Below are 72089 nucleotides of genomic sequence, written 5' to 3' on the forward strand. Positions count from 1 at the left end.
AATAGCAAACAAGATAGACCCTTACCTGCATCCATACAAATAGAGCAACATTTCGTTAGATCTGGCTGCGTATAGACAGGTATCATCAGGTCTAGTCAGTTGTTATCCATGTCAATCTATTGAAAACTTAAATTACTGCTACACCTAATAGTGCAGACCATAAGGGTCTAAGTATATAGGCCATAGTTTTCCCCATAGGTCATGACATCCTAGGGGAGGCCAATGAAGTGCCTAATTCAAATATTTACGAAATCTCCCCACGTCAAAGTATCATTAACAAGTCAGGTTACCTAAAAACAATGCAAGCTTTTCAAACATGCATAGAGTGCAGGTGGCCAAGTGGTGGTGTTTTACAATCACCCAATTCGTGCATAACACCCAATGTTTTTACTGAGCTGTGTCTAGCGAAAAGTCGAGTGTAATTTAGTGTATACGATATAGTATATAGCTTATCCTCATATTTCCCAACCATAACGACGAGTATGTAAAAAATTTTGCCAGAGTTTTGTTTGAAAAACGGATTAGTTTTCAAAAAAAAAAACCAGCATCTCTCAAGGAGACCCTCAACATGAGGATTTGTAGCATAACCTTGTCTTTGAAATTAAATCAAATTCTTTTCCAAAACATCCTCCTGAATCCCATAAATCTATTTCCAAGAAGAAGCTATCAGTGATACAGGATCTTTAGCACGAGTTGACATAGCCATAGTATGAGGGACTACACCTCTTACTACACAAAATGTTATACCTACCTCTATAGATGCATAAGTTTTTAGTCATAGGCCAAAACTTAGTGTATACAAACAGGGGGTATACAAACCAGTGGTTCATTTACTGTGAGCTCAAAGTAGATCAATCATTGATCAGCCGAGTGGTACCTGCTGATAGTGAAAAAATTAAACAACTAAATCCAGCAACAATGTTTGTGAATATTATGCAAAATGGAAAGGCCCATCCTAGGGCCATACTTTGCTGTAAATACCCGATTATGATCTTTTTTAAAAAAACCTTTATTTAGTCTAGTCTGTACACAAGTTACATATTGCAAGCCATAGATTTTTTTTACAAAAAGTAGAATTCAGGCCGGATTTCCCAGCAGCAGCAGCCTTCTCAGCCAGAGTTATTCCAGACATACCATACCTTCCATCTCTCAATCCATGTTCATATGCCAGACCCCTCTTAAAACACCCATAGGGTAGGTATATTTAAACACCATTATAGTAAGCTCACACAATGACCAGTTTATGAAACCTTAGTGTTAATTACTGATGAAGAATCATTGCCATATACAGTATCCATAATCAGCCAAACGAATTTGTGACTCATATGCAGTTAGGATGCACCTTACCAGTACCATATACGTTCCGATGATCCATGTTAAACCAACTAGTTAATCATAGTTTCATGATTCCCTTAGTTTGGCAATGTAACAAAATGCCCTGAAGAAGTACCAATGTCAGTATAGTCAAGCACACTCAGCCAGCAGTTAATTTATTCTATGTAAACAACCTGATGTATTTCCACAGTTTAATGTAATGCTATTTTACGGATGGACATCCATCTAGCTCACTCTATCTTAGTCCCAGTGCTACTCTAGATTAGTCATGCCATGCAAAAGCCAGTAGTATGTACATCAGCCTGGACTCAACAGCAAGCCCATCTTACAGGACTAAATTAAAAATTGTGTCTTTACTATATATTCAGAGGAAGGAGCAACAATACAGCAACCCATAAGTGCCTTATATTCACAGCCAGCTAACACCTCAACTAGTGGCCCGCATATACTGAGCCCTATACAAAGCTTAGCAGGGTCAACTACTAGGTGATCTTTCCTTATGACATTTTTCAAAATATTCCATGTGTGTGTGTGTGTGTGTGTGTGTGTGTGTGTGTGTGTGTGTGTGTGTGTGTGTGTGTGTGTGTGTGTGTGTGTGTGTGTGTGTGTGTGTGTGTGTGTGTGTGTGTGTACCCGCCCTAACCCAAGCACCACACACAATGGGTCGATAGTAGGCCCATTGTGTATGGGCCTACTACCTTATGTGAGATGAGACTCTCTTTTTGGAATAATAGTCCAGGCCAATTATGCCGAGTGAGAGCTTGTATAATGGTATTCCAGATCTGATTGTGATTAAATCCGTTATGGCAGTATTTTTTGACTAGCACAGAAATCTCTTCCCATGCCAAAGAAGGGGTAGATGAAGAGTAGCAGATTAAGTAAAGAATGCCAATACAGGAGCAGATAGAGGCTTTGTATGGCCTATTTCTATTTCTTTTGATGAATTTTATGTGAGGCAGCTTAAGAATATCCTTTCTCCAGATAAATCTAAGGTCATATCTACCTGTAAGATGGGGAGTGAAGGGATATTGAAAGGTTAAGAAATTGGGCTGATTTGCAAAAGTCCCCAAGAGTCGAATTTTCTGGGAGGGAAGTAGGCTCAATTTTTAGGCAGTGGGGGTAGATTAGATCAATCTCAGTAGAGAACAATCTGTTGTTAATACTAAGCAGGTCATCCAGATATCTAAAAGTATGACTGGATAGTGGAAGTATTATATGGTTAGCTTCCATGTTCTTAAGACACCATCTGTATTCAAAAAAAGCCAGGTAAATGTTACACGTAAGTGGTGAGCAAGAGAAGCCCATAGGGATGCCAAGGCATTGATTAAAGAAGCAGCCGCCTGCAATAATAGTGCAATTGTTCAACAGCCAAAAAATATAGGAGCAAAGTTTTGTTTCATTGAAGTGTAGAGGGTGTACGGAGTGAGATGCTTGAATCCATCTAGGTTTCTTGGATAGGGAGATAAAACGATGCTTTCTCTTTTTAGCATTGGTAAAGGCTAAATTAATAACCTTGGCTAAAACAGTCTTAAGGCCAAGATCCCCACTAAGTGGGATGTTTTCATAGCATTGTGTAATATCAGCTATAAAGATGTGGAAGATATGTTCAGGAAGGTTGAGTGTGACTTCTGTAGCATTTTTTGTTAGCCAGAAGGGATTGTATTGGATATTTAGGAAATCCTTGCAGATTCTCTGCTTCTCGACACAAATGAGCTCAAATTATGTAAGAATAATATCAAGGCAAAGAGTAATATCTTTGCTGATATCTGTGAAGATACAGCTGGAGGCATCAGATATCTATCTGAACTTATGTTTGTGGAATTTATATGTAGGAAATAGTACTGGTAACCTGGTGCTACTAATAGAGTAACCTGGTCTTTTTTTTAATTCACCAATAAGATACCAGTATAACCGGTTAGTAGAGTAGCAAGACTGCTAGGTACACTCTTTTTCGAGCTTCTCTTGAAGCCAAAACTGCCATATACTTACCTTCACCAACCGTTTGAACAGAGAACCATTTCATAAACCATAAGCAAACTCAAAACGTTGGGTTATATCCAGTACCTAGTGCCTCAGTTGCTAAAAAAGCTAAGAGTAACCCCATTTTTTGAAAAGCACCAGTTATGCCGAGACTAGGGAATGTGAGAACGCACAGTAATGCAAAACAGCACCTCAGTTATTATAAAGGTCAAGAATAACCCCATTTTTTTGGAAAAAACTAGTTATGTCGAGATTAGGTAAAGCATGCAGACGGTAATTCCCTGCAACGGTTTTAAAAGAAACTCATTTATAAGATCATATCGCAGTTTAAAGCCATGCTGCACACAGTTCCTTTCCAAAAAGCAACAGAAAAACCCTATCTACCAATGTATGCCAAATCATTCCAGCCAATCATTATCTTTTACTGGCCTAAGAGGTGCCAACCACACATAGTATGAAGAGCCAACAGACCCCGAAAGCTTACCAAAGAAGCGGCAAAACCAGTCCAAGGTCAGGAGCACCTCCCATTTATATTACCGTGATGTTATATCATACCATGTCATCCCATAGCAGATGGGGGTGTATCATGCCCATAGTTACCATACTAAGCTAACACCATTCCCTCATGTGTTTATCTTCATTGGTACAGTCAACAAGATAGGCCAAAAAAACAGTTGTTTTTTATGCACAAGCAGTCCCAAGGCCCACAATAATGTCCCATTCTATGCATATGAGGTCTTAAGGCAATGCTAACACATGCCCCGGCCCAGTAGTTTGATTCAAAAAACCAGTTAACAGTGTTTATACCAACAGGCTCCCAATTGAAGCCAACCATGCCAAAATCCATAACCAGGTACCTTACTATAAAACCCATAACAAAAAACCCATACCCATGTACCTTTCCACAAAAAACGTAGGTAAGGTCCTAAAGCGGCAGAAAAAATCCAATATGGCCATTTGTACAACTAACACCATTCCCTCAGGTGTTTATCCCCATTGGTACAGTAAAATGCCTTGCTACAATATCTAAGAGCCACAGCGGATATCTGTCAAAAGAAACCAATCAAGCAGAGTTTTGCCGAAAAAAACCAGTCAAGTAGAACCCTAATTGAAAAACAGTTTGTCTGTATATAGTTTAACGCTACCATGAGAGCTAATGCAAGCAGTATCAACCAAATGTTATGCTACTAGAAGCAACAAATAATCAAAGTACAAAGATTTTTTCCAACATAGGCGTGAGGTAAAAAAGCCTAGAAGAAAACCTGAGTAGTTTGAGTAGTGAGCTCCATAGCTCGAACAGTGAATTAAGCGGTAAACCACCTTTAGTCAAAACAACAAAAATTCACACAGGCTAAGTGAGGGGCAAGGTGCGCCCTCACCTTATTTATAGAGGTTTGGACAGCTTGTTCCCGAGCGTGATCGATGAGAGAGGCAAACCGCCCTGCTGTGTAGTGTCATCAAGCAATGCACAGAAAGCATTGCAAGGGGAGATCCAAAGCCAGGATGCGTAGGCTACCTACCAGGTGTAATGAGAGCCCGGTGTTTCACTCACGCTCATTATTCTAGGAGAGTCATTTGTTATGCAAGGGCATAGTCCCATAGCCCATTAGGGGCATTTTGTGAGTGAGTATCCCATTGCTGTTTAATGAGTGCTATAAAAAAAAGGTTGGGGGGGGGGGGGGGGGGGGGGGGGGGGGGGGGGGGGGGGGATATATAGGAGGAGGGAAAAGGACCCAAAGTATTTATAGTATCCAAGTGTGTGTGTGTGTGTGTGTGTGTGTGTGTGTGTGTGTGTGTGTGTGTGCGCGCGCGCGCGCGAACACATCTGAATCCGTTCAAAATGGGATTACCTTATTCGAGAGCGAGTGCTTAGGTGAGCGTCTCCTCAAGTAGGGTCGATTGTGCACGTGTGCGAGAAAGCACAGGCTAGAGCAAGCATGCACGCTGCTTTAAAGAATAGAATCAATGGGAGGGGCGACTTTTTTCAATGCAAAGAGGCCAAGGGTATACTTTAAATTTTACTAAGTGGGAAAACAAAGTAATGCCAGAGGGGTTTTGAGCTAGGAATAGACTTGTCGATTGTAACCACTCGCTACAATTTTTACACCAACTAACAATGTATAAATGTGTGTGTGGGTCACCACAAGGGCAGGCCACCAATTTCCCAACTGAGGGTCCAAGTTTCAAGACACCACCAACTTCATTGGCTTACCTTTATATAATGTTTTTCCGATTAGAGAAAGAGAAGGAGCGACAGTGTCTGATGGAGAGCTTAGCAAGTTTTGGATCTTCTTTTGTATTTCCAACTTTGAGAAAATCCAAACTTTTATGTTTAGGTCGATACATGAAGCTAGTCTAAGGTTTAGGTGGATAAGCAAGTGTTGGTACCGAAGGGTTAGCCAAAGAATTGTCGACTAGATAAGTGTCTGTGTGTGTGTGTGTGTGTGTGTGTGTGTTTTGGGGGGGAAGGGGGCTGATCTAAGGTAGTGTACAATAACATGGTGGTAGGGCTTTCATGTGGAAACCATGAGGTCTCGAGTGCAATCCCATGCCACACGAGGGTGGTGAACTAGAGGGGGCCTAGTTCGAAGGCAAAGGATAAATGAAGATTATCTTTTCTCATTATTATATAAATCCAATTGATTATTTTCATCGTAGTCGAAGCTCTAATGATTCATAAGAGCTTCCAAAACTATGCTAAAGTTATTATGTTTTTTTCTATAGGACAAGATGGGCTTGATACCCGGAGTGGAATGTAAAGAATGATGTCTTTGGATCTACTTCGGACTCCAACTGAAGTTACGATTTTTATATGTTCTCTCTCTCTCTCTCTCTCTCTCTTTTTGATGGGCATACTTTGTAAAACCCTTTTCCTTCACAATTATTGATGGGCACATACCACATAGTTCATTACGCACCTCTACATATGAGCTAGCAATCACTCACAAGCAAGGCTTGAGAAAAGGTAGGTTTGCTTCATCCAAAACCTGTTCAAATAAATAATGGTGGCCTCAAATTTTCGCCAAAAGGATTTGAGACCAACTCAAATTCAAGGTTTGTAATCAAGCAGTTTTAAGTCAAAAAAATTCGCATATAAACAGGACTTAAAATTATAAACTTTTATTCATGAAGATTTAAATTATCAAGGCACCCACTCAATGAGGTACTACCTTGCAAAGTGGCCTCTTAGCATGCTTCAAGCATTCAACTCTTCTACTGGGATCCATTGGCTGTAGATTAGTCTGGTGCAACAAAGAGATCACTAGCTTTACCGCATTCAAAGAGGTACTTTTCACAAGTCTCTTTTGAGTTTGTATGCGTATTTAAACAAGGTTGCAAATACAAACAATACAAGGCTTGGCTAGGGAGTTCCATTATACAGAGTTCTCTTTTTTTTTTTTTTTTTTGCAATCAGATGTTGAAGCATCAGCTCAGGATTGCACCCACACCCCTAACAGCCCTTCATCTTAAGGCCAACTCCTCTGGACAGACTCATATATGCTCTTAAGAGTAGAATGAAGTATAACCCTACTTACTTTGCCCCTTACATGTTGCACATGAAACAAAGATGCAGGCGTAGTTTGATGGTAAAGCGCATTTGAGTTATCAGTTTAAGCCTTAATCGTTCCAGCAGTCAATTACATCGAACACACAAGCTAACAACATGAAACACATATAAAATCAAAGCCTTGGAGCTACCGATGTCTAGTCTGCCTCAAAAAGAAACACATGATAATAGAAATAAGCCAAGAGGCTAGACTATCAACAAGCTAAATCTTGCAGCAGACAAAGGTATCATTACTAACATCATTATACAGAAAAACTTACCAAGGCCCTCTCCAAGAAAGAAACCTCTAGTCAAACCCCATTGCTCATGAGAACAAAACCAAAACATCGTGCTCAATACCATGGTTTTTCGATATGTCACTATACGACGGAGTCGGATGGATGCGAAAGTTGGATCAAAGCCGCAGAGGATTCCATACAGCTATGGCACTTCAAACAATATAAAAGAGTACAAAACCATCGAATGCAATGAAACACCGTAGAAATTTTAGAATCTAGGCTTAGAACAAAATGAGGCAGCCAAAAAGTGGAGCCTCAAGGCAAAAAATGAAGCTTCAAGCCAATAAAGTCCGTAAACCCAATCATACTTCAAACAGACTTAAGACACGACCGTGAGCATGGTTCGCCAATAACACGCGTCAAAAAAACTATGCAATCCCAGTCATAGCAAAATGAAAAAGGAAATTGGATACATATTACAGAAACAGATATGGAAACAGCAATGGAATGATTGAAATTTGGGCAAGTTCGTAGTAACTACAAGAATGAGAAATGCGGAGACAGCGGCAACAGAAACCGGTGACCAAATTTCGCGCAACCATGCCATCAGTACAAGACCTTCCCATTTTCATTATTATCAGTACTTAGCACTGCACAAGCTTACCACCATTTAACCCCAAGATGAAAACTGCTTCAGAGACTTCTCTATGATATTCAATACAATTACAAAGCAATATCTTACAGTGTCCTAATTTATAATTCTGTATTACAGATGGAGATCAAAACTTTCAAAAAAAATAGCTCTTCACTGCTGTAAAAGGTTACCGATGGGCCCGCAGTATTTCTTCAAACACCATATCTATGAAGGTGTCATTCTGCAGCAACAAAACCAAATCACCTTGATAAGCAATTTGATGAATTCACACCACATTTGGAGCTAGCGTGCAGCAAAGGTTTTGAAATAATAAAACTCAGTACACATCAAGGAGTAAACTAGCTGGAACATGGAATTTGATCAGGTGCTTTTGTTTTGTGCAATACGCATACGGTTTTGATTGCAGGTTGGGCTTCATTCTTAAACCCTGTTTTCTCAGAGTAACAAAACAAAACACTCAAAACAGAAGTTTTTGGCTTTAGTTAGGTGTACTGCACCCAACAAACTTTGAAAAATCAAAAACAAGATTGTGCTGCGCTATTCCTTCTAAATAGCTGGATGCATCCAGGGAAAGCCCAAATTCACCTATGGAAATTGCAAGTTACAGACTCGTGGTAGTTAAGCATATGATGATATAACCATCAGCTCCATGCATACTATTCACTGCATCTATGACATCCCCAGTAGTATCATCCGTGCCCACTAAGTTGTCGAACAGGTGCAAATGTAACTCTCCCACACAAACATGCATAAGCATACATTAATACAAAGGTCTGCATATTTTGTGCCATTGCACCATCATTTCCAAATTCCATGTCAACAGTACATCACAGCAGTATTTGTTTCGCATATGTTGAATCAAATCCCTTCACCCCCCTTCTTACCCCTTTTTCTATTCCCCTGCCTGTAAGTAATTTAGATTGACTACTTATAAAACCATTGCAGCCTTTACTCTACTGGCAATATCTACCATCTTCAACAATCAAAAGACATTAAGAATCGCAAAAACAATACCTGCACCAATCTGAACAGTGCATCGCGAACTCCTCCTTTGCTGATATTCAACCGAGCAGGCGGAGCCGAAGAAGCAGCTAGTGAAAAAGAAGTAGGTGGAGGGAAAGGCTGCAATAAAGGAGCTCCAACAGATGGCTGCAACACAGGATGATGGAGGGTCGAGGTTTGAGAAGCAGGCAACGGAGGCGGCACATAGAAGTAAGGTTTTAGAAGAGATTCTGAGCTCGGAATGCTAGGCTCCCTTGCCAATTGGTTAGTCGGAGGTGTTAATGGTGGCGGGGGGGGAGGTGGAGGAGGTGTAACATATCCTGGAGAATACTTGGTTGTAGCGTCAGCTGTCGTATGTGTTGAGGAAGCATGAGTCACAGCTGGTGACCTCATGGCTGCAGGAGCTAAAGGTTGATGAGAATTCAAATTCAGAACATCCTGCAAAGATCAACATTTTGAATTTCAATCAGAAGGAAAGCTAGCAAGCAGACAAATCATATTCCACCCTTGCGACCCAAGCTTATGCATATGTAACTCTAGTTGTACACACACAAAAATATAGCCACTGTACTCAAACTGAGATTTATTAATGTAGTTGCTGGTATTCACTATCTGACAATAAAGCATCACCAGAATTATGGGGTGCATATAGCCTAACTTCATAAAACCAGTCAACACTCAGAATAATTTTAAGGTGAAAATCTTTGATCGTACTCTCTCATGGACAACTACAGCTCATACAACAAAACTAGTGACCAAGCTACTGAATATACTATCTAGTCTGTTTATAAATTTATTTATATTCCCATTTCGCATTTCCCAGTTTCCTCCTGAGCCCAAAACTCCCTTTCTCCCGTTTCCTGCCCATTCCTGTTTCTCCGTTTCCAAAACTCCTGGCAACTATGCATGAAATACAAGAAATTTGTAGGCACATTCTTTGCTGCGAGTATTGTCTTCTCCAAGATAGAAGCTGAAGACAAGGTGCAGTGTTTGAAGCTTACGTTATCTATCAATGGAAGGAAAAAGTGAGCTTTTTATGAAGACTCTTGTCATACTACTAGGTAATCATGCGTTTGTTGATGGTTGAATCTACTATTTGTGCTTCTAGGAAGACAAGAAAATCCTCATTCACACAACACTATCTTATAATAACATAGCAATGCTAGGCCTAATCGATAAAAACCCTTCATCACTCTAGAAGCTTTGCTTCCAAAGCATTGATGTGGAATAATAAAGGACATACACTGAAAAAGCGCTCCAATGAATCTTTGGGAGGTCCTACTGCTGGAGCAGAGGCTGTTGTTGGCTCTAATGGTTCTTCCACAATTGCAGATGTTGGAACCGCTTCTAGCTCTGTAAAGTCGTTTCTGCCAGAGCAGCAGTCAGAACAGCATGCCCAAAGGTGAGCCCAATATTCAATAACAAAGCATTGGAGATGGGTTGGTGGTAACATAACACATCAAGCAGTCCAGAAAATACCGTGAAGAAGAAAACATTTGCTTTTGTGGAGGCTTGGAGTAGGCGTTTGAGATTCTGCAAAATACATTTCATTGTTAATAACATTAAATCACAAGCATATCGACTTAGATTGAATGATGCAGTAACCCTCCAATGACATTTTCATGTTATCTAGAAATTTACCGCAGTTGCTCCTGTAAAATATACAACATCTGTGACATTTTAGGAATGGTTATTGAGACAAGCTAATCATATATTCAAAGATGAAATCATTTACAAGGGAAAAAACCATATGAAGCCCCTTGTGCTTTACAAGCTCTCATGAGATAAAGTTCAGCAGAAGAAGCTATTCAAGTGCCTCTACTGGCATATGCATGAGGAATACTCACGAGTCACAACCATCAAAAAAGCTAATCATATATCCAGAGATGAAATCATTTACAAGGGAAAAACCATACGAAGCCCCTTGTGCTTTACAAGCTCTCATGAGATAAAGTTCAGTAGAAAAAGCTATTCAAGTGCCTCTACCGGCATATGCATGAGGAATACTCACGAGTCACAACCATCAAACAGTTCGGACAGCAATCCATTTCAATGCCAAAAGTCACCTGAGAATGAGTTGGAGCAGCCAACTCCACAATAGCCTACTTATCCTTGCCCTTTGCCATAGATCCGACATTTAACACTACCCCTTTGTAGGTAAAATCCTCACAGTCCTAATGTACAGACACTTCTCTCAAATACACACACCACTATTGCTAAGTAAGCATGTAAAGCTCACCTTTTTATAGGTTTTGGAGCAAGTGACCAACTTCCTTCTTAGCCGTATGGTGGGCCCGGCTTCAAGAGGGGTATGGTGTAGCAGCACCGCCATGAACACACACACACACACACACACACACACACAGCACTTAAGAGCGCAGTATCGCAGACCCGTCAGGAGGGAGCCACCTCGCTATTAAGCAGAAGACGTAATCATTTACAGAGCCGGTTAGCCCGCTCATAGTATCTAAGGGTTAGGTACCATTAAGGTACCACCCTACAAAAATTACGTAGTAAATTTAAGCGAGTTAATCACTAAGAGTACCCCAAGCCAACAGTCCCAGTAAAAATATACCAAGGAAATAGCAACACACTAAAAACAGTGTGTGTGTACCATTACCAGTACCCGTATAGTTCAATAGTACAAATAGATATCAGTATCAATATCAGTACCAGTATATACAATACCTTTACTCCAGCATTATTGGTAGCAGTATAGGAGTATCAATACCAGTAGTGTATAATGTCAATATCAGTACCAGTATAGTCTTGTAGTACCAGCAGTAAGTACCAGTACCAGTACCAGTATATATTGTACCAATACAACCAGTACTACCGGTAGCAGTATAGGAGTAACAGTAACAGTAGTGTACAGCATAGTTACCCGGAACGGAAACGGGGAACGGGGAACGGGAACGGGATGGGAACGGGGAGGAGGAGGGGGGCCCGGAATGGGAACGGGGCCGGAACGGTCGACTAAAGTAAGGCTTGAATTGCCTCCATTCAGCTTAGTCGCAAATAAACTCCTAAACAACCCCAAACCTGGCCTCAAACTACCCCAAATATGTCCCCCAAACAGCCCCAAATCTACCCCCAAATGCCTACTTTTGCACGTTTCGCCATTCCACCTCACGTTCCGCCCTGTTCCCCCCCCCGTTCCGGCACAGCGTTCCAGTTTCACCCTGTTCCGGAATGGTGTTCCATTCCCGACTTCGTTTCGGGAACGGGACTCGTTCAGAACGCCGTTTCGGAACGTTTGGGTTGTGTTCCGCCCGTTCCCTGTTACATTTGTGTACAGTGCCAGTATCAGTACCCGTATCATCTAGTAGTACCAATAATTACGAGTACCAATACCAGTATATATTGTACCACTACTACCGGTACTAGTATAGCAGTATAGCAGTAACCATACCAGTAGTACCAGTACCAGTACCCTGTGTGTGTGTGTGTGTGTGTGTGTGTGTGTGTGTGTGACAAACTTGTGAGGTGTCATTGGCCCTGGACAAGGGTGGCAGCAGATACACACACACACACACACACCCTGGCCAGCTCCCAGAAAACCCGCAAAAATGCTAACGTGGCATGCCGTACGGCCTCTCGGATTTTGCGGTGCCACTTCCACTGACAGGCTGATGTGGCTGAGCGTCGTAATTCCGTGATTTACGGGTAGCAATACGAAAACTTGCTTTTTGCGCAAGAGAAACTCTACGCAAGCCTTTGGAAGAGCTTTGGATAAATTGCTTTATTTTCAGGGCTTTTAAAAATTGAAAGCTTTTGGGGCTCTGCTTTTAGCATCTCTTGTAAACATATAAATAAGTGGACGCAGAGTCTAAGAGTGAGACCCCTCCCACTCCCTTGTACTTTGAGCACAGATTCATACAAAAAGAAAGACCAAAAGGGGCGCCAATCTTTGGGGCCAATATCTCTAGGCACGGAACTCCGTCGGGCCGTGTCAAATCAATTGTGAACTGTGAATTGTTTTAAAGTGAATCTCTGTTGTTTCACGGTAGAATCTTGACTTGGAGTGTCCAAGTTTGTTACAATGGTATCAAAGCGCAACCGATTTCTCTTCTACTGGAAAATCCGATCCTTTTCTCGTGACACTTATGGATTCAAACAGAGAACAGTCGACTTCCTCTGCATCTAGGGATGCGGGAAAAATTCATGAAGTAGATTCTCACGAGGAGTATAGCCTGTCTCGGCCTACTCACGCGGAGATTGAAGAGATGGAGCGTCGACAATTGGTTGACGATGCGACAAAGATGATGCTCTGTCACAAGACGGGCACCACGTGCCAATAGAAAAGAACAGACTGAACAGACTTTTAGCACTTCAATAAAAACAGAACTGAGAGAGAGAGAGAGAGAGAGAGACGACACGTGAAACGGAGTAGCGGAATCCACCCCAGAGAGTATTGGCCCCAAACCTTGGCGCCCCTTTCGGTATTTCTTTATATTGCATCAGCACAGTACAAGCTGATACTCCAGACTCTGCACCTTTGCCAGGAAGCATGCCAAAGAATGAGCCCTAACCTCATATTTAAAGGCCCTTGGCCTATGAAAAGCAATTTACATGAAAAGCCTTCAAACTCAAAAGCTCCTGGTCCAAAAGCAATGCCAAAAAGCTGCCAACGTACTTTAAGGAAATCAATACAGTTGCCACGTCAGCAGTTAGCACAAAACGCAAAAATCCGTACAACCTGCCACGTCATCAGCCAGCGTATTTTTCGAAAATCGGCCATGTTATCAACAGCTACGTAATTTGTGTGTATGTGGGTCCTGCTTTATTTCCTTTATGTCACTTAGGGCCCCATCGGACGGGGTCCCCATAAGTTGGTAGGACTTCTTCTTCTGCTACTTGTTCTTCTTAGGGTTTAGGCCCCTCGGCCAACCTGCAAGTTGGCTCCCTTCTTTTGGGCTTTGACACGTCAGCAATTTGTTACATCTCCCCTTCTTGAAAGAGAGTAATCGTCTGCGATTCTGCAAAACAACTCAAGTTAGCTCAAAATTTTCGAGGGTCATTCCGAGGGACAATCAGTTTGCTCTTTTTGTTAAGGAGTTAGCTTCTCCTTTCGGCTCTTTTGATCAAGGGGTTAGCTTCTCCTTTCGTCCAGATCGGAACTCTTGATATTCCACGTAGTAAAATTAGCCATCACACCCAGACCGTACTGATCTTCCACGGGTGTCTTGCTACACTAAAATTACATACCCAGGCAATCTCATCCAATTAGGAATATTCAATGGTTGGCACATCACAATGCAACACAAATGCTCACATATGCTACAAGACATAGAAACATAAAGCCGTCGATGAACACTCCTCCTGTCACGTGACACATCCAACCCTATGTGTCCGTGGACAAGCTACAGCATGATCAAGGTTCAGTCAATCTAGATTAGAAGTGATCTGGCACTTTTGTGAGTCTATTCGTAGACCGTGCATGCCCAGTCACTTAGTGTAGATGCATATCCTCTAGTTGCACACAACATGATCATAAGCATTCCCATCACAATCCATCAAAATCCTTCAGGGGAATTTTCCAGTGCATTTAGCCTATTTTCCCTATTTTTGACATTTTTCACTTATTATTTTTAAGTGACTTGTTGGAAAATAGGTAGGGCAATTTTGCTAAGTTTGTATATAAGCAAACTAGAGCTAGCACTATTTGGCAGAAGAGGCAGCGGGAGCTCCACTCTCAACAGGCAACTTCTCAGCAGAACCCATCAGAAGGCCTAGCGTTTTGCAGATTGCAGGACCTAGCGTTTTTTCCCATCAAGATCAGCCAGCGATTTGCTTTGCAGATTCCGGCGACAGCAAGACCACAAGCCTAGCGTTTTGATCCCAGATCTTCACCGCAAGCATACTCCAACACCTAGCGTTTTTTACAGTTTTCAGCATGGCGTTTTTCAGCAATGAAAGACCAGCAAATTCAGCCCCTAAAAAGTAGCAGATTCAGCCCTTAAGAACCTCAAATTTCAGCCCTAAACCTGCAGAATTTCAGCGACAAAGACCTACAGAAACAGCCCCCAAAACCAGCATTTTGGACTGTAGCAGATTTCAGCCCGTAACGTTTTTGGACAGCAGATACAAGATTGCAGATTTCAGCCCTAGTGTCGGCCTCGTCATCCCCGTCATCGTCGTCAACATAGCCTAGACTTGCATCAATCTCATGCATACAGTTTGTACCAGTTTGTGCAATCATAAGTAGACCACTCTCGCCGACGAGAGTGGGGCCTTCGCAGGAGGGTTTTACAACGTCTCTGGTGTCGTATCTCTCTTCTCTCTCTATCTCTCAGTCTCATACACTTGCACGCACAGTGTCCATTCACTTTGTTTGTGATCATAGCATTCTCTCATTAAGAACGGAAGGCTCTCCCTTCCATAAGAACAAAAGGAACCTTGAGCACAGTTCGGAGCACTCATCTTGAGCAAAGCGCAAACATTCATTCCGCTGCACCTAACATTGGTATCAGAGCTTTGGCAGTGTTCTGTATCACTCAAGGAAAGAACCACAAGAATCACAAGAATTTTTTTTTTGCTTCTTGTGGTCGCACAAACCCAAGTTCGCTTGGACGTGTCGATTCCTAATCGTGTTTTTAAAGAGTGACAGGAATCCCAAGAAAGAAGGGCTTGTCCAGCCTCCCCTTGTGTCTCTTTTCACTCATTGAGAGCGGACCGTGCACTTAGCAGCCGGCCAATCGACGTGAGGTGGGAAAAAGCAACCTTGGTGCAAGTGCAAGGCCGCCAAGGGGTGCACCCGCAAAAAAGAGTAGAACTCGGGTGACGAGAAGATCCTTCTCAAACACAGATTGCAAGCGAAAGAAAATCTCAAGAACCTCAAGACCCTCAAGAACCTCAAGAACCCAAGTTCCTCATGAACTTAAGAACTCAAGACCACAAGAACCCACGACTTCCGTGGATGGTCACCACTCGAAGCAGAATGGATACTTCGCTTGGAGGTGAGCATGAGAGAGGCGAAGAAGAATTTTCCCCACCAAGAGGTTTTTCCGACCCTCCCCCTTTCCCATCTACGTCAAGAATTGCACTAACTCCTATGGAGGCTTTAGACCAGATGTTTCTGGAAAGGAAGTTAGAACGCGAAGCAAGACATGCAGAAAGAATGGCAGAAATGGAACGCAGACACGCAGAAAGAAAAGCAGAAATGGAGCGCAGACACCAAGAAAGAATGGCAGCCGCTGTCAAAGGAAAGAGCAACCAACACATGAAAGAGTTCTTGCGACTTGTTTCTCAAGCTCAGGCACAGATGCAAGAGATTCGGGAAAAGGAGACTCTCTCAGTCTCTTCTTCTCCAAAGCATAACACAGAGGATTTGCATGATGATTTGAATGACAATGATAAGCATGATGATAATGATGAGCATGATGATTTGGATGCCAATGACAAGCATGATGATTTGCATGATCAAGATGTGATTTCTCACAAGCATGATGCTTTGCATGAATCAAGATGTGATTTCTCAAAAGCATGATGAGTTGCATGAAGATGATGTGATTGTTCACAAGGATGATGTGTTAGTTGATACTTTCTCTAGTGAAGCTAACCTCGTTGTAGATTCGATCAATCACGAAGAACCGATCTTGACTCTCGAGTCGAGGTCCACAGAACCCCCACAGGAAGATTCGACCCCTCAAGAAGAACCGATCTTGGCTCGAAGTATTATGTGTTCGCATGATTAGTCAGCACGCATTGATCGAGTGTTTCATTCGTGATCGTTTCCTGTAATTTAGTCAGCGTCTTTATGTGATCCCTTTTCCTATGCATGACATATTGTACGTTGAGCACGTTGCACTCATGAATGAGCACGAATGTATGCGGATTTTTCATGAAAAGTTGAAAAGTATGTATGTAAGGAAGTCACATTCCATATCTCTTCCTCGGCATGAATGCTATGATCACAGACAAAGTGAATGGTTTGGCATTCCGTCGATTTGTTCATCTACATTGCATGCACAACCTTTGAGGAAGACAAGATTTTTTCTACTCACTTTACATGGAATAGGTATGTTCATGGTTTTGTGTTGAAAGTGGTTTCAGGAATTTTCAGCCATGGAGATTCTTGAAGACGAAAGAAGCATGACTATCGACGAAGTTGAAGCATTGAAGGAGCCACAGAAGACTTTGTCGCTTTCGGCGCGGCCCAAAGAAGCAAGCTTTGCAGACCTTTATGAAGTTCAAGTACCGCACGACCCACACATCAGAGTGGGCCGGCGAAGAGTCCCTTCCAGGATTCCGGATGCTATTGGCGATCTCTCTCGACACCATACAGTTCGGTACCAGTACCTCACTTAGAAAAGGAGGGGATGTCATGTGACACATCCAACCCTATGTGTCCGTGGACAAGCTACAGCATGATCAGGGTTCAGTCAATCTAGATTGGAAGTGATCTGGCACTTTTGTGAGTCTATTCGTAGACCGTGCATGCCCAGTCACTTAGTGTAGATGCATATCCTCTAGTTGCACACAACATGATCATAAGCATTCCCATCACAATCCATCAGAATCCTTCAGGGGAATTTTCCAGTGCATTTAGCCTATTTTTGACATTTTTGACTTATTATTTCTAAGTGACTTTTGTTGGAAAGTAGCTGGGCAATTTTGCTAAGTTTGTATATAAGCAAACTAGAGCTAGCACTATTTGGCAGAAGAGGCAGCGGGAGCTCCACTCTCAACAGGCAACTTCTCAGCAGAACCCATCAGAAGGCCTAGCGTTTTGCAAATTGCAGGACCTAGCGTTTTTTCCCATCAAGATCAGCCAGCGATTTGCTTTGCAGATTCCGGTGACAGCAAGACCACAAGCCTAGCGTTTTGATCCCAGATCTTCACCGCAAGCATACTCCAACACCTAGCGTTTTTTACAGTTTTCAGCATGGCGTTTTTCAGCAATGAAAGACCAACAGATTCAGCCCCTAAAAAGTAGCAGATTCAGCCCTTAAGAACCTCAGTTTTCAGCCCTAAACCTGCAGAATTTCAGCGACAAAGACCTACAGAAACAGCCCCCAAAACCAGCGTTTTAGACTGTAGCAGATTTCAACCAGTAACATTTTTGGACAGCAGATACAAGATTGCAGATTTCAGCCCTAGTGTCGACCTCGTCATCCCCGTCGTCGTCGTCAACATAGCCTAGACTTGCATCAGTCTCATGCATACACTTTGTACTAGTTTGTGCAATCATAAGTAGACCACTCTCGCCGACGAGAGTGGGGCCTTCGGAGGAGGGTTTTACAATGTCTCTCGTGTCGTATCTCTCTTCTCTCTCTATCTCTCAGTCTCATACACTTGCACGCACAGTGTCCATTCACTTTGTTTGTGATCATAGCATTCTCTCATTAAGAATGGAAGGCTCTCCCTTCCATAAAAACAAAAGGAACCTTGAGCACAGTTCGGAGCACTCATCTTGAGCAAAGCACAAACATTCATTCCGCTGCACCTAACACCTCCCGCATAACCTAACAAGGTCCGGCCGGGAGATATTCAACGACTCCCTCATCGCTCCTCCCGCATAACCTAAAAAGGTCCGGGCCGGGAGATATTGAGACCTTTTACAACCAAATGCCCCCCAGACCGCAGCCTACGTCGTTTGGAGGTGCTAAGAGTAACCACTGCTCAGACTTCTTGATACTCCTCCCGCATAACCATCCAGGTCCGGGCCAGGAGTCAAAAACAACAATACTCCCCCCGTAACTAACCACAAGGGTCCAGGCCATGAGTAAAAACAGCACGTTTCAATCATTCAACACTCCCCCCGTAAATAACCATAAGGGTCCGGGCCATGAGTATGACAAGCATTCTCAAACATCATTTCTCTCTACTCCACGCGAGAGTAAAATCACCAATCATTGAAACCAGTATTAAAACCAGAGTCAAACAATTCAAATCAGCACCAAAACAAGTTCAAAACAGCTTCGAGGATATGGTCGATTAGTACGCCACAGATCCAGATTTTGCAGATGTATTTGGTCGAATACAGAATGGGGAGGTAGTAGCGGGATATTCCATTCGGGATGGCTACTTGATGAAGAAAACGATGTTATGCGTGACACAACCGTTGAGGGAAAAGGTTCTAACCAAATGCCACTGTCCACCATTTACGGGTCACCGCGGCATTGATACCACCTTGAAAGGTGTGGAGAGATACTTCTTTTGGCCGAGACTCAAGAAGGACGTGGACGATTTTGTACGCAATTGCTTGGTATGCCAGAAGGTCAAGTTTGACAGGCATAAAGCAAAAGGATTGTTACAGCCTTTACCCATTCCCACCCGCCCCTAGGAAAGTATTGCTATGGATTTCATTTTTGATCTCCCGAAGACACAGAGTAGGCACGATGGTATCTGGACTGTTATTGACAAATTTAGCAAGCAAGATCATTTCATTCCAGTGAAGAAAACGGTCAAGCTAGATCACTTAGCGAGACTGTTCATTGCCCAGATATACAGATCACATGGCATGCCTGAGACGGTTCTCTCCGACAGAGATCCCCGATTCACGAGTTTGTTTTGGAAGGCTATTTGGGAGAACATTAGCACGCGGTTGCAATTCTCGTCATCTTTCCACCAGCAGACTAATGGGCAATCTGAGATTGCAAATTCAGTCGTACTGGATTTATTGAAGTCTTACATTTCGGATGAGAAGACTCAATGGGAAAAATATTTGCCCTTGGTGGAGGTTCCACCCTTCTTAAGCACGAAAGATAAGATTTTTAAAGCCGATCAATACACGAGGGACTTAGACACACCTTTTGCCAAGGTCCGCGATTTAGAGAAATCTAACGAAAGACACAAAAAGACAACTAATCGACATCATCGCGATTTGAAATTAAAGCAGAACGATTGGGTGCTCTTACGTTTTGAGAAGGCACGCCTGAGAAAGAGAAAGGGAAATGTCACGTGACACATCAAACCCTATGTGTCCGTGGACAAGCTACAGCACGACTAGGGTTCAGTCAATCTAGAATAGGAAGTGATCTGGCACTTTTGTGAGTCTGTTCACAAACCGTGCATGTCCAGACACTTAGATTAGATGCATATCCTCTGGTTGCACACAGTATGATCATAAGCATTCCCATCATTGTTTGCGAGTGTGTGGTGAACGGCTTGGCACTCCGTCTATTTGTTCATCTACATTGCATGCAAAATCTTGTAGGAAGTCAAGATTTTTTCCAGTCACTTTACATGGAATAGGTATGTTCATGGTTTTGTGTTGGAAGTGGTTTCAAGAATTTTCAGCCATGGAGATTCTTGAAGAACGAAGAAGCATGACTCTAGACGAAGTTGAAGCATTGAAGGAGCCACAGAAGACGTTGTGTCGCTTTCGGCGCGGCTCAAAGAAGAAGGCATTGCAGACCTTTATGAAGCTCAAGTATCGCACACATCAGAGTGGGCTAGCGAAGAGTACCTTCCAAGATTCCGGATGCTATTGGCGATCTCCCTCGACGCCATACAGTTCGGTACCAATATCTCACTTTGAAAAGGAGGGGATGTCACGTGACACATCCAACCCTATGTGTCCGTGGACAAGCTACAGCACGACCAGGGTTCAGTTAGTCTAGAATAGGAAGTGATCTGGCACTTTTGTGAGTCTGTTCACAGACCATGTATGTCCAAACACTTAGATTAGATGCATATCCTCTGGTTGCACACAGCATGATCATAAGCATTCCCATCAGAATCCTTCAGGGGAATTTTCCAGTGCATTTAGCCTATTTTTCGTATTTTTGACATTTTTCACTTATTATTTTTAAGTGACTTTTGTTGGAAAGTAGGTAGGGCAATTTTGCTAAGTTTTGTATATAAGCAAACCTAGGCTAGCACTATCTGGCATAAGAGGCAGCAGGAGCACACGCTCAACAGGCACCTTCTCAGCAGAACCCCCCAGGAGACCTAGCGTTTTTGGAGTAGCCAGCCTAGCGTTTTCTGCATCCAGTACCTAGCTTTTTCAACAGAAGAAGTCCAGCGTTTTTGCATTGAAGCGACCTGGCAACAGCAGATTAGCCTGGCAACAGCAGATTAGCCTAGCGTTTTGCCTAGCAAGACAACTGGCGACAGCAGCAGATTTTCAGCCCTAGCGTTTTTGCATCAACATCACACCCTAGCGTTTTGCAGATTCTCTACGACGGAACATCAAGAACCACCAGCGTTTTCAGTTTTCAGCCCTTAGACATTGCAGAACAAGTCCCGAACCTCGCAGATCTCACCTTTCCGCAACAGTACCTCGCCGCACGATCAGTTTCCGCAAGGTTTACAGTTTCAGCCCGGAAAACGCAGATTTCAGCATCTGTGTTTTCAGCGCGTCGTCGTCGCATCGTCGCCATCAACATCGTCATTGACATAGAGTCAGAATTCAACAGATAAAGATTTGCAGATTTCAGCCCTTAGCAATTTCAGTTTTCAGCCCGTCTCGTCGTCGTCCTCATTGTCATCGACATTGTCGGCAAGTCCAAGCATTGTAGAGATTTGTGCAATCATAAGTAGACCGCTCTAGCCATAGAGAGTGGGGCCTTCGGAGGAGGGTTTTACAACGTCTCTGGTGTCGTATTCTCTTCTCTCTCTCTCAGTCTCATGCACTTCCATTCACAATGTCCATTCACTTTGTTTGTGTCCATTGCACTCTCTCGCTGAATCCCTTCCGTAAGAAAAAGGAACCTTGAGCATAGTTCGGAGCACTCATCTTGAGCAAAAATCAAACATTCATTCCGCTGCACCTAACATTGGTATCAGAGCTTTGGCAGTGTTCTGTATCACTCAAGGAAAGAGCCACAAGAACCACTTTTTTTTTTTTTGCTTGTTGAGGTCGCATGAACCCAAGTTCACTTGGGCGTGTCGATTCCTAATCGTGTTTTTGAAGAGTGATAGGAAACCCAAGAAAGAAGGGCTTGTCCAGCCTCCCCTTGTGCCTCTTTTCACTCATTGAGAGCGGACCGTGCACTTAGCGGCCGGCCAATCGACGTGAGGTGGGAAAAAGCAATAGGCCAAGGTGCGCCCGCGGAAAAGTGCAGAACTCGGGTGAAGAGAAGATCCTTCTCTAACACAGATTGCAAGCAAAAGAAGACCCTCAAGAACCCAAGACCCTCAAGAACCCAAGAACCTCAAGAACCGCAAGAACCCAAGAACCTCAACAACCCAAGACCACAAGAACCCAAGACTTTAGTGGATGGTCATCACCCGAAGCGGAATGGATACTTCCCATGAAGGTAATGAGCATGGGAGTGGCGAAGAAGAATTTTCCCCTCAAGGAGGTTTTTCCGACCCTCCCCCTTCCCCATCTACGCCAAGGATTGCACTAACTCTTATGGAGGAGTTGGAGCATTTGCTTACAGAAAGACAGTTAGAACGCGAAGAAAGAAAAGCAGAAAGAGAAGCAGAAAGAAAGGCCTACGAAGAACGAATGGCAGCCATAGATTGTGAATACAAAGAAGGAATGGCAGCCATAGCCCGTGAGAGCGAGCGAGCACGCTTGGAAGCCAAAGAAAGACAAGCCAAATTTGATCGCGAGAACAACGAAAGACAAGCAGAATATGACCGCGAGAACAAAACAAGACAAGAGAAGAGCGATCAACACATGAAAGAGTTGTGGCGACTTTTTTCTCGAGTGCAGGCGTACTTTGCACAGAATCAAGAAAAGGAGACTCTCTCATTCCCTTCTTCTCCGAAGCATATGACACAGGATTTGCATGATGATTTGCATGATGACCAAGATGTGATTTCTCACAAGCATGATGATTTGCATGAAGATTATGTGATTGTTCACAAGGATGATGTGTTAGTAGATGCTTTTTCTAGCGAAGCTAACCTCGTTGCAGATTCAATCAATCACGAAGAACCGATCTTGGCTCTCGAGTCGAGGTCCAAAGAAACCCCTCCGAAAGAACGCACTCAGAAAGAACCCACTCAGGAGGAACCGATCTTGGCTCTGGAGCCTAGGTCCAAGGGACCCTCACAGGAAGTATTATGTGTTCGAATGATTAGTCAGCAGGCATTGTTCGAGTGTTTCATTCGTGATCGTTTCCTGTATGTTAGTCACCGTCCTTATGTGATCCCTTTTCCTAGGCATGACATATTGTACGTTGAGCACAGAGCACGTTTCACTCATGAATGAGCACAGATGTATGCGGATTTTTCATGAAAAGTATGCATCAAGGAAGCCACATTCCATGTCTCTTCCTTGGCACGACACAATTGTAGAAAGAGCACAAGAAAGTATGAACACCAAGCATGGGCATTTCCGTTGAGAATTGCCACAGTTGATTGCTTTAGATCAAAAGAGAAAGATTCGATCTCATTGTTTGCGTGTGTGTGGTGAACGGTTTGGCACTCCGTCTATTTGTTCATCTACATTGCATGCAAAGTCTTTTAGGAAGTCGCGATTTTTTCCAGTCACTTACATGGAATAGGTATGTTCATGGTTTTGTGTTGGAAGTGGTTTCAAGAATTTTCAGCCATGGAGATTCTTGAAGAACGAAGAAGCATGACTCTAGACGAAGTTGAAGCATTGAAGGAGCCACAGAAGACGTTGTGTCGCTTTCGGCGCGGCTCAAAGAAGAAGGCATTGCAGACCTTTATGAAGCTCAAGTATCGCACACATCAGAGTGGGCCAGCGAAGAGTCCCTTCCAGGATTCCGGATGCTATTGGCGATCTCCCTCAATGCCATACAGTTCGGTACCAATACCTCACTTTGAAAAGGAGGGGATATCACATGACACATCCAACCCTATGTGTCCGTGGACAAGCTACAACACGACCATGGTTCAGTAAGTCTAGAATAGGAAGTGATCTGGCACTTTTGTGAGTCTATTCACAGACCGTGCATGTCCAGACACTTAGATTAGATGCATATCCTCTGGTTGCACACAGCATGATCATAAGCATTCCCATCAGAATCCATCAAAATCCTTCAGGGGAATTTTCTAGTGCATTTAGCCTATTTTTCGTATTTTTGACATTTCTCACTTATTATTTTTAAGTGACTTTTGTTAGAAAGTAGGTAGGGCAATTTTGCTAAGTTTGTATATAAGCAAACCTAGGCTAGCACTATCTGGCATAAGAGGCAGCAAGAACACACGCTCAACAGGCACCTTCTCAGCAGAACCCCCCAGGAGACCTAGCGTTTTTGGAGCAGCCAGCCTGGCGTTTTCTGCATCCAATACCTAGCGTTTTCAACAGAAGAAGTCCAGCATTTTTGCATTGAAGCGACCTAGCAACAGCCGATCAGCCTAGCGTTTTGCCTAGCAAGACAATCGGCGACAGCATCAGATTTTCAGCCCTAGCGTTTTTGCATCAACATCACACCCTAGCGTTTTGCACATTCTTTGCGACGGAACATCAAGAACAACCAGCGTTTTCAGTTTTCAGCCCTTAGACATTGCAGAACAAGTCCCGAACCTCGCAAATCTCACCTTTCCACAGCAGTACCTCGCCGCACAATCAGTTTCCGCAAGGTTTACAGTTTCAGCCCGGAAAACGCAGATTTCAGCATCTGCGTTTTCAGCGCGTTGTCGTCGCATCGTTGCCATCGACATCATCATCAACATAGAGTCAGAATTCAGCAGATAAAGATTTGCAGATTTCAGCCCTTAGCGATTTCAGTTTTCAGCCCGTCTCGTCGTCGTCGACATCGTCGGCAAGTCCAAGCATTGTAGAGATTTGAGCAATCATAAGTAGACCGCTCTCGCCATAGAGAGTGGGGCCTCTTGGGTTCTGATGAGAAGTTGCCTGTTGAGCGAGTGCTCCTGTTGCCTCTTCTGCCAATTAGTGCTAGTCTAGGTTTGCTTATATACAAACTTACTCAATTTGCCCTACCTACTTTCCAACAAAAGTCACTTAAAAATAATAAGTGAAAAATGTCAAAATTAGGGAAAATAGGCTAAATGCACTGGAAAATTCTCCTGAAGGATTCTGATGGATTCTGATGGGAATGCTTATGATAATGTTGTGTGCAACCAGAGGATATGCATCTACACTAAGTGTCTGGACATGCACGGTCTACGAATAGACCCACAAAAGTGCCAGATCACTTCTAAATCTAGACTGACTGGACTGACTGAACCCTGATCGTGTTGTAGCTTGTCCACGGACACATAGGGTTGGATGTGTCACGTGACAGATGTCCTATGATGTGACTGTCGATTGGTACATGTGCTAGATGTGTTGTTCCTAGTGCGTCGGTACTAACAGTCAGTGTCTGTTAAGAGGGTTTATGGCTTCTGTTTGTTTTGCAAGCGTAATCGAGGGTAATCACAATGCTTTCAAGAGGGGGGTATATCACTGTTAGGTGCAGCGGAATGAATGTTGTATTTCTCAAGATTAGTGATCTTTATTGCTCAAGTTTCCTTTCAGTTCTTAGGGAAAGAGAGAGCTTTCCGTCTTATGGAGAGTGCTATGATCACGAACAAAGTTGATGGATGTTGTGCGTGCAAATGAATGAGACTGAGAGAAGGAGAGAGAAGAGATACGACACCGAGAGGTTGTAAAACCCTCCTCCGAAGGCCCCACTCTCGTCGGCCAGAGTGGTCTATTCTTTAATTGCACAAAGGTGTACAATGCGTATGCAATGGACTATGCAACTTGGTCTATGCCGATGACGACGACGACGACGACGATGACGATGGCTGAAATCTGAGATCTTCTAATCGCTGGATTTCGGGACTGTTTCGGTGGCTGAAAATGACTGTTTTGGCTGCGTTTTCTTGGCTGAAAAATGAGGTTTCTTAGGGCTGAAAACTGATGGTCTTTACGGGCTGAATCTGCTACACTTTAGGTGAATGATGCCGGTCTTAATTTGCTGCTGAAATCCAAAAACGCCAGGGCTGAAATTGGTCCTTCCGTCGCCGGGGTTTTGCAAATGCAAAAACGCTAGGCTGATCTGCTGTGTCGTGATGACGCCGGGGCTGATCTGCTGTGCACAAATCGCCAAGGCTGATCTGATGCAAAAACGCTAGGTCTTCTGTGGAGAAAACGCCAGAGTAGTCGCGGGGGTTGGTCTTACTGAGAAGTTGCCTGTTGAGCAAGGTGCTCCTGCTGCCTCTTCTGCCAGAAAGTGTGAACTTTGGTTTGCTTATATATTAACTTAGCAAAATTGCCCTACGTACTTTTGTTGGAAAGTCGCTTAAAAATAATAAGTGAAAATCCCAATAAATAGGAAAATAGGCTAAATGCACTAGAAAATTCCCCTAATTGGTGCTAATGGATTCTGATGGGAATTCCGATGATCATGCTGTGTGCAACCAGAGGATATGCATCTATGCTAAGTGACTGGGCATGCACGGTCTACGAATAGACTCACAAAAGTGCCAGATCACTGCTAATCTAACTTGATCGGACTGACTGAACCCTGCTGTGGTGTAGCTTGTCCACAGACACATAGGGTTGGGATGTGTCACGTGACATCCCCTCCTTTTCAAAGTGAGGTACTGGTACCGAGCTGTATGGCGTCGAGGGAGATCGCCAACAGCATCCAAAATCTTGGAAGGGACTCTTCGCCGGCCCACTTTGATATGTGGGTCATGCGGTACTTGAACTTCATAAAGGTCTGCAACGCTTGCTTCTTTCAACCGCGCCGAAAGCGACACAAAGTCTTCTGAATCTCCTTTCTTCCGTCAACTTTGTCTAGAGACCTGCTTCTTTCGTCTTCAAGAATCTCCATGGCTGAAAATTCCTGAAACCATCTCCAACACAAAACCATGAACATACCTATTCCATGTAAAGTGAAGGAAAAAAAATCTAGTCTTCTCTAAAGACTATGTATGCAATGTAGATGAACATAGAGACGGAGTGACAACCCGTTCATCCAACACATGCAAACAATGCGATCGAATCTTTTCTGTTTGATCGAAATCAATCAACTGTGGCAAATCACAATGGAAATGCCCATACGTGGTGCTCATACTATCGTGTGCTCTTTCGAAAACTGTGTCATGCCAAGGAAGAGACATGGAATGTGACTTCCTGACATACAAACTTTTCAACTTTTCATGCACAATCCGCATACATTCGTGCTCATCCATGAGAGAAACGTGCTCAACATACAATATGTCATGCCTAGAAAAAGGGATCACATAACGATGCTCACTAAAATACAGGAAACCTTCACAATGAAACACTTGAACAATGCGTGCATATCAATCATGCGAACACACAATACTTCCTGTGTGGGTTCTTTGGACCAAGGCTCGAGAGCCAAGATCGGTTCTTCCTGAAGGGGTTCTGTGGATCTAAGCTTGAGAGCCAAGATCTCTTCGTCTTGAATGATCGAATCGTCTTGTGGGGGTTCTTTGGACCTCGACTTGAAAGCCAAGATCGCTTCTTCGTGATTGATCGAATCTACAACGAGGTTAGCTTCGCTAGCCAAAGCATCAACTAACACATCATCCTTGTGAACAATCACATCTTCTTCATGCAACTCATCATGCTTGTGAGAAATCACATCTTGATCATGCAAATCATCATGCTTGTGAGGAATCACATCTTGATCATGCAAATCATCATGCTTGTCATTGTCATCCAAATCATTATGCAAATCATTGGCATCCAAATCATCATGCTTATCATTGTCATTCAAATCATCATGCAAATCATTATCATTCAATTCATCATGCTTCTCATCATGCAATTCCTGTGTGTCATGTTGTGGAGAAGAAGAGACTGAGAGAGTCTCCTTTTTCCGATTCTGTTGCATCTGTGCCTGAGCTTGAGAAAAGAGTCGCAATAACTCTTGCATTTGTGCTTTGTTCTCGCGATAAAATTCTGCTTCTATGGCTGCCCTTCTTTCTTGGTACTTACACTCGATGGCTGCCATATCTTCTTCGTAGGCTTTTGTTTTTGCTTCTCTTTCTTGGTCCAACTCCTCCATAGGAGTTAGTGCAATCTTTGTCGTAGATGGGGAAGGGTCAGAAAAACCTCCTGGTGGGGGAAATTCTTCTTCGCCTCTCTCATGCTCATCACCTCCAAGCGAAGTATCCATTCCGCTTCAAGTGATGATCATCCTGCAATCGTGGGTTCTTGTGGGTTCTTGTGGTCTTGGGTTCTTAAGTTCACGAGGAACTTGGTTCTTGAGGTCCTTGATTCGTGAGAATTCAGGGTTCTTGAGGTTCTTGAGTCTTGAGGGTCTTGGGTTCTTGAGGTTCTTGAGGTTTTCTTTCGCTTGCAAATCGCATTGGAGAAGGATCTTCTCTTCACCCGAGTTCTACCCTTTTCTGCGGGCGCACCCCTTGGCGGCCTTGCACTCACACCAAGGTTGCTTTTTCCACCTCACGTCAATTGGCCAGCCGCTAAGTGCACGGTCCGCTCTCAATGAGTGAAAAGAGACACAAGGGGAGGCTGGACAAGCCCTTCTTTCTTGGGATTCCTGTCACTCTTCAACAAAACACGATTAGGAATCGCCACGTCCAAGTAAACTTGGGTTCGTGCGATCACAAGAAGCAAAAAAACTATTGTGGTTCTTGTGGTTCTTCCCTTGAGTAATGCAGAACACTTCCAAAGCTCTAATACCAATGTTAGGTGCAGCGGAATGAATGTTGTATTTCTCAAGATTAGTGATCTTTATTGCTCAAGGTTCCTTTTAGTTCTTAGGGAAAGAGAGCTTTCCGTCTTATGGAGAGTGCTATGATCACAAACAAAGTGGGTGGATGTTGTGGGTGCAAATGAATGAGACTGAGAGAAGGAGAGAGTAGAGATACGACACCGAGAGGTTGTAAAACCCGTCTCCGAAGGCCCCACTCTCGTCGGTGAGAGTGGTCTATTCTTTGATTGCACAAAGGTGTACAATGAGTATGCAATGGACTATGCAACTTGGTCTATGCCGATGACGACGACGGTGACGACGACGACGACAGTGACAATGGCTGAAATCTGAGATCTTCTAATCGCTGGATTTTGGGACTGTTTCGGTGGCTGAAAATGACTGTTTTGGCTGCGTTTTCTTGGCTGAAAAATGAGGTTTCTTAGGGTTGAAAACTGATGGTCTTTACGGGCTGAATCTGCTACACTTTAGGTGAATGATGCCGGTCTTAATTTGCTGCTGAAATCCAAAAACGCCAGGGCTGAAATTGGTCCTTCAGTCGCCGGGGTTTTGCAAATGCAAAAACGCTAGGCTGATCTGTTGTGTCGTGATGACGCTGGGGCTGATCTGCTGTGCACAAATCGCCAAGGCTGATCTGATGCAAAAACACTAGGTCTTCTGTGGAGAAAACGCCAAAGTAGTCGCGGGGGTTGGTCTTGCTGAGAAGTTGCCTGTTGAGCAAGGTGCTCCTGCTGCCTCTTCTGCCAGAAAGTGTGAACTTTGGTTTGCTTATATATTAACTTAGCAAAATTCCCCTACCTACTTTTGTTGGAAAGTCACTTAAAAATAATAAGTGAAAATCCCAATAAATAGGAAAATAGGCTAAATGCACTAGAAAATTCCCCTAATTGCTGCTAATGGATTCTGATGGGAATTCCGATGATCATGTTGTGTGCAACCAGAGGATATGCATCTATGCTAAGTGATTGGGCATGCACGGTCTACGAATAGACTCACAAAAGTGACAGATCACTGCTAATCTAACTTGATCGGACTGACTGAACCCTGCTGTGGTGTAGCTTGTCCACGAACACATAGGGTTGGGATGTGTCACGTGACAGTCACAAACCAGGGATGTGGCATGCCCGGATACACCCACAGTGGCATGCCCGGACGCATTCCCAACAAGGTACCAGCCCGGAAAGCGCGGAAACAGGCTAACGTGGCAATACCGTACAGATTTCCACTTCACACTGACTGCTGTACGAAAATCTCGCTTTTGCGCTGCATTGCTGATGTGGCAAAGCTGTACGGAATTCCTACCTTTGTGCTGGCTAATTCTTACGTTGGCTGAATTGAGAAGCTTTTAGAACATTGCTTTATTTTTACAAGCTTTTAAAAGAGAAGCTTTTGGGGCTTTGCTTTTGGGCATCCCTTGTAACTTATAGATAAATGGACAGGGGCCCTCACTTCTCAGAGCATCTGGACGCAGAGTCTGAGAGTGAGAACACTCCCACTCTCTTGTACTTTGAACACAGATTAATACAAAAAGAAAACCGAAAGGGGCGCCAGTCTTTGGGGCCAATATCTCTAGGCACGGAACTCCGTCGGGCCGTGTCGAATCAATTGTGAATTGTGAACTCTTTTGAAGTGAATCTTTGTTGTATCGCGGTAGAATCTTGACTTGGAGTGTCCAAGTTTGTTACATATGCTGCCACGTCAACACTGCCAACACAAAATCTGGCCGTTCGTACAGCTTGTCAACGCGATTTCTGATCCGTACAGCCAGCCCACCAGCTCCCTGGTTGATTTCTAGGGTCCCTAGGGCCCTGTCGGTAGGTATCCATAAATTGGAACAGCTTATACGTTTGGTCTTTGTCCATTAGGCATGCCACGTCATTAGTTTGTGACACAATTCCTTGCGTAAAAACTAATGACGTGACACACCCACGTTTTGCACTAGCTAATGACGTGGCAAGCTGTACGGACGTCCGCAAGTTGTGCTGGCAGCTATTGGGCGCCAGCTTTTAGACCAAGTGCTTTTTGGCTTGATGCTTTTCATGCATAGTAACATGGGATGCCCTTTTTCGGGCTTCCCGTCTCCACTTTTCCGTCCGCACTTTCCGTCCCGCCCTCTTTTTTACACTAAAAATCCATTTGAACCCCGTCCCCCATCCCCCGTCCCGGAATGCGTCCCTTGTGACTAAGTTTTCATGTAAACTGCTTTTGGTAGACCAAGGGCCTTTAAATATGAACTTTGGGCTATCTCTCTAGCATTCTACCGAGTGCATGTGCAGAGCAGAGCCACAAGTGTTGTACTGAGTTGAAGCAATATCAAGAAATACCGAAAGGGACGCCCGAGCTTGGGGCGAGTGCTCTCTTGGAATAGAACTCCGCCACTCCGTGTCTTGTGTGCCATGTTTCTCTTTCAATTCGGTTGTTTTGAAGCGTCTAAAGCCTGTTCAGCCTGTTCTTTTCCGTGGTGCCCTTACGTTACAGTTTTCCTCGTGCAGATAGCCATCGCTCGTCACTCTCTCTCCAGTTTTCTCACAGCTATGATCCTCTCAAACAAGCACATTGCTGATTCTCTATTACTTTGATCCCCTATAGGCGCCCAAAAGGAGCCTACCTACAGGAAAGTAAAGCTAATACAGCCACCCGAAGACAAAGTACAAGGCTGCCCGAAAACATGGAACCTATAAAGAGCTTAGGACCATCAGAACTTGAACAAACTAAAACATAACTTTTATAGGCTGAAACAACTATATAACTGAAAAAACCCCTCCTACTGAGGGTAAAAGTGCCCTGGGAACTAGGTGGAGAGACTCTCTCTCTCTCTCTCTCTCTCTCTCTCTCTCTCTCTCTCTCTCTCTCTCTCTCTCTCTCTCTCTCTCTCTCTATGTGTGCAATATATCAGTTCGTAGGCGCACAGAATATAATGAATCTCATAGTGACAAACCCCTCGAATATTCAACCGGCACAAAAATAAGGGGAAGAACTCCGGGTGATATAGAGTTACAAAAAATGCGTGATACTTCAAGAGCTAGGAGCATGGCAGTAAGGGAAGAAAGTAGCAAAGAGCTTAAGCAGAAATATGCCGCCCAAACTTCGTCCAAGAAGGGTAAAAACTCCACCAAAGAATCTACAGCATCCAACTCCATGCCTCCAAGGCCATGTGCAACAGAGTATGCCAACAGAATAAGCACTGCCACAACGTAACCCCCCTGCATCAAAATCCACAAGAGAGAAGCCTCGAACCATTCCTGGAATCGATCACCAGGGCTATGGTGCTCTTCAATCTGCAAGGATATACAAGGCATGGTGCAAATCCGAAGAAAGGACTAAAACCACCCATAGACCCACCAACTCACAACCACTGAGTCGGTGCCAAAACTCCATCACCCAACAAACAGGGGAAAACAAAAGAAAAGTAACAAGCATCGCAAGTACACACACATCCCATCACAAGCAACCATGCGGCCATGCACAAGCACACGTAGACCCACATGCACATTGCACACGCATCACAGACAAAAGAAAAAGCCACATGCACACAAGCAATTAAACAAGCATAAACAAAGAAAAAGGAAAGCACAATATCTACGTGAATACACAACAACAAAGCGAAAAGAAACAGCGGCCCCTACAAGCATCACAAGCAATGGAAGGAACCAAAGGAGTAGAAGGTGGAAAAGGGGAGAGGGAGGTTGGGCTGCCATATTCGAGACCTTTGGAGGGTCATCAAGAGCAACAAAAAATCAAGGGGCGAACAAGCAACAGCATGCGAAGAGGATCCTACAGAAAATGCTCAATTCTAGGTGTTATGTATCCTACAGCCCCACAACACTGATTTGTTTCTTCTTGGCATCTTTGAAATGGAAAAAAAAAAACACCTCAAAACAACGATATGTCAGAACACATGAAATGTTTCTTGTTTCTGTGTAAGATTTCCATGACCGAGTATCATATAGATGAGCAACCTTTAACTCGACTACCACTGTGCCACACCATCCTCCAAAGGCTGGATAGGCCCTTTAGGCGCTGCCAAGGAAGTAGGAGCAACAGCCTGACCTTGGTGCTGAGAATGAAATTTGACGAGTGCTATCCATCCGCAATTCTTTGTGAGCACTTGGTGAAGATGAAGGTAGGTGCACAAAGTGTGTAAAAGCCAGAACATATGCAGCAGTAGCCGCCTCATATATCAATATATACCTAGATGAGTCCAAGAAAAGTCTCAATTGAACTTCCAAGGAAACTGCAAGTTGTGGATCCATGATATTTACGCACAGCTAACATTGATATACAACCGCGGTTTGCAACCAAGTACCACAGTCTGGTGAGGGAACAATCTCCAACACATTTCATGGAAATAGGAGATCATAGAAGACCTTCAACCCTAATACTGCCTAAAGTGGATTTAAAACCTGCCTTACAAGCACTTCTTCTCTTCTTGGCCATGCAACAAATCAAATTTAACCTACAGAACAATACAAAGATCATACCCCGGCAAACAGATAGTTACCTTGCAAACAAACTCGCCACCTCTTCACACTCTCGAGTGTTGTAGAACCAAATCCCATTCACCTCATCGGCAGCATTGCGATAGAGCAAATACGGCACTTGCACCTCACACTCAAAACCATCAAGCACGTCCTCAACCAGATTTGCTACACAAGCCGAAACACTTTCAGCCCCAAAAACACAACCAAACAGGATGTGCCACATACAATATACCAATATAAAATCCTACTTGTACTTCGCCGATTCATCACAATAAACTGAAAACGAGGCTTGGTCCTTCTGCATGATCACCACAGAAGGTATATTAAAAATAGCTATGCACAGTCTTCACAAAATAAAATGTGAGAATCTGCACTGAAAATCACACCTCTTGACAACAAAGAGAGACCCCTCCACATCCTTGCGGCTCTGCATTTTGAAGCCCCAAAATAAGTCTTCAGCTCTTAACAGCACACGGTAATACATTGGAAACGGGGACCGCGCTTTTGTTGGGGGGGGGGGGGGGGGGGGGGGCGCTTACCCATTGGCATTTGTCGACATCAAAGTCGTACAGCGTGACGTGGGCAGCAGTGAAGAGGATCTCTTGGATGTGCTCGTCCAGGCGCTGTAAAACTGTAAGGTTGAGCTCTGAGGTGCTCTGCTGGTTTATCAGTCTCCCGCTCTGCCCTCCCTGCATCTCTCTCTCTCCCCCTCTGCGTGTGCCGATCTTGCGATGGGCCAACTAATTCTATGATCTATGTGCAGGCAGATCACGTAGGTAAGGGATTAATGTGTCGTAAAATTCAAAGATTTGTCACTCAGTCGGGAAATGTCAAGTTGCCAGTGCGGCTTAAGGTTTTGTGACTTTTGTTACCCTTATGGGACAAACGCCCTTTCACTAGAGAGAGGGAGAGAGACACCAATAACATGGCAAGGGTTTTCTGTTGTACACGAGCTGAGGTGGCTAAAAAGCCGAGCTATAAAATTGAGCAAGCAACCTTAAGTTGTGGGAAACTTTCAAAACAAAGAAACCTCATATATACGATTGCAGAGGATCTTTATAACTGTAACTATGTTTGATCATGTCTTAGTTGTCATAAAATCTAATATCTACCTTACCCAAATGATTTTCTCATATTAAACTGATCATTTAATGTGGGAGAATAAACGGGAACAAGAGTTAGAATAGAGACATGTGATCTAGACCTATTTCAATAGGGGATCAAAAGGAGAGATGGTTGCATCTCAATACGGGTCCAAAAGGAGATGGTCTATCAAAGAGCAATGTGCAATAAGTGCTTCTGGACTTACCTCAACAGGGGACCAAGAGGAGAGATGGTTATATCTCAATAGGGGTCCAAAAGGAGGTAGTTTATCAAAGAGCAATGTGCATTTAATGGAGCTTAAAAGACCTTAGGGTTAGCTTCATTAAAGACCTCCAATGGTGAGTGTTAAAAGTCCTTTGACCTTAGGCAAGCTAGGGCTGAGCTTGAGGTGGGAACCCGACCTAAGCTTGAGGTGCTTGTCGTGGTTGATGACTAAGGTGCGTACTTGATGACTAAGGTGCTTGCTGGATGACTAAGGTACTTGGGGTGCTTGTCATACTTAATGAGGAAGGTGCGTGAGAAGCAGTGCTCGAAAAAAACTTTTTTCCAAAAACTTCGCAAACCTACATATGTGAAACAACGGAGGTGAATTGACAAAATTTGAAGGTTTTCACACCAAATTAGACTAATTTTTGTAAAATTTTGTAGGTTTTCTCACCTTCAAAAATAAAATTTAGAGGTAAATTTTCAAAATTTGTAGGTGGGATTACACTAAACCTAGGTTTTTTTCGAGCACTGGTGAGAAGCTTCCCATGCATGGGGGGGTAAGGTGCTTGAGTCAAAAAGAGAACCTACAACTTAATGAGGAAGGTGCTTGAGAAGCTTCCTATGCATAAAAGTCCCAAAGTTAGGAGAATCTTTGACTTAACTTTCCACTCACCCAAAGCGCACTCCTTTTCTCAAAGGGCACATGGGACACATGTCAGACTCTCCCTATGCTTAACCACATGGGGTGCTTGAATGCTATTGGTTGGGCTAAAGAGGGGTCCAATGAGCTTCTAGTTCCACTCAACAAATATCTAGATATTTTCGAACTCTCTCTCTCTAAGGGGTAAGAAGGACACTTGTCCAAAGACTACCCATACTTGATTGCATGTTGCATGTGATTGGCTAGGGGGAGAGGAGTAAAAATGAGCTTGAAGCATGTGAAAAGGCTAGATCTCGCCCCAAGCAAGCAAGGGGGGTGTTGGGGGGGTACACACACACACACACACACACACACACACTCATTTTGTGAATTAATTCTCACTTGGTGAAAGTTGAGGAAATCCACCTCCTTCTCCAAGCTTGTGAGAAGTGAGAGCCTACACCAACACTCTTGGCTATGGAATGCAAATCCAACCAAGAGCCATGCTTCAATGCTTAAGATTGCCATCTTCTCCATCTTCATTACTATGCTATCATGTATGCTAGCAAGAAGAGTGATGATAAGTGAAGAACTATTTCTTTCTCCTATGGAATGTTTCTTCTTCCTCTTCCCTACCCTCATTCCCCAATAGCTCTCTCCACCTTCGAAGGTGTTTGAGGCCTTGGGACTAAGGCTTGGGATAGTTAATGCTTTCTACAAAGTTTATATTATGTTTGTGATGCATAAAGCTTTCCATCTTCATTGCATCACCTAGGTCACAAGGAACCCAAAGATTGTATGGGAGAAACTATAATACAAATGCCTATTGGAGAGGGGACCGGCTCCGTATGAATTTGGTCATCAACTATTGTCATGTTCTCTAAACTCTCTCTCTCTCTCTCTTGCAAAAGTATTGTTCATGCCAAGCTAACTAAGTACCATGTTTATGTTGCTACCATCAATTAAGTTCACCCACTATGCTCACAAAGTAATCTCACAAAAGTGCTTCATTTACTTTCCTAATTCCGCTACTCTCAAAGTTCAGAGGCCATTTCCATTGCATTGGTATCAGAGAATTTGGTTTCTCTTTTCTTGCTTAAGAAGAGAGATCCTTAAGTAGCCTATTAATGGTTGATTTTGTTAATTATATTTGGGTAAGTGGGACTGGGATCTATTATTGGTTTTGTTGAGCCCACTATGTGGAATATGGTGCACACCTCGGAAGCTTTGGTCTTAATAATGGAGTCTTCTTAGACTTGCCTACAGCTTTATCATTATTGAGCCATAAGAAGTCCAAAAGGAGCTATCCCTCGGCAACTCTGCCATGTTAGACCCACTCCACTACTCTCTATAATTAACCAATTCGAGCCGTGGGTGTAGATACTTAAGTGCCTATTTTCAAAGGCTAAGAGGAGAAGCAACTAAGGTTTTGAATTGCCAAAGCATACACTAAGTAAACACATAAGTTTAATTAACATGGCTGGCAATAACCAAGAGAGTAGAATAAACATTGATAACTTTGATTTTGCACATAGAGGTGCTAATGATGATTCCCCCATGTTTGTTAATTATCTTGTTACTAGGTTGCAACAAGCTATGGGCAACCCTCTTTGCAAGCCGAAGTTACTCAGCAACTTCGTGCTTATGGGATTTTCTTTCCTCTCCAAGAGGAGAGAGAGCTTAGGAGGCCTCTTGATGAGACCCCTAAAAGAAGACTCTCTCCCATACGAGAGGAGGAATCCAAAGATCAAGAAAGTAATGAATCCCTAAGTTCCTCCGAAGATGTGGCTCCACGAAGACGGCGGACTAAACGATCGCCAACTCCTCCCAAGAGAGGAAACGGTTAACCCATAGTCCTTCTCCTCGTCACTTCAAAAAGGAAGAGAGGAAACAAAGGAAGAAAAGGGCAAGAAAGAGGTCACCCTCTTCTCCTTCTTCCTCTACCGATGAAAGCTATGGCTATTCTCCTAGAGAATACAAGAGGGAGAACATTGCAAAGCTTACTCTCCATGGCGAAGGTCCCAAAAGCTCAAGAAGTTCAAAGAGAGAGGAAAGAGTATCTTTTCTCACCTATGATGGCACCTTTGGTGCTCTGACAAAGTATTGGCCTTCATCCAACAATTTCATGCGGCCTTTGGAGACGAGAGCTTCACAGAGTCCTCCAAGCTATGCCATGTAGCTATGCACTTCCAAAAATCGGCTTGTCAATGGTGGGCTAGCCTTCCTGGCAACGACGATGCCCCAAAGACATGGAAACTCTACGAGTTTCCATCATGAAGCAATTCCTTGCAAATGATGCAAAGGACAAAGTGCTTACCAAATGGCGAAGTTTAAAGCTTCTCTCTCACGAGTCTATCCACAAATATGTGGACAAGTTTTGGGATTTACATCTCAAGGCTACTATCTTTTAAAAGATAGACTTTGTCAAGCAAAAGCAACAATTTTGTGCGGGATTACCCACAGAGATGGCCGAGTATGTCAACTCTCAACAGCCTGTTTCTATCACTAAAGTAATCCACCACACCATGGTTGCTTCGCGCATCAATTTCCAACAAGGGGCTAGACAGAATGTCAAGTCCATAGAAAATAAAGACAAAAGTGATGCCCAGGGGAAAACCAATGCCTAAATTCTTACCAAGGCTATTCCAACAACAACAACAACAACAATTGGTCCAAGGAGAAAGGAGTTTACAAAGGTAAAAATAAACTCTCTCTGAAGAGCTTGAAGCTTTTTGTAAGGACCACAAATGTTTTAAGTGTGGGGAGCAAGGCCATGGTTATCGTCCTTGCCCCAAAAGAATTGCCTGCACAATGAGACTCCAAGAGCCTCTATGTTTGAAGCTCCAAAAGAGGATGCTCATTGCCAAGGATTTCTCATTTCCTAGGCTTGGGGAAAGATGGAAGAGCATGATGCCTTTATTTTGTTTGACCCTGGTTCAATTCACAACTTCATATCCACGGAGTTGACCACTAAGCTAGGCATGCAAGCCCGCGAGATGGGAGATGCATTGAAAGCCGATGGATCTATCAAGGGACAAGACATCTCAGTTACTTCCTTAATTGGAAAATTAAAGCTTCATGCCCAAAGCTATGTGGACAAAGAGGATTTCTTCATCTCCCCTCTCAAACATGAGAATGTTATCGTTGGGGCACCATGGTTTAACCGCATGGCTTCCAACATGAAGTTCCCTGAAAGGAGAATCTATTTCACCTACTACAGGGAAGAGAGCATGTACATAGATGCTAATGAGTCGGGGAACACCATATCCTTGAAATAAAGGGAAGGAATTAGAGTTGTCTAATTTTCCAAATGGATCCCAAGATGTTTTTCATTGATGACATCCCTAGTGAGCTACCTCTAAAATGAGGGATGATGACCATGCAATTGAGCTCCTACTAGGGAGCTCACTGCCTAAGAAGCCTCCTTATCGAGTTTCACAAGCTCAACAAGAGGAGATCATGAGGCAAGTGCATGAACTGATGGAAAAAGGGATGGTGAGGTCTAGCTCCTCTCCATTTTGTTCACCATTGCTTTTAGTGCAAAAGAAAGACGACGCATATCACATGTGTGCCGACTATAGAGCACTAAATAAGATTACTATCAGAAATAGATTTTCCGTGCCGCTGGTAGAAGATCTATTTGATAATTTACATGTTTTGGCCTGACAAATGCTCCAGACGCATTCGAACTCATGATGGACAAAAATCTTCAGGCCATTTAAATTCTCTCGAGGAGTACAAGCGACATCTCCAGGTAATCTTTCAAGTTGTGAGAGAGAATAAGCTTTTCATTAATAAAAAGAAAAGTCAATTTTTTCTACAAAAGATTCAATATTTAGGTCACATTATCTCTAAAGACGGCACCCGTATGGATTCAACAAATTAGAGATAATAAAAGGATGGCCTAATCCAAGGAATCTATAGGAGGTACGAAGCTTCATAGGAATATGTGCATATTATAGACGCTTCATTTATAATTAAAAAAACGCTAATAGCAAGCCCATTACATGACTTAACAAAAAAGAATGCTAAGTATTCATGGACTGAAAAAGTGCAAGAAGCTTAAGGAGAATCTTATCTCTCAACGTGTGCTCACACTACTAGATCTTTCAAAGCCATTTGAGGTCCAATGTGATGCTTGTGCCTTGGAGCTATTTTGCTTCAAGAAGGACATACCATAGCATATGAGAGTCAAAGACTCAACTTTGATAAGGGCAAATATGAAAAAGAGCTACTAGCTATTCTATATGCCCTAAACATGTGGAAACAATATCTCTTGGGGACTCCATTCATCCTACGAATGGATCACAAAGCCATGATGCAAACCAAGCTCTTTGACAAACAAATGAGGTGGGAAAATTTTCTTTTGCAATTTAAATGTCATATTGCTCACATTGTTGGTAAGCACAATCAAGTGGTCGATGCACTTTCACAACAACCAAGGGTAAATGTGGTGTCTATAGCAACTCATAGTGATCTATCTTTTATGATAGATGAGTATGCTACTGACCGAGAACTTAAGTATGTAATTACAGCCTTTGCATTAGGGAAGAAAAAAGAACCTTTCACCTTGAAGGATGGTTATCTTCCAAACGGCAATAGGCTATGTGTTACTCACCCATACAATACGAAAGTCATGTATGAATCCCATACTTCTCCTTATGCGGAGCAAAGAGGGAATCCATAATCTACTCTTCAAGGAGTAGAAATGTATTTCTGTTGGTCTACCATGAAAATTAAACATACAAGAGTATGTTTCAAAATATGTGGTATACCAAAAGTTGAAATTTGATCGAGGGAAGCAGCTTGGATTGTTTCAGTCGTCAGGCTTAACAAGAAAACACACTCTATGCATGTCAAAAAGACTATTAAGGAACCTCTTTAGATCTCAAATTTTCAAGTATCATGGCTTACCAACATCCATAGTGTCGGACAAAAATCCTAGAATAACCAATAATTTCTAGAAGGGTCTCTTTGAGAATCTAGGAAGTAGATTAAATTTCTCTTTCGGTCTATCATCCACAAATAGATGACCGAAGAGAAATAACTAATCTAACGATTCTTGATCTACTAAAAGCCTATGTCATGGAAGTGGATCAACGTTCTCAATGAGAGAAGTACCTATCTCTTATGGACTATGCGTACAATGACTTTGAACATACTTCTATGGGAAAAGCACCTTTCGAGGTTAAAGTCCCTAGGGAAGTTCCAAAAGTCCCTTACCACTTAAAGTACATGGTAAGATCTTCACTACTGATGAATATAGTCGAGAATCACAAGAATCTTTTCCAAAGAGTAAAGAGGTTATATCCATCTCAAAGCAAAGGCAAAAATGGCTACTGCTAATAAGCATAGAAGAGCCTTAGCCTTTAAGAAACATGATTGGGTCTTGCTAAAGTTTCTCAAGGCTCGTCCAAGGCATACTACGGGCAAGAATCCTATGGGCCACCAAGAGTATTATGCTAAACTAGCAAAAAGATACTATGTTCCTTTTTAAATTCTTAAGCCAATCAATGAGATGGCTTATCAATTAAAGTTGCCCAACCATTGGCTCATACAGAATGCTTTCCATGAGAGCCTACGTAAGCCTTACAAAGGAGCGCCATCAAAAGAAGCAATAGTTGCAGACCCTCCAAAAATCGAAGATCAAGAAGAAGTACTTCAATCTGAGTCCATCCTATGACATGAAGACAAGGTATTAAAAAACGGTAAGATTATCTGACGATATCTTATTAAGTTAAAGAATTATCCTTTTAAAGATGCTAAATGGATGCAAGGAACCTAGCTTAAGGATAATATAAACCTTGTCAATGCTTACAATGCTGCACTAGAGTAAGCATATGAAAATGCATTTTAAATGAAAAATCTTTTTGTCTTATAAGACTAGTTCTCTTTTTATTGTGCACAAATTTAAGAAGTATGCATGCTTAGAATCATGTTTGTGGTGACGACGTCTCCCAAACAAGTAGAACTTGTCACTCTACTTTGGAAGTATGATATGGACTAAAGAGCAGGCATGCTTGCGGTAGCTACATCTCCCAAGTACCAAATAGATTAGTCATCCATCTTGAAATGATGTCGTAGGGTAAAAAGGGATCCTCTACCCGCTAAGAAACATGGACTAATGGCTAGGCTTTATCTTCTCTACCTCATAGTCGAGGATGACTATGAGTTCAAGAGAGAGGTAATGTCATATCTAGCTTACCCAAATGATTTTTTCATATTAAACTGATCATTTAATGTGGGAGAATAAACGGGAACAAGAGTTAGAATAGAGACATGTGCTTCTAGACCTATCTCAGTATGGGACCAAAAGGAGAGATGGTTGCATCTCAATATGGGTCTAAAAGGAGATGGTCTATCAAAGAGCAATGTGCAATAAGTGCTTATGGACTTACCTCAACAAGGGACCAAGAGGAGAGATGGTTACATCCCAATAGGGGTCCAAAAGGAGGTAGTTTATCAAAGAGCAATGTGCATCTAATGGAGCCTAAAAGACCTTAGGGTTAGCTTCATTAAGGACCTCCAATGGTCAGTGTTAAAAGTCCTTTGACCTTAGGCAAGCTAGGGTTGAGCTTGAGGTGGGAACCCAACCTAAGCTTGAGATGCTTGTCGTGCTTGATGACTAAGGTGCTTGAGGTGCTTGTCATGCTTGATGACTAAGGTACTTGGGGTGCTTGTCATACTTAATGAGGAAGGTGCTTGAGAAGCTTCCCGTGCATGGGGGGGTAAGGTGCTTGAGTCAAAAAGAGAACCTACAAACTTAATGAGGAAGATGCTTGAGAAGCTTCCTATGCATGAAAGTCCCAAAGTTAGGGGAATCTTTGACTTAACTTTCCACTCACCCAAAGCGCACCCCTTTTCTCAAAGGGCACATGGGACACATGTCAGACTCTCCCTATGCTTAACCATGTTGGGGTATAAAGCCCAATGTGGTCGCCCAGGTAAGTGGGCGGGCCGCCAGGTATGTACACATATTCTTTTGTAAAAACCTAATAAGAACTCAATATGCTCTACACATTACAGTAGAGCGAGTTCACCATATCGTCGTGCTCTTCTTCTCGCACTCTCTCTCGCGTCGCACTTCCACTCGTACTCCTTCAACTGGTATCAGAGCTCAGATCGAGGCTCGGGGTAGCATTTGCAGGTAGCCAGAGTCACCTGCTTAGATTGGAGTGAGATTCGACAGGCGGATACACGGCCCCAAATCTTGTGGGCGAGCCCGAAGAACTCGGTGTTCTCAGAATTTCATTCTGAGGTCATCTCGGCCACCGTTCGACTTCGACAAAGTTCTGCACAGGCCATTTTCGACTACGTGGTCTCGGCGGGTGCAGATCTGACTCTGCAAATTTGGGGTTTCGGCCTACGACTGCAGGTGCTGAGGATATCGGAACTCCCAGAGTGTTGATTTGTGGCTGTCTACACATCGAAGGGTGGCTCACAGTTCTTGGAGGCGTGTCACATACGACACGGGCGCATCTACACACAGACTATAGGCGACATCCACTAGTTCATCTGGTAGCTTGTGTTTGCTACTTGATATTCCAGATTTCATTCTGACATTGCAGGTACTTCCACATGGGATGTATTGTCAGAGATGATGTATGTCTGTTGAGGGTTTGCTGGCTGTGAGTCACGCAGCAAACAACCGCCGCAGCGGTTACAACATATAGTGGGAAATTTGTGGATGTATGACTTTGTGGGAAGTCTATGTACTGTCAGATTTACTGCAGCCTTTGTTGAGGGTCGAGTGAGGTTTTATTGAGCTGGGGGATTCTCGAATGTTGAGATCGGTGATACAAGTCTTGGAGCGATCCCTCGAGCACCCTTAGATAGGCAGCTAGGATGTATTGACTGTGAGTTAGACAGTTGGGATTGCATCTTTGCTTTACTGCCGTTGAGGCATTGTCGCAGTCTATCCTTACAGGACAGTGACAGGGCAGTGAGAGACAGTACAGGTGCAGGACAGGTTTACCCACAACTTACAGTGTTAGAGAGACAGATCAAAGAAGTTGATTTGGTTATCTCAAACAGAGTATATTGACAAGGTTTTGCAACGTTTCAATGTGGAGAAGGGAAAGGCATTGAGTGTTCCATTGCCACCATATGTGAAACTTAGCAAACAAGATTGTCCTGTGTCTGAGGAAGAACAGGCTGAAATGGATAAGATTCCATATGCGTCTGCAGTGGGTAGTTTGATGTATGCAGTGATTGCTACTCGCCCAGACATTGCATTTGCAGTGGGAGTAGTAAGTCGATACATGTCAAACCCAGGCAAGAAACATTGGGAGGCAGTGAAAGGAATATTGAGATACCTGAAAGCTACAAAGAGTATGCGCATATGATATGGGAGTCAGGAGCTAAGTGTAAAGGGTTTTATAGACTCAGATTATGCAGGTGACTTAGACAACCGAAGGTCTACGTCAGGGTATGTCTTTACATTGGCTGGTGGAGCAGTATCATGGCGTTCTAGATTACAAGATTATGTTACTCAGTCTACTACAGAGGCTGAATATGTTGCAGCATCAGAGGCATGCAAAGAATCAATTTGGCTTAATCGACTAGTAACAGATTTGGGAATCAAAGAAGAGATGCCTGTGTTATATTGTGATAGTCAAAGTGCTATACAATTGGCTCGCAATCCAGTTTATCACTCAAAGACAAAGCATGTGGATGTGAAGTATCATTTCATCAGGGAAATGCTCGAGGATAAGAAACTTCAGCTTGTCAAAGTTCACACCACAAAAAATCCTGCTGATCTACTTACAAAAGGACTTCCCTCAGAGATCTTTGTGCATTTTCGCAAGCAGTTAGGTGTAGGGTAGTACATCACTTCTCTACATCTCTTGTATATTAGCTTGTATAGTAGCTTCTCTCACACTTAAAGTACCACATTGGACTTTAAGTGGGAGGTTGTTGGGGTATAAAGCCCAATGTGGTCGCCCAGGTAAGTGGGCGGGCCGCCAGGTATGTACACATATTCTTTTGTAAAAACCTAATAAGAACTCAATATGCTCTACACATTACAGTAGAGCAAGTTCACCATATCGTCGTGCTCTTCTTCTCGCACTCTCTCTCGTGTTGCACTTCCGCTCGTACTCCTTCAAACCACATGGGGTGCTTGAATGCTATTGGTGTCAGGACAATGGTAGGACCAGGCATGGCTAAGGGCCAGGACGGACATGCAGTCAAGGGGGTCCCTATATTAGAAGGCCAAGGGCCTATATAGGGCATGGCTGGGTGGTGATGAGCATGTTCCAGTCCCCTTGCCCTTTCACTCGTATCAGAGCAAGGTGGGAGGAGGAAGAAGGGAGCTATGGAAGAGGGGAGATGGAGGTCTCGCATGGAGTTTGTATGCTCTCTCTCTCTCTCTCTCTCTCTCTCTCTCTTCAAAGGAGGAGGAAGAGCGTGCTTGCATGCCATGCACGTTCAATTTTGCAAAAGCAGGTCAAGGTGAAGGTCGACATGAAAGCGGGAGCAATGTGGGCATGGCCCCTTGGTTATACAGTGCAAATTCGGCCAACGAGGATCGCGGGAACCTGTCCTTGCATGCACCAGGACGTGACGCGCTCAGCATGGAATCGAGTGAGGATGAGCTCGTTAGGAGCACGCGAAGCGTAGCAGTCCGGCTCATCTCTGCACCACCAGCTCTCGATCTCTCTACAGAGAGTTGTGGGCGGGAACGCCTGTGAAGGCTGTCGCCATCGCTGCAGAGGAAGAGTTTTTTTTTTTTTTTTTGGAGCAAAACGGGTACCCTAATTTGGGCACCCCAATTAAGAGGCTTAGCCCATGGTAGTGATCCGAAAGGCCTGTGAGATGGGTATGCCAGGGACATTCCGTTAAGAATCCCAGTATAGTATGCAAGGCATACGGCAAGATGCTGCAAACCTATTTTTAGAAAGCCATGCAAGGCATAGAAGGTAAATTATGAACCCTCATAGTAAGGCAAGGACCGTGAGGAGTATTTAAAGCCTTGAACGACATGGCAAGCATAGCATTCAAGGCCTATAAGATGACATGAAATGCAACACACTTTCGAGTTTATGGAACACAATAGATGAGTATTTGGAAAGAGTGTTGCCTTTCAAATGCACCGCTATGTGTAGTGGAACTCTCAAGGAGGGCGGTACTTGAAGCAAAGTGCAAATTCCGAATTTTCGCTCAAGGAGATATCCAAATTTTTGAGTTTTCGTTGGTTACCAAAGTGGGTTTCGGCATGCGCAGCTTGGCAAAGATGATTATGCGGCATGCGAGATGTTTCTCGCAAAAGGGATAAAAAATATGAGGATATGCTTGCCGTGTACACGGACAAACGCCATGCTCATTAGGGTTAGTTTTTTCATAATTCCAAGGATTTTCTTAATCTCTATGAAATTTTACTTTGCAGACTTATACAGATCGCATTTCAAAGATTGATTTTTGATGCAACGACAAGGTCTGTTGCTAGTTTGGCTTATGCGTGCAAAGTTGCTTTGCATGGTTGGATCGTTGATCGGCATGGCCGATTTCAGGGCGACTGGCAAGAGCCTGGAGTTTGGGCTTGTGGAGAAGCAAGGCTTCTCTACCTATACATCGTTTAACCACATTATGTGGTGATTTAGACACTAATGCTAGAGGTGGGGATTGTCACAAAATGGCAATCAAACCTAGCAGGTACGAGCCTTGCAGTTCTCACACGATTCCGCATTGGTTGCGAATTCGGCAAGGCCCTTGGCAGCATGAAGTAAAGTAATTATTGAGCATGTGCTTGATAACCCTCGTATGCAATGGCATGAATGATCACGGCTATCATTCATAGCACCAGGGAGGTCTGACATACATAACTTGTATGTATTCTACTATTTTTCACTTCCATTTACAATTCAACAAGGTCGATTTTTTGTGCATGATCGACAAGGTCGAGTCTCTTTGCTATGACATCTATTGTCGATAGCATTTGTTGGCAATGAGGCCATACATAGTTCTATGAAGCAAGGCTTCAATTTATACATCTTGCATTGAGGCTGGACACATTTGGCATATGCTATGAGCATACAAAATTGGGAAGAAATAGGCAATGTGTTTGCAGGTTATATCATTATGTACCAGACGGGGATATAGGATATATGATGGTATCTATGCAGATATGGCTATCAACCGTTTTGGAATGATTTTTTCCTTCCAAATTTCATGACAACTGGTTGCAGCAACAACTACCAGGTTAGCCAAGTTTAAGTTTTTCTTGTTTTTCCATGTTTACACTTTACTTGGCAATTACTGTCATTGTGCAAAGCAAAGTGCTTTGGCAATTTTATATGAAGCAAGGTTTCGGGGAACTGGCAAAATAGGGAATATTAGCTCACAGAATCCCTACCAGTCTAAACTGTGCAAGGCACTTATGGTTTTGGTTCTCACGGTTGAGGCCATCATTCTCCGCAAGGGCTTACAATTCTGCATGCAACGCATGCTAGTGAGGCGGATTCAATTCTACCGCTTCATGCATTACGCTTCCGCTATCACACTCGCAACTCTGTCAAGGACAGACTAAGTGATGGATTGTTTAATACGATTGTTGGTTGCTATCAACACCCAACAACACTAAAAGGAACCTAAATCTAGGACTTATTTTACGGGCAAAGTGCCACTGCTAAGTCGTCCTCATACAATCACGACCCCTGCATGATAGGTGGGTTGGAATGAGTTTTCTATTTTTCTGTTACCTCTCTCGATGAGAGAGTCATATCGGAAAACTGCAAATGCTTATACGATAAGCTGCAATTTAGGCATAAGATGCGTAAGAGCACACAGCTTGGGTACACACTCTAAAAATTTAAGGAAAGTTCCTCAACCCAGTCTCTCTCTCTCTCTCTCTCTCTCTCTCTCTCTCTCTCTCTCTCTCTTTAAGGAAATAATGAAAATCTTCTAAGAAGCTTTTGATACATGTTTTGCTCGTGAGTCAACCTGAGACAAGGTGCTCTAACTCTCAGCTAGAAATTGGCCAAGATGCCATACACATTGGTTTTCATCGGTTTATCGATTGAACACTAATTACCATAAGAGCTAGGAGCCACACACAGGCTGGCTAAGAGCCATTGTCAGATTTTGGGTAGGACCCAACTTGCTACAACCGGAAGCATGGCTGCCTTGCAACATACTGGAAAATAGCACATAACAAGACATAAACGACTAAATCTACGTACCTGCCGACTCGCATAGCACATAAACACGACGTAGGCAAACAGAGAGAGATAGAGAGTGAGATAGAGCGAGCGAGAACGTGCAAGCGCACCTCCTAGAGCGGAGTGCTACGCCTAGCACAGCGAGAGAGGAAAGAAGAGAGAAGAGAAGAATGAGACAGACACTGGGTGCAATCTCCCCCCGTGCAAGAGTGACCATTTTCCTCTTGCACGTATTTCATTTATAGATTTCTTCAATGGTCAATGTGAATACAAACTGGCCGGCCGGACATAATTGGCCAAAGCTCATAAAGAGCACTTGAATAATCAAATATACATAAAATGTAACTTACTTCTGCATAATCCATTATCTTCTGATGCTTTTGCCACCTGTCAGCTGCAATAGATAATAAAATATCAATTCTATACATACCTCTCCGTTGGAAAGCAACTGTCCTCAGTTGCGAAGAGAAAAATCTGCAAACAATACTTGTCAAAAACAATGATTAGAAATCTGTATCAAATAGTAAAAAATTTATAAAATTAGACAACATTTACTTATGCCTGCCGTCATCCACATACTACTGATTCTAGTGTCCCATTCCACTAGAATAAGCAGTATATGTCATACCCTGATGAATCAGGATATCATTGGTCACACTCATCATCAATCTCATAATGTCAAGTCTCATCACATAAAGACTGCCATAATAATCACCAGATATCAAATCCCAATCCAATTCCAATTCAACAATATAAGTCCAAATCCAATTCACTTTCATTATGTACCCGGGTAACAAAATCATACAAGTTACAGCGGTGGCCAGCTGCAGCATGATTTTGTGATTGGTGTTGCCTAAATTGACGAATCTACAGCTAACGTGCTGCCTAAATCGGCGAATCTGCACTAATGTTGCTTAAATCGGCGAATCTGCATTTGGTATTGTTGAAAAAGTGTGAATTTGCAGTTTATTGTGTTGCCTAGATTGACGAATCTGCACCAGGATGAGCATTTACACACTGCATAAATCGGCGGATCTGTGTGCATGTGACCAATGGACTAGACAAGACATAAAATAGAAGAATATTTACTATTTGTTTGACACCACTTTGGAGTATAGTGGAATAGCAAAGTACTTACAAACTCTTGTTTATGATGGAAAACACCTTAGCTCATGTGAGGAGCTATATAATATCAAATGACCTTAATAAAAATTCCATTCAGTGCGAAATTTAAGCCATTATATGAGAGATGACTGGGTTGATAGCTCATAAGATAACTTGAAAAGAGAAAGGAGGTATTGGAGGTACTTACCTGGATAATAGACCGTATTTAAAAATGTGTACAACAATGTGTGCATGTAGAGAGAGGTACAAATAAGAGAAAATTGTGACTATCAAACTTTCACCAAGGGATAGTTAACAAATCGAAAATGTGTGAATGTTGTGTTAATAATTTGGCCATAAAATAAAATAATATTGATCCTATCTAGAATTTATTAATGTTACTTTTAGGTCTAAAGATACATAGATAGATCTTACTTATGATGTTTCAAGAGGGGTATTATCAGAATGCACTAAGGAGTGTCATACCTGGAGTTTGATATGAGAACATTGTATTTAGATTTATCTGCAAAACTTAAAAAAGAAAAACAAAGCACTAAAAACAATTGCTTGTTAAATTAAGAAGACTTTAATAATTGCATATCAAATGCATTAACATTTGAAACACCATGAAGGAAAAATTTGATGCAAAGTCTATTTGCCAAGAAAAGAGAATGAAAGTAGACAACTTGAAGTACAAATGAGCGGATAAGAGAGGTGTTTTCTAAATTTACAGGGTGGTTTGCAAGACTGGGTTTACCAGTGGATATCGGTCTTCAGAGAAAGTGAGGCCACGCTCAATGTATGAATGTTAGGATAGGTCAAAAGCAGGTCTCCTAAAGTAGTTGGATTCAAATTCTGTTGTAGAGGGCAATAAACATAGTCCTTTGTGAAGGAGTATTAGAAACATTGGCAGGGATGTGATACAGAAACAAATAAATAGAATAATATTGAGTAATATGCAAAAACAATTTGACTGCCATATGATGTAACATTTAAAACAATTTGTAGAGCAATCAAAGTGAAAATCTAATTACACAACATCATTGCTAATGGGTATAAACTTACATTATGGGGATAATGGCTCTTGCAAATAATGATGAGAGAGGGATTTTCTTGTTTATGGCTGATAATTGCTTAATAATCCGGGTGTTGGTAGCTAAAAAGTGTACCTAATTAGAGTTCGCCTAGGGTCATCATTGCTAGAATATTAAGGCAGGATGTATCTTGAGGATGAAAATTTGACCCTAGCACGTTATGATTATTGACGGTGTTGACAATGCAGGACATGAAAGTATCAAAATAAACTAAAAGACAACAGGTCCCATGTTCTATAACGCCACATGTTCATCGTCGCCATCCTCTTTATTAGACAGATCAAGAGCTCATAGGAAATTGTAAGAAGATAATGCTAACTAGACAGGCGTAAATGCCAATTCATGTCTACTATTTCCCATTATTGTATTAATAGGTGTCAATATGTCCAAGGTGGACCTTTGCAAATGGCCATAAGGGTGATCAAAAGTTTGCATCATCAGTTGGAATAGAGGATTGTAATATACACGTTAATGAGGAACACCTATGCAGTTACAATTGTGTGGTGCTGGACGCAAGATACTAGACTCAAGAGACTAGATCACAAAAGTAGATGATGCATATGACGACTAGAACCAATCATACATCTATACAATTATAAAGAGCCACCAATGGCTAGAAAAAACCTCCAAGTCCAGCTACGTCGATCTCCAAAGTGTAGTGGTGATGACAAGGGTACACTCCTGTGCTTTGGGGCATTTGATAAGGAGCGAGAGTCAGAAGCATCTCGTTTCTTTTGTAGTGTAGAATGTTGTACATACTCACATACATATACAATCAAAGTAATTGAGGTCGCTTGGATCCGAGAAGTGGCATGTCAAGTTCATCTTCCACGCCAGAAAGGATAAGCACCAGCTTGGCATTAGGAAATACTGCAAATGCATTTGCCAGCTTTTGTAAAAAAAGAAAGGCACTCTAATTGGGAGAGAATGACAAGGACCATGTAAGTCTGCTTTTAATGGATCACATTTAGAAGCCCAGCTCTCGATACCATAAACACATGCAAGCCAAAAGTGCCGAGAGATTCTTTGGGCAAACAAATACAATCAATTGTTTACTGTCGCCTTCAAAACAGATAACAAGGCTCTTAAACCACAGTTTCATAGATGAGCGACCCCGCTCTCAACTGTGGATTTCCACCATTTCCAACTGCGACAGCTTCATAATGACAACTAGCTGAGCTATTGCTGGTTTGGTTTGTTTGGTTTGTTTGGTTCCTCACTGATAAAGCCATGTTAAAGTTTATATGTCCTCCCTACCAGTGTATTCCAACAAACACCATTCGACTATCTGCTGCCCAGCGTTTGCTCTTCTAGTTAGCATGGCCTATTGATGTAATATGGCTTGCAAGGACAGTGGAGTTTCGATGGAGGAAGTCTTGAAAATCGTCATGAATACGAAAGCTTTGACCATATCAGCTGTTGCGCCATTGGCCAAACTTGATGTAGAGGCCGAGAAAGAATTATCCATCGAGGTTGAGATCCAGGGCCAAAGAGCAGAAATTGAAGGACAAGCTGAGGCTAGTGAAATAGCATGCAGAAAGAGGAATCGTGGCCATGGCTTGCTTCTACATCCCAGGACATCCGGATACCAGGAGAAATGAGAGAGAGAGAGAGAGAGAGAGAGAGAGAGAGAGAGAGAGAGAGAGAGAGAGAGAGAGAGAGAGAGAGAGAGAGAGAGAGAGAGAGAGAGAGAGAGAGGTTTTGTCACCTCATGTGAGAGAAGGGTGGCGGCTGGTGTAGCGGTGTGTGTGTAACAAACTGTAGCAGCCTTGATTAATTGAATTCAGGGAGGAGAGAGAGAGAGACTTTTGCTGAAGATGTGCACCATTTAGCAGACACAACATGCCAAAGTAAGGGGGAGGTGGTGGGAGCTGCATGCCAAGGGAATGCATGGAGAAGGTGGGCGGCATAGAGTTCTACGGAGTGGCGATTGCAGTGGGGAGAAAGAGAGAGTGAGAAAGTGTGATCTACACTGATAGAAATTACTGGCCAATGCTTTGGCAAGTGGATCGCTACTACTGCTCTCACGCCATGCACACTTCAGGCGCAAAAATGGCCATGCAAAGTAGAGGGACCGCAGGTCATCAACAACGGGTTGGTGGGCAGAGAGAGAGTTGGTGTTGATAGCCGTTTTTTCGGCTATCTGTAATTGCCACAGTGAGTTACCTCACCCTACCAAAATCACCCAAACACTGTGGCTATCCCTACCATTTCACTGTACATAGGCGTGCGTGAGTCACGGGACTTTTCCCTTATCTTCTTAAAAACCCTCAGCTAGCTAGTCACTGGGCTAGGTGAGCCAAAAAAAAAAATAATAATAATAAAAAAAAAGTATATTATGGCCTCTTTGTGTGTAAATATTTCATTGTATATATGGCCTAAATATAGGGATTTTTTATAATTATTTTGGTATTTTATTTAAATATTTCTACTTAGGTGTGTGTTTTATTAAACCTATGTACACCTTCTTTCATCCTCTTACACCATAATTTTATTATTTTGCCAATATGTACATACTCTAACCTCATATTTTTCCTTTATACAAATCACTCCCACATTTTCACCCTCACCCTCGTGAAAACAAAAAATTGATTTCTACTCATTGGTTACTTTTATTATATTATTTACTTGCATACATTTTCCTCTTTCACCAAAAATAATTCAAGGAGGGACCATATCATATGATTCCAATATCTTTCCATATCCATAACTCCTCCATATTTTTATTATTATTTTTACTCATTATTCTAACACCATGTGCTCATTGAGCTAAAGTCCATGAATAGTCCATACACTAGTCCCACCATGTATATATTTCTTATTTCACCAATAATCCTCCTCCATGCATGGGTCAAGGGCAACTTGAATGCTTTGTATTATAATATGACAAAGGAGGGGCTCACTCTTGGATGCATTGTACAAATTCAACAAAGGAGGGGACCACTAAAAGACTTTTGCAGGCATAAAAAACAGGCTTTTTGGTGAGAATTTTGGCACCTATCTCCACTCCGAATTTGGAGCGGTGGTCAAAAGAGAAAATGTAGCCCACGCTCTGAATAATCACCCCAAATTTTTTCATGATTTTTGGAGCTACCAGCTGTGAGCTATGATTTTTTTAGTGGACCCCAGTTTTCCCATGCTATGCAGCCACACTCTCTCTTCCACTTTATCATTTTCCTCTTTCACACACACTTCTCCACTCATCATCCCCATCTCTCTCACCACTCCTCTCTGCACACTACTCACCTTCTCCTCAACCTTGAAGAATAAGAGAAACCATGGTGAACTCATACCTCCCACACACAATTCCATTCCAAAATTGACCACCTAGTCTCATTTTTCCTCCTCCAAATTACCCATATCTATCAAAAAACCACAAAATTCAGCCTCTTCTCTTAAAAGACAGCATCATGGTGGTTGATTACTCAGCTTCAATTACCTTGTCTCTCAAGGAAGGTCAAGAGTGGAGAAAAAATGTACCGTCAAAGCTAGTGGACCGTCAACAAGCGTCAAAATTGGCCCTACTCAAGACACTTGGAGCATCAACTTTGTAAGAGATCCACCTTTTCTTACCTCTTAAGAGTTTTTCTTCCTTATTTGTATCCTACATGGATACTCCCATTGTAAATATTCAATTCCATTTGTAAATTAATACTAACTCTACTAACACTAACCCACTATGAAAAGTCCTATCACCTCCATTTCTCTCCTCTCTCTTTCCCCACCAACTTCTTGATAATTCCAAGCAAAAGAAATTAGATAAATTGCTGAAAATCTAACCCAACCATGGTTAGAGGAGTAACCCTAGCCTTCAAAATTGCTATAAAAGGAGGGTGTAGCTAGCATAAAAGGGGGAAGCCATAAGCAAGAGCACTATGCTATAGCTTGAGAAGCCAAGCTCAACCTCTCTAGAAGGAGCTCTTGAGTGGAAGCTCATTGTCTTATGCATGTGCATGTGTTGTAATAGGGGATTAGCAAGGGAAATCTATGCCATTGTAAGAGAGAGAGTGATCATTCAATTGAGAGTAGGAAATCTATCATTTCTCCTACTAGTGTAAGCCCAACATTCGCGGAATCAAGGAGGGTGGATTTGGACTAATCTTGGATATTTTGTCTCCCTTCCAACGTGAAGTAATGGACAACAATGATGCGTAAGTGTCTTGGTTTTTTTTTAAGTTCTTGATAGCTTGTCTCTGGTGTTGTCATCAATCTAGCCATAAATCCCACATACTGTAAGAGGGCGACAGGGTGGAGAGGACTCCCCTGGCCTTAAGACAGTGATTGGGGTGGCTTTTCTAGTGATGTGTTGTGGTGAAATTTACGCAAGCTATGTTGAACAAGTACTAATCTCACTTTGATTTGTCATGACAGATTTGTAAGAAGGTATTAATGCAACAAGCACCCCCTCCCCCTTTCTCTCTCTTTCTTAAATATATAGTTGTGTTTGCTTGATCATCGCTGATACGTTTCAAAGCAGCCCGAGCACTATCTCTCTCTCTCTCTCTCTCTCTCTATCTCTCTCTCTCGTGTTTTAGTGTGTGAGAGTATTCCATTGGTGTTAGGGTTAGTGTAATTCCTTGCTTGTTTGTTGGTTGCTCTAACGATTCTCCTCTTTTGCGTCCTAGTTCGCTCTTAAACTAGGTGGTGCCCCTTGTGTAGTTGGGATCTGGCAGTGGGTTTGTTGTTTTGGTTTGTGTTGTGTTGTGCCCCAGCCCCATTGAGCAGCACGGGAGCCTTGAAGGGTGTCTAGAGGCCACTCTTCTTGTTGCCCGCCCCGGACCGCCTCAAATTGGTGCCCCCACTGAGGAACAGGCTTGTGTATGTTCAACCTTTAGCATAATCAAGTAGCTTGCATGAATCACGAGAATTTGTATGATCCCTTCATTCCCATTGCAAGGCAAAAGGTACACATAATTGTTAGTACTAAGTTGCAATTTCAACGTGTCATTCGTAGAATTTTAGGTCCTCTTAGGTTGGCCGAGATAAACGCTTCAGTAAATCCTTTTATTTTGCCTCTCATTAGGTACGACCTTAGTTTGGACGTCTATATTTTTGTTTTGTTTTAAGCATTAGGACATGCATAGGCCATGGATAATGGCCCAGGAATAGAGGTTTTTCCCTTTCATTTTACTCCACACATTAGAATAAACGTTGCAATTAGTAGAAAGATCCATTTTCAACAACGAATGGTGTTCATGTTTGGTGCCCAAAGAGCAGGAGAAATTCTTGCATCACCAAACCCTGTCATTCTACCTCTCATCAACTACCACACTTCTTTTGATGTACATGTGTTCATTTTATTTTAAAATGAAGTGCAGCCCGGCAAAATAGTGTGTATGTTTGTTTTTTTCTTTGTCCAAGTTGTTACAAGAAACAAAAAAAAACGATCATTTGTTCTAACTGGGAATGTGTGTGCAGTGAAAGTTCAATCCTTAGAGATCTAGCTCTATTACCAATTGAGTTGCAGGAGCAAGTAGTAAGGCGTCTCCCTCATAACAAGAGGGTGGTGAAGTTAAGACGGAAGGTCCTACGCGTGGATTCCATTTTCCTCTTGTTGTTGGGCACTAAGGAAGACCGCGCATTCATCCAACTAGTGTGTGCCCTAAGATTGGTAAATAGAGTGAAATTTGGCGTTTGGCGAGTGCATTTCACCATTGAGGAAGACTCTTCAGGAAACTTGCGGCCAGAGTTCACGCTTCATAGACTCACATTTGGTGAATTTTTCCCTCATTTGCGTCTTATTAATAGTCTTCCTTTCGCTTTCAACAAAGGAGATAGGGAGCTATTTAGAGCTTGTCTTAATAAAGAGAGCATAGAGAAGATTGCAAATTTGTATAAATTCTCATCCTTCTCTACTTTCTATGACACTTTGTTCATAGAGACATTGTAAATCTCTTTATGCTTTTGAATGATTTAACCATAATCCTAAGGAGTTTTTGTCCAGGAATTTTGTAGCACAAGTGGAGTCTTTAAATCTTGCAAACTTGATTGGACTTGATGAGGATGTTCTTTATGAAATTGTGAGAAGGTTGCCTCACTCCGACTGTGTGGAACTCGAAGGAAAGGAGCTCCTAGTCAATTGCTACTTTCTCACGGCCTTCGACGAGCATGAAGATCTAGTTTTTATACAAACCGCTTGTGCGTTGGGAATTGTAGAGCAAGTGCAATTTATCACTTGGGACGTGGTTGCTCTTTTGGATCCAGAAAATGAAGTTCTAGAGATTTCTGTTTATCGCCTTAGCTTTGAAGAATTTCAACCCTTCTTAGAGCTCATCAATAGTCTACCTTTTTGTTTTGATCAAACAAATCGAGACCTTATTAAAGCTGGATAGCTGAAGAAGAAAACCTAGAGTGGTATTTTCTCACTTCTTCATTTGCAGGCGAGTGGTTCTAAATCTCTATTGTATCCCTTATTGTAACTCGTGTTGTAATCTTTCATAATAATGGAGAGCCAACGCCAAATGTCTGGATATCCTCTTTTCTTTGGAGAGCCTGGAGAGGATGCAGAATTATTTTTAGCAAATTTCAAGATGTCTTGCCGTATCAAGAGGATAGTAACCGATCAAGAACGTGTAGAAATGTTTGAGGTGGTCCTTAGGAAAGATGCTAGTACTTGGTTTGACTCTTTGCCTGAGGAAGTTAAGGGGAATTACACAGAAGTGTTGAATCGTTTTAAGAGATACTTCTTTGATCCCCAAAACTCTCAAAAACTATGGCAAGACATTGTTTCTCATAAGCAAAAAGACTTAGATGACTACTACTTGTACAAGCAAGAGTTTCTACGTCTTTGGGCTCTATGGATACGAAATGTTACTAACCCTGGTGATGGTGCAGAATTTTTAAAGAAGGAGAGGTTCATAGCCGGACTCTTTCTTGACCTTAAGGTAAAAGTTGAGGCGGGTGCACCTGCTACTTTTGATGCAGCGGAAACTAGGGCTGCTGAGAAGTATGGGAAACTCAAGTGCTTAAGGGGAGAGGTTCCAATAGAAGTTCTTAGACCCAAAGGTAAGTCACAAGCATCAACATCTAGGGAGCTTCCTGATGTAACGGCTGAAGTGATTGAGAAGCTAAATGAATCTTTAAGCAGCCTGTCAATTCACCTTGCACAAGCTGTAGGTCCAAAGGGACAAGCAAAGAAGTCAGAAGAGAGAGAGCCACGAACTAGGAGAGTCTTGCAATGTTGGAATTGCGGAGAGTCTGGACATGGGATGTATAATTGTCCTTGGCCCCGTGGAGAGCCAGGGAGACCTAACTTGAATTACCCAGTGATGAATGCAGGAGAAGGAGCTGGTCAACAACCAAGGCTTCTACAAAGGCCAAATGGACCAAGACCACCTCCACAAGGGGTAGAAGGAGTTCCACCCTTGCCAGATCCAAATGTGCATGTGGTAGAGGTGACAAATTCAAATGAGGTTGACATGGAAGCCAATGGAATTAAGCGTGGCCGAGGAAAAGGTAAAGAGAAAGAAGGAGTCACATCACAGAGTGACCATGGACAAGGCAAGAAGGCAAAGGGAACCAAGGAAACCAAGAGGACTCGACGTCGTATCAACCTCCAAGACTTCCCTCTTGGACATGGTATGGCTCCGTACAACTTGTTGGAAGACATGAGAGGTAAGGGTCCTGATATTTCATGGCCTCAATTTCTTGCATTATGTCCACAAGTTAGGAGGGATTTAACAAGGGCAGTTAGCACTAGGAGAAAGGTAAAAGAGAGTGTGCCTGTTGTAAAAATTGCACAAGCTGAAATGAATGAGGACATTACACCGGTGCTAGACTGTTACATCAAAGGGAGATTGGTTAGGAAAGGTCTAGTGGATGGGGGTGCACAAATTTGCATCATGACAGAGGGACTCATGCAAAAACTAGGCATGCACATCCATGAGACACCTGAAATTAGGGTCAAGATGGCAAACAATAGCAAGGCTAGGTGCGTAGGCATTTGTAAAAATGTTTTTGTGGAGGCCTTTGGCATTAAGAAGGCAGTGGATTTCTATGTCATGTCTACCAAGGGAAATGGTTACCCATTTATCCTAGGAAGACCATGGCTAATGAAAATGCGAGCTTTGCAGGATTGGGAGAGTGGAAAGCTAATTTGCAGGAATGACAATCACAAGAAGGTTGTCTTTGACATGAAGGAGCAACGCCAAGAGGAGCTCCATGAAGAATCATCTCAAAGTGAGACGGAAGAAGGTTGGACCGATAGCACTTCAGAAGAAGAAAGTAGCGGCAGCATTACTGAAGAGGAGTCTTCCATCGAAGTCATGGGGGTAAGGTTTAAGCCAAGCAACCAAGAGACCTCTTGTCAAGGCTTGGAGGAGGTAGGTCCTCAAGAGAACGAAGGTGATCAAGATGAAGGGATGCTGGAAGGTATGCTATCAACAACACTTACAAAGGATGAAAGAGAGGAGTTCAAATGTGTGCTAAGGAAGTTTCCTAGGCTTTTTGCTAAAGACTACACCGATGTGCGTGGAGTAGATGCTGTTCAACACAAAATTGAGTTGAAGCCAGAGGCCACACCTAAGGCTCAGAAGCTACGAAGGCTAGGAGTCATCAAGGAGCAGGCTTTACTCAAGGAGGTAAGAAAGCTTCTAGCAGCAGGGTTCATTTATCCAGTGGAGAATTCAGAGTGGGTCTCTCCTGTTGTTGTCACTCCTAAGAAGAACGGCAAGTGGAGGGTGTGTGTGGATTACCGTCCCCTCAATGAGGCAACAAAGAGAGATCACTTTCCCCTCCCATTCCAGGATGAGATACTAAATGAGGTAGCTGGTCATGAGAAGTACACTGTGTGCGATGGTTACTCAGGTTACTTTCAAATAGGGATTGCACTGGAGGATCAATTGAAAACAACCTTTATCACTCCTTGGGGTTGTTATGCTTTTAGAGTCATGCCATTTGGTCTGACAAATGCTCCTGCAACATTCCAACGTTTCATGAATATGGTGTTTCAAGCATTCTTTGGAAAGTCAATTAGGGTGTTCATTGATGATTTCTGTATTTATAGCTCAAAATCATTGCATCTACAAAGGGTAGAAGAAGGTTTAAAGAAGCTCTACGACATGGGAGGTCAACTCAACCCCGACAAGTGCCATATAGGTGAGGATGAAGTAATCTTGCTTGGTCATAAAGTTTCTTACAAAGGCATTGAAGTGGATCCTTCGAAGGCAAAGGCTCTTATTGAGCTACCATCACCCAAGAGTCTTAAGGAGGTCATCTCATTCATTCAAAAGGTGAAGTATATGTCACGCTTCATTCACTTAGCCTCGGAGTTACTTCACCCTTTGCAAAAGTTGACACAACAAGTAGAATTTGCATGGTCTGATGAGCTTGAAGAGTACTTTTGTAACATTAAAGTCATTTTGTCAGAGCTACCAACACTCATGCCTCCTTGTTGGGAGTACACATTCTTTGTTAGCTCTAGTGCTGGGAAAGAGACAATTGGTGCTGTGTTGCTACAACAAGATCCCCACAGTACAAGGATGCGACCCATCTACTTTGCTAGTAGGGTCATGAATGCTTTGGAGAGAGACTACACAGAAGCATAACTCATGATGCTTTCTCTCATGTTTGCGGTGAGAAAGTTTAGATCCTACCTGCTACCAAAACCTTTTGTAATTCTCACTGCAGAAAATTTGTTCCCTTGGGTGTCATCTCAAATGAATCTTAGTACTAGGATCTCAAAGTGGATTATGGAGTTGCAAGAGTTTCAATACTCTTTCAAGGTAGAAGATAGTGTGCGTGCACAATTGGCAGGGATTCTCACTTATAGGGTGCACGAAAAGGAGATTAAGGTGCCTGAAGTAAAGACCCTACCATTGCCACCACCAAAAAGTATTCCTAATGCTTTTACTTTGTTCTTTGATGGAGCTTTTCGTCGAGCCACAGGAAAAGCAGGGGGAGGGCTAGTGTTGCTCAACCCAAGTGGAGAGGTGGTCATGAAAGAGAAGTTCAATCTACCAAGTTCAGCTAGCAACAATGAAGCAGAATATGACACTCTACTTCAAGGTTTGAAGATGTGCATTGGCCAAGGGATACAACGCCTCATGGTAAAGGGAGATGCACTTCTCATTGTTAAACAGATTTTAGGCATTTGGGCATGCAAGAATGAGAGCTTACGGACAAAAGTTCATGCCATTCGTAGATTGTTTAATCAATTTGAAGAAGTGCAACTATATCATATTCCTAGGAAACAGAATGAAGATGCTGATTTACTTGCACAACAAGCCGTTGCATGTGTAAAGAAAGAAGTGCAGGTCATCATGGTGGCGGCTGCTGTGAAGCAACCGAGGTACCAGGGATTGGAGTCATTGGCTCCCATCATTGGCTACATTTTGGAGGGTGAGTTTCCACCAGACTTCACAAAAGCTCAGAAGAGGAGACTCATGAAGAAGGCAAGCGTATATCTCTTCCTAGAAGGCTCCCTCTATCAGAGAGGGAAGGATCAAGTGTGCAGACGAGTACCAACTATCAAGGAAATTCCAGCCATTCTAAAAGGTTTGCATGAAGAGGCATGTGGTGGTCATTTTTCCCAAGAATCAACTATGAAGAAGATTTTGCTTGCGGGGTATGTTTGGACAAGCTTGCATGTGGATGTTCAACATTGGTGTAAAAGCTGTCACAATTGTCAGATAAATGGAAATAGAAGGTTGGTGCATGGCCCGAGGCAAATAGTGCTTGCAAATGGACCCTTTGAAAAGTGGGGCATTGATGCTATGGGTCCTCTGCCTAGGACAAAAAATGGTAAACTCTACATTCTAGTGGCTGTAGACTATATGACTAGGTGGGTGGAAGCTCAAAGTGTGGCAAGAGTGAATGAGAGGACAGTTAGCAAGTTTGTGTACACTCACATTTGTTGCAGATTTGGCACACCTTTGGAGATTGTTTCTGATAATGGTCCAGGGTTTAGGAAGGGCTTGCTCACAGAAGTTTGTGAAGAGCTTCACATTCTACATCGTCATAGCACACCATACTACCCACAGTCAAATGGTTTGGTGGAGAAGGCTAATGGTGTCATTGCAGGAATCATTAGAAAGATGGTGCAAAACAAGACAAAATTATGGGATGACTTCTTGGATGGTGCCTTGTGGGCATATCGAACCACATATAGGGAAGCCACGGAGTTCACACCATTTCACTTGGTCTATGGTCAAGAGGCTTTGCAGCCTATCGAGCTCAACATTCCAACAATGCGACTTCATGGCAAAGGAGCACAAGATGATCAAGAGGTATGGATGGATCGACTTCTTACGTTAGTGGAGCTTGAGTGGAAAAGAGAAGCAGCATATGAGTGCTACAAGAGGAAAGCCACACAAGCGAAAGAAACGCACGACAAGAAACTGAAGGACAAAGGCATCAAGGAAGGAGAGCTTGTGCTAAGGTATGACAATCGACTTGACAATCGTTTTGATGCCAAGTTTGAAACAAGATGGCAAGGGCCATACATAGTCAAGAAGGCTTTCAATTCAAGTTACTATCAGCTTATGGACTTGAATGGTAAAGAGCACTCCAGGAAAGTAAACGGGTATCGCTTGAAGCCCTATTTGAGTCGCCTTCTACCAAAGGATCTACCAAAGATCTGTCCAAAGGCCGCTGTCTTATGTCAGTATTGTTACATGAAGCATGAGTGTAACTCCAGCCAAAATTCTGAGGGGCTAAACAATGAAGATCTTGTCAAGGACTCTGAAGCACTCTCTTTGCAAAAGATGCTCTATGATGGTACATGAATATACCATCATCCAGGGGGAGGGCTAATGATAGCCGTTTTTTCGGCTATCTGTAATTGCCACAGTGAGTTACCTCACCCTACCAAAATCACCCAAACACTGTGGCTATCCCTACCATTTCACTGTACATAGGCGTGCGTGAGTCACGGGACTTTTCCCTTATCTTCTTAAAAACCCTCAGCTAGCTAGTCACTGGGCTAGGTGAGCCAAAAAAAAAAATAATAATAATAAAAAAAAAGTATATTATGGCCTCTTTGTGTGTAAATATTTCATTGTATATATGGCCTAAATATAGGGATTTTTTATAATTATTTTGGTATTTTATTTAAATATTTCTACTTAGGTGTGTGTTTTATTAAACCTATGTACACCTTCTTTCATCCTCTTACACCATAATTTTATTATTTTGCCAATATGTACATACTCTAACCTCATATTTTTCCTTTATACAAATCACTCCCACATTTTCACCCTCACCCTCGTGAAAACAAAAAATTGATTTCTACTCATTGGTTACTTTTATTATATTATTTACTTGCATACATTTTCCTCTTTCACCAAAAATAATTCAAGGAGGGACCATATCATATGATTCCAATATCTTTCCATATCCATAACTCCTCCATATTTTTATTATTATTTTTACTCATTATTCTAACACCATGTGCTCATTGAGCTAAAGTCCATGAATAGTCCATACACTAGTCCCACCATGTATATATTTCTTATTTCACCAATAATCCTCCTCCATGCATGGGTCAAGGGCAACTTGAATGCTTTGTATTATAATATGACAAAGGAGGGGCTCACTCTTGGATGCATTGTACAAATTCAACAAAGGAGGGGACCACTAAAAGACTTTTGCAGGCATAAAAAACAGGCTTTTTGGTGAGAATTTTGGCACCTATCTCCACTCCGAATTTGGAGCGGTGGTCAAAAGAGAAAATGTAGCCCACGCTCTGAATAATCACCCCAAATTTTTTCATGATTTTTGGAGCTACCAGCTGTGAGCTATGATTTTTTTAGTGGACCCCAGTTTTCCCATGCTATGCAGCCACACTCTCTCTTCCACTTTATCATTTTCCTCTTTCACACACACTTCTCCACTCATCATCCCCATCTCTCTCACCACTCCTCTCTGCACACTACTCACCTTCTCCTCAACCTTGAAGAATAAGAGAAACCATGGTGAACTCATACCTCCCACACACAATTCCATTCCAAAATTGACCACCTAGTCTCATTTTTCCTCCTCCAAATTACCCATATCTATCAAAAAACCACAAAATTCAGCCTCTTCTCTTAAAAGACAGCATCATGGTGGTTGATTACTCAGCTTCAATTACCTTGTCTCTCAAGGAAGGTCAAGAGTGGAGAAAAAATGTACCGTCAAAGCTAGTGGACCGTCAACAAGCGTCAAAATTGGCCCTACTCAAGACACTTGGAGCATCAACTTTGTAAGAGATCCACCTTTTCTTACCTCTTAAGAGTTTTTCTTCCTTATTTGTATCCTACATGGATACTCCCATTGTAAATATTCAATTCCATTTGTAAATTAATACTAACTCTACTAACACTAACCCACTATGAAAAGTCCTATCACCTCCATTTCTCTCCTCTCTCTTTCCCCACCAACTTCTTGATAATTCCAAGCAAAAGAAATTAGATAAATTGCTGAAAATCTAACCCAACCATGGTTAGAGGAGTAACCCTAGCCTTCAAAATTGCTATAAAAGGAGGGTGTAGCTAGCATAAAAGGGGGAAGCCATAAGCAAGAGCACTATGCTATAGCTTGAGAAGCCAAGCTCAACCTCTCTAGAAGGAGCTCTTGAGTGGAAGCTCATTGTCTTATGCATGTGCATGTGTTGTAATAGGGGATTAGCAAGGGAAATCTATGCCATTGTAAGAGAGAGAGTGATCATTCAATTGAGAGTAGGAAATCTATCATTTCTCCTACTAGTGTAAGCCCAACATTCGCGGAATCAAGGAGGGTGGATTTGGACTAATCTTGGATATTTTGTCTCCCTTCCAACGTGAAGTAATGGACAACAATGATGCGTAAGTGTCTTGGTTTTTTTTTAAGTTCTTGATAGCTTGTCTCTGGTGTTGTCATCAATCTAGCCATAAATCCCACATACTGTAAGAGGGCGACAGGGTGGAGAGGACTCCCCTGGCCTTAAGACAGTGATTGGGGTGGCTTTTCTAGTGATGTGTTGTGGTGAAATTTACGCAAGCTATGTTGAACAAGTACTAATCTCACTTTGATTTGTCATGACAGATTTGTAAGAAGGTATTAATGCAACAAGCACCCCCTCCCCCTTTCTCTCTCTTTCTTAAATATATAGTTGTGTTTGCTTGATCATCGCTGATACGTTTCAAAGCAGCCCGAGCACTATCTCTCTCTCTCTCTCTCTCTCTCTATCTCTCTCTCTCGTGTTTTAGTGTGTGAGAGTATTCCATTGGTGTTAGGGTTAGTGTAATTCCTTGCTTGTTTGTTGGTTGCTCTAACGATTCTCCTCTTTTGCGTCCTAGTTCGCTCTTAAACTAGGTGGTGCCCCTTGTGTAGTTGGGATCTGGCGGTGGGTTTGTTGTTTTGGTTTGTGTTGTGTTGTGCCCCAGCCCCATTGAGCAGCACGGGAGCCTTGAAGGGTGTCTAGAGGCCACTCTTCTTGTTGCCCGCCCCGGACCGCCTCAGTGTGTAGTGCAACTGTCGCCACCCTTTACTGGTCAAGGTCTACCTTGCATGGAAGCATACAAGAATAGGGTGAAAAGGTGGGGCTTATAATAAGGTGGTGATCGTCGTAAGCTAGTAAGGCTGTGGACCTGCATGCGCAGGCGATCTCAATCACACTCCTTTTATTCATATTATTATTATTGTTTCATAACTTGAGACCACCGTTTGTATGTGGGTAGGGCTGTCCGCCGCCATGCAAAAAAAAAAGTGTAGTTTCACGAGCTCGTGGTCGTCGTTAGTGTCGCACCATGAGTGCTAGTTGGTGAGTCCAAAAAGGAAGAGGTAGGGGGTGGTTGCATGCCAGTACCCCTGCAGGTTGCGGATGTTGTCGGATGGCAGATGCCAGTGACGTTGCCAGTGGTCTTTGTAAGTCTGCTTGGGCAATATCTGCCAAGGGCGGGAGAGCAACAACATACAGTTGCTTTGCTACCTCCGCCTCCCTCACACGTCGCTCTCTCCGACCCTCCTTGTCTTGCTTGCCATTCGGCGACTATGGATCTGGGCTACGTGCAAAAGACGTCCAACAATGATCACACCCGAGATCACACTTAGTTCGCAGCTCTGCAAATCTTCCTTTTTCATAGTCCATGAAATTCCTCGCTCTCTCTAATGTCCTCGTATAATTTAGTTTAATCCATTCTATTATTATGTTTAATTAACATAATTATACTAATAATCATTATATTATCATAATAAAGAAAGGGTTCTCTTCAATTTTCTAAAGATCACTATCTATCTCATACAATTGTCACTAATTATTATAAATTGAAGTGATTAAAGAAATCTACAAGCATAAAGAAACAAAACACTTAGCTGCTACTTGACAAAAATCTTTAGTCTTGGAGCGTAGCCCACGCTCTGATACCACTGCTACAACCGGAAGCATGGCTGCCCTGCAACATATTGGAAAATAGCACATAACAAGACATAAACGACTAAATCTATGTACCTGCCGACTCGCATAGCACATAACCACGACGTATGCAAAGAGAGAGAGATAGAGCGAGCGAGAACGTGCAAGCGCACCTCCTAGAGCAGAGTGCTACGCCTGGCATGGCGAGAGAGGAAAGAAGAGAGGAGAGAAGAATGAGACGGACACTGGGTGCAATCTCCCCCCGTGCAAGAGTGACCATTTTCCTCTTGCACGTATTTCATTTATAGATTTCTTCAATGGTCAATGTGAGTACAAATTGGCCAGCTGGACATAATTGGCCAAAGCTCATAAAGAGCACTTGAATAATCTAATATACATAAAATGTAACATCCTTCTGCAAAATCCATTATCTTCTGATGCTTTTGCCACCTGTCAGCTGCAATAGATAATAAAATATCAATTCTATAACACAACTATTGGCATTCCTTGGGTGATTGTTCTTATGATCGAACAGATCTGCCCAGTGGAGTATACATCGAATACATCGACGTTAATGGACGAGCAAGAGTCTTGTCATTTCGGAGGATTAGGGTGTCATTTTTGCACTATATGTTTCTAGTGCGACGCTCAAGTTGAGTTTTTGATACTCTTACACTTACATCAGCTGATCTATACCATGGAGTCTAGAGGCAACAAACAGTTGAGACAGCATGGCTGTTGATACAAGCTAGGCATCTCACTTGTGTGGATTTCTTGCTCTCTCTATAGCAGTAGAGTGTCTATGGACGCACTGTTCTGGGGTAAAACCCCACGGATGCTTACTAAATCACCCCATAGGCATTGAGGATCATAGTTTGATCTATTCCCATTGTACTTTCAAGGAAATAATTCCACAATCTACCACGCGGTAGCGGAAAAATTCAACTTTTCAAGTTGAATCTTATCATTCTGCACACGGTTAACTATGTTGGTTATCATTACCTTCTAGTTGAGCAGTTTCTACAAAGGGTCTTACCAAGCGGTTTGACTACGTAGATTCTAACCAACGGGTTTGGATTGTGAAGGCAACACCCAGGGTTTCCAGTGCAATGTTGCTTGGTTTTTTTTTCATAGCTGGGAGACGTGCTCCTGTGCATTTGAATACGAATAACTAAACTTTCAGTTCAATCCCCAGGGCCATGCCAAGGGCATGTCGAAACAAGTATTTTGGGCCGTAGTGTCCAAAGTACATTATGCTGTTATGAATCCACTTGTAGGATTCGATTTGGCACATGTTGTCACATGGGATACAACATGGTCTAGGGACTCAAGGAGTTCGGTTTAGCCAGTGTGGAGCAAGGCTAATGAGGGTCCCTCTCACTCCCATCGTAGAGTGTTTGCAATTACCTCCACACACAAGTACATCTTGTACTTGAAGGATGTTCTTTTTTAAACATCCTTACATGAGATATATTCCACATGTGGAGAATATGAGTCTGGACTGACACTGGCGCCATTATTCAATTGTGTGTCACAACAAAGTCCCTAGGTGCTGGTCAAATCTGTTTTCTAGACCATTTTCAGCATGACGTATCAGGAGCAATTTCAGTGGTCAAAATTTATCGGATACTTAGAATGACTTGTTCAGGTACAAGTACTGCTAAACAACATTACAGATGGTTGTTTATACATATAGCAAGACTCTAAGTTGTTAATGAAAAAGTTTCATTATTTGTACCTAGAAGTGATCAATGTTTCACCTTCTATTATGGTTCAGACGTTTCAGCAAGGCTTGCAAAAGATTGCAACTGAAAGTATTTAGTTTCTTTTCACAACTATTTACATTCCTTTATAATGTGTGCTAGGCGCATCACATTTGCCATAAGTATTGGCAAGGATCACCATGGATATACAGGTTCAAATCTATTTTTTGCTAAATGCATGTACACTAGGTGTTATGTGCCCTAGTGTTAAGCAAAGGCTGATTTGGAACAACATGCATATTCCTCAAGTTATCGCTTATGAAGCATTTTACACTCTATGCGCAGTATCTCTATGAGATTACTTTTGGGTCTACTAATGACCAATAGAGGTCATGGCTCGGTTTGGGTGTTGTGGATTTTTCAAGATAACCACGATGGTTATTTTGGATAGGCAGATTACAAAGTGTACTCTGGTGCTGAAGGATATGCAAAGTGCGTACGTTAGCACCAAGCGATACAATCAGTAAGCATTTATTGCTCTACTTAGAGTTCGCTTACTATAAGTTAAAGCATGTTTGCAACTAGGTGTAATCTCTTCATGTGTAACTCAGGTTCTCAACCTTGAACACTCATTAGGGTGGGGTTGTTTACTGATGATGAAAATTGGGAACAAGTCAAGGACTTAAACTTGGCTGATGAGTTATGTCAGCAAGTTACTTTCATGGAAAGTGACAAGAGGTACTCTTTTTGGTACATCTTTGTTGTGATAAACTCGTTTACCATGCTCATGAGCATTCTAAATGGAGTCTACACACTATGTTTGGATAGGAACCGGTACCATCAGATGGTTACAAATGGACAACAATGTAAAAAATCAAGATGTTACTCTTGGTTTCATTGAACCTCCTACTGAACCGGGTTTCGCTCAAATGAACCGTTGGATCCATGAGGGATGTTCTGGTAGAAAACATTAGTGTTCTTATGAAGATACCATCACTTGTGTTTTTGCGGTCAGGACAATGGTAGGACCAGGCACGGCCAAGGGCCATGATGGACATGCAGTCAAGGGGGTCCCTATATTTAGAAGGCCAAGGGCCTATATAGAGCATGGCTAGGTGGTGATGAGTATGTTCCAGTTCCCTTGTCCTTTTAATTGGTTGGGCTAAAGAGGGGTCCAATGAGCTTCTAGTTCCACTCAACAAATATCTAGATATTTTCAAACTCTCTCTCTCTCTCTAAGGGGTAAGAATGACACTTGTCCAAAGACTACCCATGTACTTGATTGCATGCTGCATGTGATTGGCTAGGGGGAGAGGGGTCCAATGAGCTTGACGCATGTGAAAAGTCTAGAACTCACCCCATGCAAGCAAGGGGGGTGCTGGGGGGGTACACACACACACACACACACACGCTCATTTTGTGGATTAATTCTCACTTGGTGAAAGTTGAGGAAATCCACCTCCTTCTCCAAGCTTGTGAGAAGTGAGAGCCTACACCAACACTCTTGGCTATGGAATGCAAATCCAACCAAGAGCCATGCTTCAATGCTTAAGCTTGCCATCTTCTCCATCTTCATTACTATGCTATTATGTATGCTAGCAAGAAGAGTGATGATAAGTGAGGAACTATTTCTTTCTCCTATGGAATGTTTCTTCTTCCTCTTCCCTACCCTCATTCCCCGCTAGCTCTCCACCTTTGAGGGTGTTTGAGGCCTTGGGACTAAGGCTTGGGATAGTTAATGCTTTCTACAAAGTTTATGTTATGTTTGTGATGCATAAAGATCTTCATTGCATCACCTAGGTCACAAGGAACACAAAGATTGTATTGTACCAAGTCTCTCTTTATGGGAGAAACTATAATACAAAATGCCTATTGGAGGGGGGACCGGCTCCGTATGAATTCGGTCCTCAACTACTGTCATGTTCTCTAAACTCTCTCTCTTGCAAAAGTATTGTTCATGCCAAGTTAACTAAGTACAATGTTTATGTTGCTACCATCAATTAAGTTCACCCGCTATGCTCACAAAGTAATCTCACAAAAGTGCTTCATTTAATTTCCTAATTCCGCTACTCTCAAAGTTCATAGGTTATTTCCATTACATAGATTTGCTATTTTGCAATATTATGGTGGAGAACCCATGACTAAGTCATCTTTGTCTCACCTTGGCATAACATTTCTCATTTATTTTATAAGAGCTTTCTGCTCTTACCAAAAAAATTCTTTGAGAGACAAACTCCGTGCCAAACCATTGCAAATGCATACTATGGAAAGATAACAAATAAATTTTTGCAATCACAATATTGGCACAATCATCTAAAGATACTCTTATATTATGGTCTGGTCAAGATATACCGATAAAAAGACAGTTTTTAATCAATAGACTTAGCATGAATATTGTTGTAAACAACGGATCACTGGTGATGTTGTATAAAGACATCAATTACGAGGCAAGCTTACAAGGCTACAAGCCCTTTTCTCTCTGTGTGTGTGTGTGTGTGTGTGTGTGTGTGTGTAATTGTTTTACCATAAATAATAAGACATAATTGAACTTTTACATTCAAAAGACAGCTGGCTCCAGAGAGAAGGAATGATAAGTACAAAAATAACTCAGTCTTAAATCATCTTTGTACAATGTTTATATGAATGAAGCCTCATTCCAGTATACAGATATCAGAAGTACTTCCCTTGCCATAGGTGCATGTGTAAGCATGTAAGGACAACTGCTTCAAGCCAAAAAAAAACTCCCAAGATAAGATAGAGTCCTTACCTGCATCCATCCAAACAAGACAACAAATACGTTAGCCTTGAATGTGTTTTACAGGTATCAAATGGACTTTACCAGTTGTTATCCACGTCCATCTTAAAATGTTTTTTTAGAAACTTTCAAGCCTAGTCCAAAGTATTTGTATTCCAAAAAAAATTTATCACCCAAAGTTTACGATTTTTTTATGTCTAGAATGCCATACCACCTTCGAATCCAAGTGAACCAGCTCCACTATTTTTTTATGAAGCTCCATTCTCACTTGCCATAAAGCAAAAGAAGCCTAAAGAAAATTTCCTTTTAAGAATATCAAACAAGTTTTTGATTATCTATGATAGATAAAGTTTATCCCCAATTTATGGCATTCTCCTTCCTCAAATTTTTTATGTTACTTACCTTCATTCCCTGATGAGTAAGCCAATTAGCAGAGATTTTTAGATAGGAACACGATATCTAGCCGAATCAGGTGCACAAAAAAAGTGAGTGTTTTTATGCGCTTTTTTCAAGGCCGTTCAAAGGAATGTTGAAACAGTATAGCATTACCCCCAAAAAAACCTGTAAACCACCAAGTCTAGCGGCAGTATGCAGTCGGTGGGGACCCCACCCAAAATAATCCACCAAACAAATTTTAACCAGAAAGTCAGTACGCAATCGGGAAACAACCCCAGTTTCTATCAGTAATTCATGCGCTGAGTGAAAGAAAACAACTAGTACCTTATCAAGTCAAAAGACCAGTAACAATAAGGTACTACTAGTATGCTACAAGCCAATCGGCTAACCCCCAACCAATGGTCAATGCAAAGCCACCATAAAGTAGTAGCATGATCATATCTTAACCCATGTTTGCTAGCTCATTCAGCCATTACAATATAAGCCTAGCCAACCCACATAATGGGCTTTACCCGGCTATGCAATAAGGAACAACAATCCACAGAAGTGCCATAATCTGTTTAAGCAAGGCCAACCACACGGTGGTTCCTCATACCAGGCTAAGCGGCCAGTTATGCAGCCCAATATTTTTAAGTTTCTGTTTATGTACCGTCATCATCAGCCAATAAGAAACAATGAAAGCCGGGTAAGAAAACCCCTTTATTCCCAAAATTTGCACACTATGGACCTGCAATGTGTTATGAATAATGAACAGCAGCAAAAGAAACCAGTAGCAATACCATAGTCATGCCTCAAAACAACCTTTCCAACTATTTATCATATGATGCCAGTCATAGCTGACCACTGTAGTGGACCTTACCAGGCTAAGGAATGAGGAACAACACCCCTTAGTAATGCTTCTTATTGGCAAACCGAGCTAGCCATACAGTGGTCCAACCATCCACATTTTATCATGCACTGCTAAGTATAGCCAACCCGACCATTAAGTATAGCACTGCTAAGTACATGCTTTTTATGCGACAATGCTTACCATTTAAATTAAAAAGTGGCAAAAACGAGATCATTAATGCTAAGCTTAGTGGCCAACCTGAGTTGGTTGTGTTGTAAGCTCCATGTTTGGTGCAACAAAGGTAAAAAAACACGCAGTCCTCACACTTAACGCAAGTAGAACACACGCAAAGCTAAGTGAGGGGCATAATGTGCCCTCATCTCTTTAAATAGTAAAAGGAAGTCCACCATCACTCATGGCTAGTTGCTTGCAGAGCGTACTGAGTAGATCGAGCTCCCCCTAGGGATTCACGGATGAGTAGCCATCTGCGTGCAGTCCGGCACAGTAGGGTTACCTGCCTCACGACATAGTAGTATTTTAGCCACGCCTTGTAACTATCATGACATTTTAAGGGTTCTATCCCATATCTAGTAAAAATGTGTGGGTCTTTTTAAACCTAGAGCGTCGACAATCTATGGCATAATACAACCTAATTTGATGCTTGAAAAAACTACAAGCAAGTAGTGAAGCGTGTGTGTGTGTGTGTGTGAGTGAGAGAGAGAGAGAGAGAGAGAGAGAGAGAGAGAGAGAGAGAGAGAGAGAGAGAGAGAGAGAGTTAAAACTTCTCTTCTCATGGTTATGTGCTTGCTTGCATGTGTGTTTGCTCATGTCAATAAGGAGAGCAAACTAGAATAACCTTTCTCTCACCTAAGTGTGGTAGACCATAGATTGATTATCCTAGTTCCCACGTGAGTAATTTCTCGAGTGCAAGATTCGTGGACAAGAATTTGAGGTCTCATGGTAGCAAGCTGGTTACTTCTTGCTTGTCTATTAAAAGAGCATGGATTGACAAGCCTACAACGTTGATATTTATAAGGTGAGAGATCAATGTTGCCTGTTGGTTCATGATAGCAATCAAACTCCTAAGAAAATCTTGCAATTTCGACAACGATTGACCCTTGGAACTAATCCCAAGCATTCCACTATTTTGAATAAGGTGGCTCTTTCTTATGGGTGGATGCATATAGAATGAGCTTTTTATATATCGTGGCTTACAAAAATGTTCATTGTCCGATAGCAACAGGATAGCAGCTCTTTGGGAAGAGATTTGCAAGCTGATCCACCTCCAAGATGCAAAGCTACATCCATTGAGTTTTGGCTGGAACATTGAATCGTATGTGCTAAATTTGAAATTCCATATGTATCCTTAAAGGTATGCTTAAAGGTTGCCATTCATATTCAAGCTACTTTTGTTCTGCAAGATTTGGAGCCATGGATACTATTAATTTGTTAGCTACTTTTGTCGTGTAGTAAGTGGGTTCATTGATTAATATTAACAATGTGTCACACTATTTTTTTCTTGTAGTCAGTGGGTGCTTGTAAGGATGTTGATTACAAAGATGGCATTTTGGCCGTGCAGAAGAGTGAATGAGAGCGTGTTGTCTTTGAAGGAGTACGAGCGGAAGTGCGACGCAAGAGAGAGTGCGAGAAGAAGAGCACGACGATATGGTGAACTCGCTCTACTGTAATGTGTAGAGCATAGTGAGTTCTTATTAGGTTTTTACAAAAGAATATGTGTACATACCTGGCGGCCCGCCCACTTACTTGGGCGACCACATTGGGCTTTATACCCCAACAACCTCCCACGTAAAGTCCAATGTGGTACTTTAAGTGTGAGAGAAGCTACTATACAAGCTAATATACAAGAGATGTAGAGAAGTGATGTACTACCCTACACCTATCTACTTGCGAAAATGCGCAAAGCTCTCTGAGGGAAGTCCTTTTGTAAGTAGATCAGCAGGATTTTCTGTGGTGTGAACTTTGACAAGCTGAAGTTGCTTATCCTCGAGCATTTCCCT

At 42.5% G+C, this 72089-nt stretch overlaps 1 protein-coding gene across 1 annotated transcript; it reads right to left on the reverse strand.

The window, feature by feature from the left end:
* Nucleotides 1–7707: 7707 nt before the first annotated feature.
* LOC147430658 (mRNA-decapping enzyme-like protein) lies at nucleotides 7708–33610 on the reverse strand. Its single transcript, XM_086493253.1, has 8 exons — nucleotides 33311–33610; nucleotides 33158–33198; nucleotides 33020–33069; nucleotides 32792–32936; nucleotides 10238–10291; nucleotides 10002–10125; nucleotides 8771–9196; nucleotides 7708–7976 (listed from the first exon to the last, which is right to left on the reverse strand). The coding sequence occupies exons 1-8, from the start codon at nucleotides 33464–33466 to the stop codon at nucleotides 7923–7925; spliced, it is 1050 nt and encodes a 349-aa protein (XP_086349379.1). The 5' UTR covers nucleotides 33467–33610; the 3' UTR covers nucleotides 7708–7922.
* Nucleotides 33611–72089: the final 38479 nt, after the last annotated feature.

The sequence above is a fragment of the Adiantum capillus-veneris genome, chromosome 21 (genome assembly GCF_014529385.1).
Source record: "Adiantum capillus-veneris isolate H3 chromosome 21, ASM1452938v2, whole genome shotgun sequence".
NCBI classification, from domain to species: Eukaryota; Viridiplantae; Streptophyta; class Polypodiopsida; order Polypodiales; family Pteridaceae; genus Adiantum; species Adiantum capillus-veneris.

Coding starts and splice junctions, on each gene's coding strand:
- LOC147430658 (XM_086493253.1), bottom strand. CDS start 33,466: ATGCAGGGAGGGCAGAGCGGGAGACTGATAAACCAGCAGAGCACCTCA. Junction 32,937..33,019: donor GATGAATCGGCGAAGTACAA/GTAGGATTTTAT, acceptor CGGCTTGTGTAG/CAAATCTGGTTGAGGACGTG. Junction 10,292..32,791: donor GTGGCGAGTTTGTTTGCAAG/GTAACTATCTGT, acceptor TGTATTTTGCAG/AATCTCAAACGCCTACTCCA.